Source organism: Ixodes scapularis, unplaced genomic scaffold, assembly GCF_016920785.2.
Source record: "Ixodes scapularis isolate PalLabHiFi unplaced genomic scaffold, ASM1692078v2 PGA_scaffold5__190_contigs__length_132052651, whole genome shotgun sequence".
Lineage (NCBI taxonomy): Eukaryota > Metazoa > Arthropoda > Arachnida > Ixodida > Ixodidae > Ixodes > Ixodes scapularis.
Window position 1 is genome coordinate 67,894,633 of NW_024609880.1, and position 72,089 is coordinate 67,966,721.

Sequence of the window (72,089 nt, forward strand, 5' to 3'; positions counted from 1 at the left end):
AAGCCTGCGTCAAGATTGCGGGCAAATATTCCGGGATTCGAACTCGCAACCTAGGCGAAAGTTATAGGTGATTTTCTGAAAATTTTTACTGGGAACATGGGGCCCATTTTCACCCGTTTTCTGTTTCTGGCGCCGTAGAGCACCTTGTATTCGAGGCCCTTGTCGGCCGCCATTTTTTTCCCCAAAATGTTCAGAAAATCAGCTAATATTAATTCATGCTGAAACTTTGGCGTTTGGTGCGTAAATTATGTTTGTGGGAAAACAACTTTAATTGTTATTTATTCACATTTTTTGGGGGAGTGGGCGGGTTTTTTACGTTGTATATAGAAACTTTTACCCCTCACACTTCATCTAAAGCAGACATGTACAAGTTACTCAAAAAAAGTAATTAAGTTAAGTTACTGAGTATTGACGTCAAATGTATTTTGCGTAGAGTAGAAATTACTCAAATAGAAAGTAATTGAGAAAATTACTAATTACCGTAAAAAAGTAGCTAACTACTTTTGAAGTTACTTTTGAAGTAACTTTTATATGTTTTTTACGGTAAAAAGAAAGTGCGGAGGTTTTGATCCTTTAGCAAAATTGTGCTAGCCAAATATGAATCGGCTTGTTTTTTTCACAGAAATGCTTTAATAGCTGGTTCTGCTTCTTGTGCCTAATTGTTTTGTACTTTCTTGTTTGTTTTTTCAATGATGTAGTGCGAATGTGTCATTTCTACTTCGAGGTTGAGAGCTGTCTCAGCTTGACTTTTTAGGCAGTGATTGCTTGTTTACAGTGTTGCGTGAAGTACATATAAAAAGTACTTGAAGCAATGTACAAAGTCAATTAGAGTTTAGGTACTTCAAGTAAAGTAGTAAGTACACCGGGTGCAATGCACTTCAAGTAACGTATAAAAATACAATATATTTCAAGGTTAAGTACAAGCCCTTTTAACACAATCTATCATGATGCCCTTTCATTCTGTATACAGTGCTTTCTTAACCGGTATGCATTGCTCCAAGGGTAATCGGAGCTGCATCAGTTTGTTACGGAAATGGCAGTAAATATTGTATAAGGTCAAGGCGCCACAGTGTAGCTGTTTTACTTTCGCTGACGAGTTGTTTGACACAATAAATTTATATGGCACTTGTTTGTTGCGGTCTTATAGCCGCCATTACTTCATTCAGAGAAATGACTAGACGACGTTTCGAAAGAGCGCGTTTTCACACGACGATAGGCCATTTTTTGTTTTCGAAATCGGAGAATGTACATTGAAATCAGGAGTTTTACTTTCCTCGGAAAATGCAAGTACATGTTCAGAACCTTTATTTCAAGTGAAGTACAACTTTTAAAAACAGTAGTAATTCAAGTGTCATGTACGCAAAGTACTTTCCAACACTGCTTGTTTATTATTTCTTCCATAAAAACGTTGGGCGAATTACTATACGTCTCTCGAACGATCTTTGAATCTTTGAAGATCTGCATATTCTGTGTTTTGGGAAGAAAGGCAACGCAAAAGAGTAATCTTTGCGTTGCCCTATAAGTCTCCTTGAGCTTCGGGACAGAAAAGCGCCAGTCTCCGGCGCTAATCCCGCAGTTACTCGGCCTCTCTTGCGTCGTGTCTGTTCGCTCCCCGCGCCTCGTAGCGGTGGTGTTGTAGTGAAGGGAGGGGGGGGGGGGGGGGGGGGGGGGGGTCTTGTGAAAATTTTGAGGCCGGTTTCGAACCCTCCAAAACATTTTCTTCTCTCCCGCCCCCCTTTCCTACGCCACATGCTTCCCCATCTTTGCAAATATCAACTGATCTTCAAAAATCTTATCTCTTTTGAGCAGGAATGTTTGTTGATAGGTTAAAATTCGGAAGTAATTTGTAACTTGAGTAGAAGTTATTGAGAAAAAGTAATTAAAGTAAACTACTAATTACCGAAATAAAAACGTAATTGAAAAACTAAACTACTCAGAAAAGTAGTTAAACTACAGTAACTTGAGTAGAATAGTTGAACTACGTACAGGTCTGATCTAAAGTCACCGAAAGTTTAAAAAAAAACGCGACGCCTGGCTTGTTATGTTTACGCTTTGTGATTGGTTCTTCATCGTTCTTACCAGTTGATGACGCAATCACATTGGTTGCTGAACAGCAATGAGATGCATGGGACACGCTCCGCCCTGATGTCGCCGACTATACGGAGCGCAAGTTGGTCTGCTTCTTCCACGGGGGTTGCGATGATGTCAGAACGCTGAGCTCTTATTCGCTGATTGGAGAAAAAATGTGTGTAGATCTCAAGGCACATAGCATAGAGGTCTATTTACTATCCTTTCAATTAAGCCAATCGGGGCTCGTCGTCGTTCTGACGTCACTGGAACTCACGCGCAAGAAGCAGACAACTTGCTTTCCGTATGGCAAGTTGGGCGGAGCCTCGTATACAAGTCATGGAAGTCGGATAAGAGCTCCGCAGAATACTTCAACAATACTAAGGCCAGTCCTTCAAAGTTCTAACACCAGGGGGACGAAATGATCCGACAGCTTGCCTCCAATGGCGTTAACGCGTATAGTGTCGAAAGTACTTCCTTTTTACTAGAGGGCGCTAGCGAGCTTCTTTCCCGAAAACGAAAAGGACGCTTTAGGGGAAGGAGAATTTTCGGTGCCGTGTGGCACGAACTCTGTCCTCTTTGAGGAGATTGTCCTTTCTACGAAAGCGGTCCGTCTGGCAGTGGTATAAGAACGGCGAAGAACAAAGCACGATTAAGCTCTCAGGGAGCATAGGGAAAAATCTCCCGCGAGATGAGGAGGCGGCAAAGCCTGTACGCGCTGGATCGTTAAGCACATGTGACACGACGTCATGCGCCTGTCTCGTATAGTAAATCACAATTCTGGCTCGGTGCTATATTTTTTTATCGTCATGATTTTAATGCAATGAATATAATGCGATTAAATGCAAAGGTGAAAAAGAGCTAGACAAGAATGACGAAAATAATCCATGGAGAAGGGGAAGAAGAAAGACAAAGGACAAACACAAATCTCCAAACACAGCGAGGTGACTGTTGCGCTACCGAAAAAATCCGCCTGGTCCGGCTATCGAACTCGGGACCTCTCCATTTCCAGTGGAGCGCTCTACCAACTGAGCTAACCAGGGGTTAGACGTCAGTAGAGCAAGCAGGTTTTATCAGCTGCCACCAGACTAACACCAACAAAAGTGAAAGGCTTGCATTTTAAGGTTATGATTATAATGCAATTCTTCCATTCTTCCTTTCATTAAAATGTCTTTTGGGATATAGCAAAGAGACAAGCGAATTTGTTTTTCGGGTTTCCTAAAAGAAAATAATAAGGCAGGCAGTTTTCTATTTTAAGTTTTCTAAAAATGCATTTTTTTTTTATTGCAAGCTTGCAAATGAAGTAGACGTCCAGGAGGTCTTCGGACGTTTGTTGCTGTTGGACGGACGGCGCGCGCGGCGAACGGTGCTCACGGAGCGTCCCCGCAGTACGGGTCGTTAAGGTTGGGCATCCAGGCGTCGTTCTCGCGCACGCTAAGCCTGTTCTTGCCGACACAGTCCTGGTCGGTGCACCTCAGGGCGGTTATGTTGGCGCAACAGCCCTTGCAGTTTAAAGTACGCCTCCAGCGTCCTCAAGAACACTCGCCTCTGAGACGGCCCTCGTCCTTGCAAAACTCTCTGCAGTCGGCCGAGCTCAAGGGCACGCTGGGACGCACAGCGAAGCAAAAGGAAAAGAAACGTGTCTGTAAGCCTTTTTTCGATAATTGATTGGGCGTATCGAACGGAACCTTGGCGACTCTCGGGTCACTTTTAAGTTGCGTCAGGGGATGCCTCTCGACGCTGCAAAACTCCTACAGGTTGCATAGTTCTTTGAGCAAAATTTTGGTTTTATCTGCAATTCAAGGCCCTGAAAGCCCTTAAAAAGCCAAGGTATAACAAAACCTGATAATATTTTCCAAATCTGGGTATTTGAACCCTAGATTGCCAAACAAGCGTTAGAGTTAGGCTTCGTATGTTTGGTTGCTCGGTTGTGACCTGGCTTCTTTGAACCTCCGTTCCCAAAGAAATGCCAGACTTATGCTTCACTTTTGGTTGTTTATTCTTTTGACCTGGCAACGTTGTGCCTAACTTGCGAAACAACTGCCAGAATTGAGATTTACAGCTGGTTGTTGGAGTGATATGTATCCTCTTTTGCTCATATCTGACACTTCGGAAATTATGTGGCCAGCCAGAGAAAAGCCAGAGAAACCTAAAGAAAAATATTTTGGCACTAGCGAACGCATTACAGCAATACCGTATGAGGTAGAAGTTAGGCCCCTACAATTGTCAAACTTATGTCAAGTTTGGCGTTGTCAGGTTAGGCGTTTCTCTGGAGTGCTGCCCGGGCGGAATATTTCTTGAGTAGAAGTCATCACACGCTTGACAGTCAGCCCCATGTTCGAAAGCTGACTTCACTTGCTGGCGTTTGTTTCACCAGTCAACAGGTTTATTATGTGTTTCATTTGTTGCTATTTATGATTTTTTTTTATTGCCGGCCTTCCCATAGTATTTGACGTAGAACTTGAAAGATACTATTGGCTAAAAAAGGTAATAAACTTCTCATTTCTTCAATTGAAGAGTGAAGACGGCACTCGCTAGCATTCCGCTCAGTCACGCTGTCATCTTCGCGTCTTGCGTCCGAAAGTATGGTGCCACAACATAGGCGCCACTTTAACAAACGAGCCACTTTTGAGAGAGCCACATTCAGTCATTCATTCGCGTAAAGTGTTGTGCACAATGTTAGTCTGAACGTGTACGGACAAAAACTTATACCATATAACAAATTAAATATTAAAAGGAAGATTGTGAGTAGATTTTTATGAGTGGTAATGAATATAAAAATTGCAATGTATCTGTTTTCATCACTATTTGATTTTATTGCGAGATTTTCCGAGCCGCCAACCCCGGAAAATTGTAGGATGGGATACGATTTATCTATAGACAGTAGCTTGTGGGCGTGGCCAGTGCGCTATACACTCAATTTATTTTTGTTCACAAATTTTACAACGAGATCATAATGTACTACAAGTGGAGTTAACATAAAATAAAACAATCAAATTGTATTTAGGTTTCGTAGCTTATTTTATTAAAATTATGGGAGTCGAATCTCGTTTGAGTTCTTTGACTGACTCGTGCCTACGCAGGTGGTAATATTATTTATAGGATATTAGGAATGACTAGGAGAATGAGATATTGGTACTGCCGCGAGCATAAAGTCACGTCGAATTTGGGGGTTTTACGTGCCAAATCTACGACGGGCATCTGGCACGCCCCAGCGGAGGACTGAGGATTAATTTCGACCACCTGGGGATCTTTTGACGTGCAACCGAAAGCTCGGTTACACGGCGCCTTCTGACGCGAAAATAAAGTCCTATTGTGTGACAATGTGAGCTGCAACAGACAAACATTCCTTTTCGGCGCACTTACCGCACTTACCTGTTTCTAGAAAAAGCTTCGCTACACAATGTTCGGTGCAAAGCGAAGCTTAGGTCCCGTTCTTTGATCGCTGTGACACATCTAGAGATAATGGAAAGTTGTGGGGATTGGGTTTTGCAGCTCATATATTTCACGGGGGTACATGTCTTGCCTTAAAAATTTATAAAATGGCACTCTATGGTGTTGTGAAACTTGTATATAAAAGGGTTCATCAGTCCAGTGTCGGCAGGGTTTATGGGCACTCTAAGAAACGAGTTGCGTTACGGCGTCAAACTCTCCAAAAACAAAGTTCGCTAAAACCAGACTCATTTTTTTGGGTCGAGCAAAGCAACTGTAGAGGCTAGAATCCTTCCACAGGCTGCCGTGCTTGGGAATTCGCTCAAAAAAAAAAAAAAAAAGGCTTGCGGAAAAAAGTCTCGCCTGCAAATTAAAGGACAAAAAAAAAAAAAAAAAAAAAAAGGTTAGGGAACGTTCGGCTTTGGAGGCACCCCCCGAAATCGTCTTAATTATTTACACGCCGTGTCCAGAATAGCGCGGTACAAACAAGGCCGCGTTACTGTGTTCCACGAGGCGGTATTTTTGAGCTCGCGAGCCTGAATAATCCGCGTATGGCGGCCTGGACTCCTTCGTCCCAAAACACGGCCCATAAAAGAAGCAATTTTGCGAGAACTTCTGGGACTGGGAGGTTCGGTAGACGAAGAAATAAAACAACAAAACAAAATGTCGTTGACTGAGCTTGCAACTGAGCGCTTCATAGCTCGGGGCATGTTCGCGCTACAGACGTTTCCTGTTTCCTGTCGTTCTTACTCACGTGGGTTCCCTATTTCGTAGGCGGTACAAAAAAATAATAAAACATTTCAACCTGGAATATGCGAGAAAATATAGGTGAGGCAAAACAAGAATGTGTGACAATCAGGCATTTTTCGTAAACAATTTCCAGCGGCGTAAAGAGATCTGAATGATATTTTACCGCATACCAGAATTGACGACATTCAAGAAAGCTGTGCCCTTGTGGAAAAGGTGTATAGAACCAAAGTATCCTGTATAGCATCAATTCCCGCCTTTTTTGTTTAGATGTGAACGAGAGATACACCAGCGTGTGGTCGTTTAATCACTACCGCGTGATGGACATTTAATTATTTGTATTTAGTTTTTCTTTTATTTTGAACATACTGCCAGCCCGAGACGAATGCAGGCGGGTTGGCAAGTTAAAAATAAGAGGAGCCGTGGGTAGGAGAACTATTATTAAGAAACGCCGAGTCATTTGCAATATTTACAGAATTCCTCATAGACGACAGCCCGCCCCATTCCTCGATACATTCAACAAAGAGAGGTTTCCTAAGAGAGTTCGCCTTAAAGCGATAAGGCTCAATGAATATGTGGTGTTTTGTTCGAGTTGCATTTTCACTGTTTGTAAACATAACACTTTTGTGAATATTAATAAAGTAACGACCGTGCAGAAAGTGAAAAAATAATGAGAAATTCGTCCTAGTCAGCGTTTCCCTGGGTTCGTTAAACTTCCTCTATCCTGTGTTAAACGAGCATCGCAAATATCAAAGCCAGCATGTACATAGTTTAAGATCCTGCATTTTCACAATGTTCGTAATGTTTGCGTCTACCATGACGCTTACAAAGCCGGAACAGGACTCCAAAGTCGACCCTACACCCTGCGCTTGGAAAGAAATCTACCACGCGTAGATACGAAAATTGTTTGTTACTTTCCAAATGATGATGTAATTAACAAGTTACTTTTATGGGGAAATCATCGTCATATCCAATAAACTGCGCAAATATGAGCTGGCTCAGACTAATGTCTCCGGATCCTGAGAAAGTAGCGCCATTTTGATTCATGGCATGAGCAGTTTACCCTCTTGGTGAGCCGATCCAAATTTTCGGTGACAGGTTGCGTTACAAATAAATGACTTAAATATCGAGATTTTGTTATCCACAAACCGGCGAAACAAGTGCACATCTTTGCACCGCCACCATATGCGGCGTCGATGCTTGGCGGCACTAAAAATTACTTTTCTAATCTTCTCGAGCTTCCAATCTGGAACTACTTCTGGAGCTTCTAATCTTCCGGAGTTTCTAATCTTCTGGAGCTTCCTTTCTGGAGCTACTGGTTTGGAATGACTCTTTCGAAGCTTCGAAGATTTAAATGGACCGCAATGGACATCGTCATGGCAACTACGACCGATAAGCTAATCACCTTGCAAGGTCTGGTCGTCTGTGTGTTAGTGTCTGTTTGTGTCCGGCTAGCTGGCAGGGAGGGAAATGGCGCTACCTTTCCTGAATCTAATGACTTTAGCTCAGGGTAGTACCATCCAAATGCGACGAATGCCACATAGGGTGCCTCCGGTATGAGAGGTAACCAACTGCCACATTGCGAGCACGGGAAATTTTGCAGACCCTTTCAACTTCTTTTTAAGAGCTTAAGGGAGCGGTGTAACAGTATTCAGTTGGATGTTTTTTTGTTTTATTTTTTCACTTCAAACGAGCTTATTTACGCCATCACTGGATCCTGAGAAAATAACGCCATTGCCTTTTCTGCTTGCTAGCCGGACACAAACGCATACTAACATACAGACAAACAAGCCTTGCAACGTGATTGGTTTATGCGTCTCATTCGTCATTGAAATTGTCATTTCGGTCCATTCAAGTTTTCGAAGCTTTGACGTGATCGTTATTAACCAGTCGCGCCAAGATCGCTATTCATCATCGTACTGAAGGCGTTCTTCGCGAATATAAGCACCTGTGGCACTGTGCATGCAATCAACTTATCAATCGTGCTTATCAACACAGATCGAGGTACAGCTAACTGCAAATCAGTAACTGGGCGCTTTTGTTGTACCTAAGGTACAAACCTAGGTACTTTGACTTCTCTATATTTGTACTTGTACTTTAGGTACATTTTCCAGTACATTGTAACTTAAAGAAAGATACTTCTTGCATGTTCTTTTTGTTCGCTTTAGCCAAATTATAGAAAGTAAAAACTGGGAAGTATTCCCAATTCTTACTTTCTATAATTGAAAATGTCGCTTCTAAACCCACCCACCTACATATCATCGAGACTGCACCATTCATGCAAGATCGCCCGTCCCAAGTCATCAAGTCAAGCACACCCGCATCCCCTCATCCCTGAAGCAGTTGTGGACTGGAATGACCTCCCGGACGCCATAGTTACCATACCCGACTCCAAGCGATTCCGAATAACCCTTCGAAATCACTTGTACTGACTTACACCCCTCTATAACGCCCCCGAGGCATTGAGGGTATGTATAAATAAATAAATAAATAAATAAATTGACGCGCTGAAGTGTAGTCGAAGCACACATTCAGTCAGAGATAACGAAGTTCGAGATAAATTCAGTTTTTAGTGTATCTGCCGTCTTTACCCGAAGTATCAAGGTTTTTGTCGTGTTTAATATTCACCAGCTCGTTCGCTTCCTTATATTCAGTTTATAAATTCAAGCTGGCTCATTTTCTTGTAATGTCCCCAGAATGAACACGTTAATTTTAACTGCATGAGACGGCATCTGATCGTCGACTGCTCATTGCGTCTTTGGCGCTTCCGTAAAGAGGTAATGAAATATGTTTCTTGTTACTTGCAAAGAAAATGGATTTGTTATTGCCCATACGTAACCTCAAAATACAAGTAAAACGTTACAGATGACAATGAAATGCTATGATAACATGTCACCACCTAAATGGTGTTTTCATGACCCTTTAGCTGTATCTTTGTCTCTTCTGGAGGCACGTTTCCTACTCCTATTGAAGGAGGTTTCGAAAGTCAGAAAAGTATTGTTAATTTTCAGGAAGAGTCGAGGTGTTAGATGCCTTTGGCCACAAAACGTCCTAACGCCGAGCAACGCGGTCAAGAGAGTGGTGCGCACAACTCCGCCTGAAATTTACGGGGACATTCCATCTCAAACGTCCCAGACGTTGTGCTCGACCGTTTCCGACTTCATGGCATTTTACACTAACATCTTAAACCTTTTCCTGAAATATATACATTTTTTAATGGTGTGAGCGTGGTTTTAACTTCTAAAATAGGTGTAAAACTATGCATCATGGAATATTTGAGTAAAAATCTGATTTTCTTCAAAACACTTCACTATTTGCTTTATGAAATTTGAATGGCTTTTGGCTTGCTACGCCTTAATTATTATGCCTGTTTTATTATCAATTTTTTTTTAATTCATCAAAATGCACAAAAATGGAGCGAGTTTCCCAAATTTTTAGTTCATTATCACTTTGCACGTTGTAATTCAATCCTTTTTGTTGGAAGCCCTGTATATATAGTACAAATTGAAAAAAATGTTTTAAGCTGTACAACGAAATACTTCACAGGCAAAAGAAAAAGAAAGAAACTAAATTTGTAAAAAAAGTTCGTTTTGTTGCCTAATATATATAGCCGTCTATTCTACACTGAGGTGGTCCACGTAAAATACGAAACACAAGGGCTTTATAATAAGAGTTTATTGTCTTTCATTTCTCAAAGATTAATCAGAATGGTTTTGTCTAAATTGATAAAAAAAATAATAAAGTTGAGCTCCCGCGTCGCAACCTGGCATTGTTTCTTAGCTCCTCTTCACCGCACAACATGCCACCTGACGCGAGAGCTGGCACGAGAGCCTAGAAGGTTTGCGCGCACGCAAGGCAATTTCTAGTCGGGAATGGGATTTCTGCAGAGGAATTGTGCGCATGCTCATTCTTGACTCGCAACTGCATTGCGTATACAGTCACTGTTTACAGTTAAAGACGCGTCGCGGTCTGCCACGACCGCTTCCACCCGTCCTTCGGTTCGGCTGCAATGCAAACCACGGCGGTTATCGAGTGAAAATTGTACGTGCCGTTACTGCACAGCAGGCTTGTTGCGCCCTTTGAACTAAGGCTCCTGTATTCGCGTCTCCAGCTCGACGCTCGCCCTCCCGCGGCGGGAACGGGAAGCGCTGTAGTGAGGGTCCCCCGATTCTCCTGCTCAGCGGGCACGGCGGAACTGCTTGCGATCATGGCTCGCGAAATGTCGTTTCCGAATGCAAACTACACTCTTCACGGGAGGCACTCACTTGATCGAATGACGTTTTAGCGAACGCTCACGTTTCAACGAATGACACTTTAGCGAATAGTCGGACGCCGCGAAGCGGCGTTTTCGGGTGGGCCAAATGGGTTCACATTTTCGTAATGAGCCGCCGCAGACTGTCGCCGCGAAGCGGCGTAAAGCGCAGCGCGGCGGATGAGTTAACGCGAGCCCCGGTTATTCGCTAAAACGTCCATTCGCTCAAATGTCGCTGTTCGCTAAAATGTCATTCGCTCATGTGATATGGACCCGTAGCAAACGCAAGCGCAGTGCGTTTGCGTTAGGGTGGCCTGCTCCACGTTGCTCGTGCACATCCTTGCCATGCTCCGAAACAAGACCGCAATTTGGGGCTCCGCGCACGCGCAGCGTGGAACATGCAAAGCTAACACAAACACACAGCGCTTGCGTTTGCTCGTATATGCAATACTAAAACTCACTACTGTTTTACCGTTTTCCAACACCAACGAAACGTGCTGCAGTGAGCAGACGTAGGTGCTCCTTCAAACTGGAAAGGCTGAGGATGGCAGAAGGACGGCGAGCAAATTCGAGAGGAAATGAATGTTAAAAGAGTATTAATTAGAAAAATAATCTTTATTTTTTTTTCTAGGGGGGGGGGGGGGGTGTTTGGTCTGGAAGATTATTGGCGGCGACCTTGACAGTTTTGCCGATTGTAAAAAGTCGCTACTTTGATGACATCCTCAATTAATCTAATTTTACATGAATTTCTTACATTAGCTAGGATATTGTCATTGATTTTAGACCTTGTTTATTTTATAACTTGGTAATTAAAATCCTGCAATTGGCACGAGTGATGATAATTAGCACACTTTAGATTCTCATACTTGTTCGCGCGTTTGAAATTAGATCATAAACAACTAATTATTTTAGAGCTTGAAAACTGCGTGTTAAAATATCTTAATAGTAATATTTATATCATTATTAATACAAATTACGGCAATATATGCCCCCAATTAACGCTTCAATCACAGAAATACGCCATTTAACCATAATCGTGCTTTCTGAAGGGTGTAATTTTGTTTTCTTTTTAGCCCATGAAGACCTCTGGCATCGTTATCAAGATAGACAAACAGTCAAACACTGTATGCGATATAAACTCATATGCGTCACGCGTTGCTTCAAAAACACGCACACTTCAGCGGCTTGACTCGGATTCCTCCTTTGAATTTTTCTAGTGAAAACAGCGTTCCTTAATTCATACGTTTTGTGAACGTATCGTATAAATAGGATTTATTCTGTTATTCTTTTACTGTAAACGATACTAAAGCAATTAATCTTCTAAATACCCGAAAAGTCACTGAAAGGCCCGCAGCTCGTTGTTTTAGATGACAATTAAGGCCTGTTCACACATACAGCGGAGCGCTAAGTTAGCGTTACGTGAGCGCTCCAAGGAGCGCTCATGTGGCGCTTCCTGCCGCGTGACTTAGTTCTAACACAACGCGCGATTAGCGCTTCTGTAGCGCTTTGTTAGCGCTCCAGTAGCGCCTTGTTAGCGCTCCAGTAGCGCCTTGTTAGCGCTTCAGTAGCGCCGTGTTAGCGCTTTAGTAGCGCTTCTTGTACCGCGGTGCTGCGGATTAGCGCGTGCACTGCGGTTCCGGTTCCTGTGCTTGGGTGTGAATCAGCAGCACCATGGCGGACATGTGGGATGCTGAAATAAAAATGCGACCAATGCATGCTCTTACATGCGCGATTAGTGCATATGTGTGTGGACGGCTTAACGCCCAGAAGAGCCTTCTGGGTGCGCGACATCTTTCGCCACCGAGATACCGACGTGTATACCTAGTGAACCTTGTTCCTAGGCTGAGGGACCGAGACACAGAGCTCTTTCGAAGGCGATTATTTTTACCTGCATGTCTTTGAAACCAGGGTCACGCATATCGAATAAAAAGCGATGAGGTCGTACCCAATCAATTAGTCGCTCAAAGTCCATGACTCTGGGTCGCCTGCCCGACCCTTTGCTTGGAGAGCGGCTGTTTTACTTCCTCTTCTTTCAATGCCAAAGGAAAAACAACAACACAGGAATCGCCGTGCACGCGCTGTTCCGCAGCAGCAAGCACGGCACAAGGAGCGTGCAGAGCGCTAACAGAGCGCTTCTTTAGCGCTAACAGAGCGCTAACAAAAAAGCGCTTCTGTAGCGCTAACAGAGCGCTAACAAAGCGCTTCTGAAGCGCTAACAGAGCGCTACTGAAGCGCTAACCGAGCGCTACATCACGTGCTAGGAAGCGCCACATGAGCGCTAACTTAGCGCTCCGCTGCAGTTGTGAACCGTTCTTTTTGTGAGCGAGAAAAGGCAGCAAGAACGCACAAATATCAGCACTGAATTTTACAACTACAGCATTCTATGTTACCTCTAAGGTGTATGATAGACCCTGTCTTTAAAGAGGAGAAGGTTTCCGCGAACAATCTCTTTAACGAAATAATTACGGTGTGAGACACATTTTGAGTTATGAAAGAATCTGAAATTAAGTCCGATACCGAGAAATTAAATCGAAAATAAAGGTAAGTTTCGGTTTCGCTCCGGAATTAAAACGTACCTCCTGACCTAAATATTACGCTAAATACCGTTTTTATTCTCAGGATAAAGAGGTGACCTGCGCTCATAACACCCTAGCTCCCTAGTATTACCAGAAACAATTTGTGTCACTCAATGAAGCCAGGAAACTAGAAAGACTCAGCAGCGGCACGCATCTCCGACCCTCACTAAACCGGCCATTTTGGAAAACGAGTGGCGCCACCTATAGTGAATTGGAGTCGCGAATAGACCGACACGCGGCGCGGCTCTGTTTACCAACACGGCCGGAAGGCCGCTCATGCGCAGAAGCTATGTAAGCAAAAGCGGCCAGGCTCCCCGTGTTTTGCCTTTGTCTTGTGTGGCGTGCGCTCGTTGTTGAAGTTGTAGAGACGCTTCTAGCTTTATTTGTGCGTCGTGTTCCCTTCCAACGTATGTCGTATGTCATTCCCGATTATTTGAGCTCGCTTTTCGAGCCCGAACGGCAGCGGTATCGAGACAAACCGTGCGGGGACGGCGTTGCCTTAGAGTCGATCCGTACGCCGTAAACAAGAACTGCTGGAGTCTCGACGTGAAGTCGCTGTCACCGACGTCGATGGCTCACGTCGTCGTTTATTTAGTTTTTTCGCCAAGCCAATTCACGGCCGACTTGGTGCAGGCGTACAGTTCACTCGAGGCCTACAATTACTTTGAGCCGCTTTCCGCGCTGCCGGTGGGATCAGCAGACTGTGGGTCTGCGGAAGTGTATTTATTAATTGATTAAATACATACAGCGTCCTTCGAGTTAAGGTATGATATTTTTTTTACCCTCATGATCACAAGGCACGCGGTGACGCTTTTTCTGTTCTGCCGCCGGTCTCCTTCCTCTTGGTAGCACGGGCGTAGCGAGCAGTGTTGTAGGCGTTACCGAAATGAAGTAACGAAATACGTCACTCGTTACTTGCAGATAGAAGGAACGCGTCATCGAGCTACGTTACCTCAAAATAAAAGGAAAGCGTTACCGTTACCGTTACCGACACTGGGACAAAGGGCGTAGGCGTTGGGGTTTTTCCGAAGTGAGAGTTTTTGTATGCGAAAAAGACAAGCAAAATTTTGAATGTGGGTGGAATGTAGTGCAGTAAGTAATTACTTGGCTCCTACACTTCGTTTCAGCTTAAGCCCAGACGTGTTGAAGCTACGAGCTAATGGGACCAGCCAAGCAGCGCCAAAAGGGCGAGTCACTGGGTCCTTCTTGTTTATGATTGGTTCAGCGATGGTACAGAAACAGGGTGGATACAAGGATGGTGTGTTTTTGACGCTGTCGATTGGTCCCATCAGCTCGTATCGTCGACTGCGTCTGGGCTGAAGATAAGACAAAATATAAAAAAACGAAAAAAAAAATCTCTTTTTTTTTCAGGTCTTGGAAAAAATATGTAACAAGTAACGTAACTGCTAGTACGCGTAATTCGAAAGAAGTCGCGTAAGCACGTTCCCCGTTACTGTCTTGAAAATGTAACGACTACGTTACTACGTTACAGAAAAAAGTAACGCATTACCGGCAACGCCGTTACTTCTAACGCGTTGCCGCCAACACTGGTTGCGAGCCACCGACGACCGCTTGGCCGCTGCTTTGTGTGCGAAGACCGTAGGAACAAAATCTGGGTGGTCTCGATCAGACGACGGTCTGATCGAAGTTCTCGACGCTGAGAGCAGGCACGCGATAGAATGCACCTCTTCCCGCGTGTAAATAGACCGTTTTAGTGGATCGTTGTCAAGGATTGAGTTGCTAGCGGGAGCTTGTGCCGTCGCTCGAGCAGGGATTGATCACGCGTTCGCAAGGCCCGCAATCCTTAGCGTAAGCTCTACTAAAACTTTCTACACTCTGTCCCAGAAGCTGCGTCCAGCCAAAGCAGAGGCATAGGCGCGGACACATGGCTTTCAGATTTGCTTTCCTTTCGCGAGTGCTAATGAAAGGAAAGCACATCTGCAAACCACGCTCTCGCCTGTGCTGCACGCAACTCATGAGATGGAGTATTAGCGCCGAGATGTTTAGGTAGCGCACTCTTATGGTTTCCATCCGTGACGTCACGACTGGGATTTGCCTCGCCGTGACGTCACCAGTTGTTACCCTGGCTACTTTCCTTCAGGTGCAACGACGAGTTCGGTGGTGTGTTTAAAAAGCACAGTGGAAGCTAAGAGCCATCGCAATCCGAAACTAACACCGTCAAAGTTGACAATCTGACAACGCTCATATGCCCATGGTTTGGCCAATCGTGGAAAGCTGACCGCAGCGACGCCTTTGGTCGCGCACATCGCTAATAGACGACTGCAAGCAAGGCGACTGGCCGCCGCCATGTCTCTGATCGGGCGGACCAGCCCGTGCCATTGCAAGCTTGCCAAAGCTAAGTTCACGCGCAAGCTGCACGTGCTTGCGGGGCACCAGTTGGGGCGCCATGCTTGCAATGGTCTATATAGCTGTGTGCGCGACTGCTGAGCGCGTGCTGACTGCGTGCTCCCACAGTTCTTTTTGCCACGTGCATTCCGCACCATCAAAAATGTCGGTCTTAGCAGCCTATTAATGTGAGTTCGTTCGGAGCATGCGCTTTGAACGGCGCCCTCAAATATCGCGTCAGGTGAATACCCCCTATATGGGAGGAGATCGAACAGTCACGCCTTTAGCGGTCGAGGACCACAAATCTTATTTTCTTGTTTGTTTTTGATCCAAGAAATCGAAGATGCCGATTTGAAGGGCTGTGCTAGGCAAGGTTCAATTTCTTTGTTATGCTCTGAGTAAATTCCGGGCTGTGGCGACAAGTAAAGCCCCTCTGCCCTGGGAAAAGTGGCGCCATTCGTTGTTGTGGAAATGCTCGAGACTAGAGTGCCTTCATACACACGCGCGCTTTTGCTTGAGTGGTGACATCTCGACCATTTTTCCGCCCAATCGTTCTTTCTATGCATTTTGAAGTGCGCGCAATCCGGTGTCACTCAGCACGAACGCGTAGCTTTGGCTAATGCATAGACGCCATTTCACCGCCCAAGTCACGCACCAAGTGCGCGAGAGCGTCACGCGCTGGCACATTCAGGGTAACAATGGATGTCTTCACCCTGAGACAGACAGACATGTAGGCACCCTACTCGAGACACGTGCGGCGCGCCACCTCGGGGAAGGACATGGCGTCTGAAATCTAGCTCAGTGCTGCGTTGTGCCGCCATAATCTTCCCAAGGGCTGCACGTTGCACGTGCCTCGAGCATCGACGCACCTTGCGCTACTTTTAAAACATGAAGGGGCTTTAGCGACAAGCTCGATAAAGCGCATCCTATAATTTGATCTTCTCCCCAATGGTATCTTAAATAAAGTATAGAGGGTGACCCCGAAACAAAAAATGGCAGGGTTTGTTTTCACTGCAAAAATAAACTAGGCATCGCCGAACGCTCATTTTTCGCCCCAAGGTAGCGCTATAGAGGTCCTAACCAGACGCCAAAGTTTCAGCCTGAACCGGTACCTTTATCAAAAGTTAAAAATTATTTCCTGAAAATGTCATTTGGGAAGATGGCTGCCGACTGAGCTTTCGAATACATGGTGCTCTATGGGCGCCAGAAACCGAAAACGGGCGAAAATGGGCACGATTTTTCCATTATTTAAAAAAAAAAAACCTTTTGGTTAAGATATCGGTTCGGGCTGGAACTTTGGCATCTGGTTCGGAGCTCTAGCGCTACCTTTCGGGGGACAATGAGCGTTCGGCTATGCGTAGCTTGTTTTGGCAGTAAAAAAAAAAAAAAAAGAAACCCTGTAAATTTTTTTTTTACAGGGACGCAATACGCAACAGTCTTTTAGTATGCCTCCAGTGGATACAAAGTCATTGCGGCGTCTCAGATAATGAATTAGCCGACGCTCAGTAGCAGCAGATGCCCTTAACTTTATCAATGAAGTACGAGCCCCATATAGTAGATCAGATATAAAAACAGCAGCGAACATACTGGGGAAGACTGTAAACAAACGCCCGCGGGACGACGCCACCGATCAAGAGACACGGCTGCGCACTATCGACACCCATCTAATGTTTCATGTACCTTGAGGTCTCGCTGTTCGGCGCTAAGCTGTGCTACATCGAATACGCTTAAACGTTGCATACATAAATAAGTACTTCTTTTCCCTCACAGGAAGACTTAGTTCGCCAGACTGAGCCAACTGCAACACTCCGGAAGATTTGATACACATTTTGCTGGATTGTCCCGCCTAACGAACGGACACAACTAAGAAAAGATATTAAGTTATCCCCTCAAGAAGACCTCACCCTCGACCACCGTGCCCTCGACGGAATACTGGGACCATGGAGAAACGAAGCCACCGCCAAACTTGCGACAAAGCCTCCTTTTGCGATTCCTGACCGCGACTGGTCTCATCAAGAAACTTTAATGTAAAATAAGTTTATGTTGCTTTTTTTTTTTTTTCAAACTTTTCTTTACATCTTTTAACCTCTCTTCCACACCCTCACCAGAGTAGCCAGTCAGGAGATATCTCCCGGCTAATTTCTCTGGTTTCTCTTTTACTCCATCAATAAAAAAATAAAAAATAATGTGCAGCTTTGATTCCAGCACGCAACTAGGAGAAATGTCGGCACTGAATATTGTGCTGACAATGCAATTGTGATGTTATTGTCGGTTGATGAATCTACCGCCGCTGAATACCTCTTAAAATTCATTTTGTAGGTGAGCTCTCATAATGTAATCATTCCAGTTACCCCGATAACGATACCCGATACTCCGCCGTCACCTTCGCGTATGCATCTTATTGGTATCGGAGGTATCGAAGCAATCTGCTAAAACTCTCTATTATACCTTATTTCATTATTATTTCCGTAGATTGTTGCAAAAGCAGCGGGAGCTGCAACAGCGAGCCCAACGTGAACAGATTTGTTGAGCACTCGAGTTTCCGCGATGAAAGTGCACCGTTCAAAACTATAAGCTCGCACCCGTAGCTTCGGCTTTGGCATCAGCTTAAACGTCGGCTTGGGCCTTTTTTTTTTTTTTTACATAGTTTCATCGTGTCCGATTACGAGGCAAATTTATGTCAATCACAATCAGATACTTTTCGAGTTTGTATAATGGGAAACACGATCATTCATCGATCGTGACGCTGAAATTTATATAGCGCTGGACTAAAACGTTCTGGCCTGTGAGGCCGTCGCCTTTCCAACGGATACGTGCGGTTTTACACCCTTGAATTTGTGAGCATTCGTACCGCCTAAGAGGCTTAGAAACCGCTCCTGTCTCAATCGATCAGAGTTAAACGCAAGTGTGTGAATGGGCCTTTAAGGCCGTTTACACACTTGCGTTTGACTCCATACACACACGCATCACATACACACTTTTTTTTTGGCCAGTCGATTTAATATGGAGTCAGAAGGCTACCTAATCGATATTTTGCTGCAAAGTCGAGCACATTTAAAAAAAAAAAAAAAAAAAAAAAAAACTCAGCTGCTTGGATTTGAAATCGAAACATGAGCACGGAAGCTCATGGCCGCGACATGTAAACGATGTGTACAGAGGATGAGGGAGAAATGTAAAGCAGGAGAGAATTGTCGGAAGTCACGTGGCTACAACGGATTGCATTTTTTTCCCTCCTTTCCGGCGCGTGATGACGATGTAAGCTTTTATTTGACTATGGAAATATCCGAAGATGGGTGGGGCCCCTAGTCCTGGGCCCGTTTGCTCGAAGCCGGTTAACTTTAACCGCGGTTAAAAGTTAACCGCCCTTCCCTACTAGGTACCTACAAGTACCTAGCCAAGTTTGACGAGGGCTGGATGAGCGATAGCTCCGTGTTTTATTATGGGGTGGTAGCTGGTGCCACCTACTGGCTGTTGCGAATATACGTGGCTTCCGTGGAAAGGTTCCCGAAATGGGGGGACCCAAAAAATGCGCGCTGCCTGTTTTTCGCGACGCAGCGCGGCATACATTTGAGCTTGAGAAGCATATTTTATTGCTCGTAGTACAAATAATCGTCAAGGTAAAACTAAATTAACCCTTGTTTTGAAATCTTCTAAATATTTGGCTGTATGAAGTGAAGAAAAGCCTTGTTGAAATTTCCTTCCGATTTCGAAAGAGGACGACGAAGTTGAGTCCTTGAAACAATGAGAAAGAAGTGAGCAGTGAAAGGCGGGCGGTGCACCGGCAGCATGGTTGGCCAGCATGTAAGAACTGTACAGAACACCGTCATAAATTGAAAAACCTGTAACTCGGCTCCATTGAAAATTGACCTATTAGTAAATTACCCGAACATTGAGGAGAACGCTGGAAGTGTAATTCTACGATCCGCGCGCGCTGGCCTTCCACTTATAAAAGATTCGAAGTAAATATTCATAATAAATCTTTGACGAACGCGCGTGCACGGCAAATTTTTTTTTTTTTTTTTGGCTTTTTGCTTTAGAACAGTTATTACTGCAGACGCCAGCGGGTGCAGCGCGTGTAACTACACTCGTTGCATGCACCTCGGTGCTGTTGAAATTTAGCAAAAGGTCTATGGGAACGCTCTCTGCTTTTGTGTGCTATCAATACCCGGCCGATTGATTCAAGGCAATTTACTTTCCAAAGACGTTGCCATGCCGACAACTATCGCGTTCATTTAGGCTTAGTAACGGCCAGAGTCGAAGGTCTATCTAAAAAACGCGGCGAGGTTATTGCTCATGCTTTGCGTTTTAAGTGAGGTAAGGCAACGCGAAAACCTCCTGCACCATTCATTGCTAACTAACGCGCCTACTACTGCAGCTACTGCGACGTATTAGTTCCAAAGCGAGCGGCGCTCACTCACCGGGACACCGCCATGTTTCCCCGCAGTCCTTACTCTGCTGGTCACGTGACCCAAAATTCCCCCTCGTAGGGAAATCCGGTTAACCGCGGTTAGTTAACCAGCTTCGAGCAAACGGGCCCAGGGCTCAGAGACGACTACGGCGGCGTTGCATGCACCGTTTGTCGTGCGATTGCTTCGCACTTATATCCCTTCCTCTCAATGTTCTGCGCTTGAAGATCGATTGGCCGGTAACACGAACGAGAGTTCCGATGTTGCGGCTCCGCGTCCGTCGCAATGTTGGTCTGTCGTGCGCCGCCATCGCATCGTCCATCCCGCCGTACCTCGCCGTATTGAGAGTGACCTGTCCATATAGTTCCTGTGATTTTTGCAACATTTTTTCGATCAATGTATTTGCAGCTGCTTGACGGCTGTAAATATTTTTACAGCGATCTGTTAAGGACTAGCTTCCCCAGGATTGTGTCCGCCAGCAAATGAATGTCGACACAACACTCCGACCAGCTACCGCCATCTATGAGTGACGGCGGCAGCCAGTCAACCGGCTTGCCGGTTGTCTGGTATCCGCCGTCGCTCATAGATGGCGGCAACCTTTCCAGCCTTTCCACTTTAACTTGCGAACTTGCGGCCAGTCATTACTTCATTCCCACCACAGTACAGTTTCGCTGTCCTCCTTCTTCACCAAAATAAAAAAAGCTGAAAGTTTTTTTTTTTTTATTTTTAATATTGATTGTGCTCTTTAGATGACCCCCGGTTTTGAACATATTTGGTACGCTTTAGTTTGAACGTCACATACCACTAAAAATTGTGAGCGCGACTGAAACCGGCCAATAGACAACTTCCACAAACTCGTCAGAGCGGGCGCGTTGCACTCTGTTGCAAACTGAGGCGCGGAATGGAGGGGTGGGGGTTGCGTTGCAAGCTGAGGGCCAGGAGCGGAACGCGTATGGAGTTTCCTTCCCACGGATATTCACAGTGGATAACATGGTATTACGCTGCAATCAGGCGCTTCGAGTTCCGGAATAAGTCTGTTCTCGACCGGGCTGTTTTCGGGCGGAAAGAGAACGAATTTCAAGCCGCAGTTTATGTTCTGAATAGTTAGGCTCTTATAGGCCATGTTTAAATTAAAAAAAACTCGGCAAACATAAACACTCTACCCGTGTCTCTTTAAGAATCCAGTAGAGATGATGAAAACGAGCGGATCCGCTTTGCGGTTGCGACTCGAACGGCAGTGCAAATGCAACATAATAAGAGAGATCAAAATTTAAAAAAAAATAAAAAATAAAAAAAAAATGAGACGAGCTTAGAAATTGTGTTTGGGAAGAAAAATGCGCATACCTGTGATTTCCATTCTTTTATTCTATATTTTGATATCCTCGTCTACACAAGGGTATACTTCTTGGTTCTTGGCACCTGTCTCCTTCTTTTTTTTTTTTTTTTTGAAAATATAATTTTACGTTTATGCATGTCAACGATAACTCGAGCACAAAATATATTCCTTGCGGATTCTCTTTACTATGTTTATGTTGATATGTGCGTTGAATACAACGCTCAATATTTAAGAAAAGGAAGCTTTTTCAAAGTGTTATGAATGAAACTCTGCGAGAAACCGAAATGAAAATTTCGCGTATTACACCGCCACGAGCGCTCTCGTCTTCTTTTGATGCCTGTTTTGTGCATTTTGGGGGATTCAGCCGCGTTTCATTTGTAGCCTTTTCCCCATAAATAACGCGGAATATTTTGGGGATCAAGCGAGTTGCTGTCATGATTTGTTTCGTTTGTTGCAGTTCTTGTCTGGGGGTTACCCAGTTTTCGTAACGTAGAGGTCGTAAATCTTGTGCGAGTGTGGAGACAGCTTCTTGTCGTTCTTGGTTCGTGGCTAAGAATTCCCAAATGAGGTGTCTGCAGGTGCCCAGGACTCGACATGTTTTACAATTGGGGTTGGGACCAGGGTCGTCTTCGGATGTCGGTTTATGGCATCTTTTAAGTCTGGTGTGATTGCCGTGTTCGTTGCTATGCGACGAAGACATACCTTTTCCGTCTTGGAATACCGCGGTGGGAGAGGGTTTTCCTCCGCAGGTTGAAGAGCCGGCTAACTTGCTTTTCTTTCGCTTCTTTCGGCTACTTTAATTTCGTCTGGGTCTACTCCTGTTGGTGAGATATGGCTGTGGGGAGATATATGCTTGAAGCTCGTTACACACAATCTCGTGGGCTTCCTCGTGTCCAGGAATCCGTGTAATTTTGACGTCACTTCCCTGAGATCTGAGGGTATTTGCCACGGTCTTGATTTTCTTTGTAACGTTTTCTTTTCTATCTATTATTTTGCATGATCGTACTGCTGTCTGGGAATCAGTGAAAATGTATGTGCATTGTGGTCTGTTCTGCAAGCTTTGACCTTCAAGTGCCCAGAGGATGGCATGGAGTTCTTAAGTTTTCACATTCTTGCAGTTGGGACGTACTTACAGCGGTGCAAGTTCTGGCTGAGTGCGGTAGTCCCGTCCTCGTTTCGTGCGGCGTCCGTGTAAATGGCTTCGCTGACACCGCGGTATTCCGAAATATGAACCCAGTCGGAGGAGGAGGTAGTCCGGCTTAGTGTACAACGTCTGGGCGTCGAGATAAGCCCCGATAGCCTTCAGCGCTCCCACCGGCTGGGAAAGTTCTCGGCTAACAAAAACCAACCGTTCATCGTGAGATTCTTGCACTTAAAGGACAAGCAGAACGTTTTGTTCTCTGGAGGTAAACTAAAGGAAACTCAGTACGAGGTGCGTGAGGACCTCTCGCTTTCAGTGCGCACGGCTCGCACTAAACTCTTTCATTATGGCAGATCACTAAACTTCCTGTTCAAAATTCGCTTTGACAAACTGTACGTCAATGACAGGTGTTGCCAGTATGACTCTGCGGCCGACTCTGTCACAGAGATTCCTGTATAGCAGCGAGGACATCTCTCTGATCGGTCACCGCTGCCCGTCACTACGTGACGTATAATAACGAATAATAGATAAACACGAACCATACGGTCACGTTCACTAATATCCCTAGCCTTCTTCCCAAATGTGAGGAGCTCGGTGGCTTTAATCGAGATAACAATCCTGACATTGTCATTGTTACAGAAACGTGGCTAAAGCTTGAGATAAGTGACAGCGAAATTTTCCCTCCTAACTTAATGTTTAATATTTACTGATGTGATCGCTCCGCACAGACAGGAGGTGGTGTGCTGAAAGCGGTAAAAAAAGGCATTTTTTTCTTTTATATTACTACTAGCTCCAATATCCAGGCTACTTTTGTTTGTGTTACGTTGTCCTGCACAACGACTATTATCGGTGTCTGCTACCGACCTCCGAATTATAGCGGCATGTTTTGCCACGCGCTTCATTCTCTGCTGCTTTAAATTAATAAGCGGTACCCAAGATCAAATGTCTTAGTTTCCTGCGATTTTAACTTTATTAACATAGATTGGCTTAATGTAAAAACTAATGGGTCCAGTGAAGCCAGGGATTTTCTCGATCTATGCTTAAACCATAATCTCACCCAAGACTTCAACAAACCTACAAGTGAAGACAACATCCTTGATCATAATCTAACGACGTCCCCAGACCTGGTGACATCCATTAACCAAACGAAAGGTTTTAGCGACCACAATTTGCTGACCGTGGAGTTATCCTTACCCATCCATCACAGAAACCCATCCTCAAAAATTATCAAGGACTGCTCCAAAGCCAATTTCGACGCAATGAACAGCAATCTTTCTGCATGTCTACCGTTGTATATCGCCAGTTTTTACTTCAGCACCGTGGATCAGAACTGGTTGCTTTTTAAAAACAAGTCAAATAATCTCGTTGACCTGTTTGTACCCTCTGTTCACATACGGAGCGATGATTGCAACCCATGGTATAACAAAGCATTAACTTCCCTCAACAATAAAAAAAGCGGTTGTTTAGAAGAGCAAGGCGTCTAGACTGCGACGCTGCCTGGGACGCATACTTTTCGTACCTTAAGACCTACACTCGGAACCTTCGTCTGGCTAAACATAAGTTCTCTTTTGAGGATCTTTTTGGTATCCTGCGTAACTACCCTAAAAAAATTCTCACGATAATATCCCCTAACTACCGCTCCTCCTCTATCCAGCTAACCGATGAGGACGGGTCCCCAATATCTGAAACGGACTGTGTCACAGTATTAAACGACTGTTTTTAATCTGCGTTTACATTAGAATACGCCGACGCTCATATATTACAAGCACTACCGTACGAGTCTACGGAACCTATTGACATCTCATGTCCTGGAATAGCGAAATTCCTTGACAACTTGAAATTGACATCCTCTAAAGGACCTGACGACATCACCTCCAAAATTCTTCGCTACACCAAAGCAATATCTAGCGAATTCCTTTACTTAATATTCTCACAGTCCTTATCGCAGGGATGCCTACCATCCGACTGGAAACTGGGTAAGGTCGTTCCGGTCTTTAAGAATGGGGATCGTTCTTCGGCTTTGAATTACCGCCCTATATCTCTAACCTGCGTAGCCTCAAAACTTCTAGACCATATTATCTTCTCAAACGTTGTATCTCATCTTGAGAGAAATGACTCCTTTTACAACAAGCAACACGGTTTTCGTAAGGGACTGTCTTGTGAGACGCAGCTCGTAGAATTGACCCACGAGTTATACACTAATTTTGAATCCAACCACCAAACTGATGCCCTATTTTTGGACTTTTCGAAGGCTTTCGACCGCGTTGCCCACTGGCGCCTGCTTGCCAAACTTTCATGCTTTAGAATTGACCCTCTCATTCTCTCCTGGATCCGGGATTTCCTTTCCTTTCGCACTCAATTAACCACAATCAATAGTTCCTCATCCACCCGCGCTGAGGTTACCTCGGGAGTTCTCCAGGGCTCGGGTCTTGGTTCCATACTGTTTCTAAATATTATTATTGACATTCCAAGCAAAATTTCCTCTACCATCCGCCTTTTCGCTGACGGCTGCGTTCTATATCGAAAGATGGTTTCTTTTGAAGACCATCTTCTATTTCAAAGAGACCTGGACGAAATCCAGGCATGGTGCACCGGGTGGTTAATGACACTAAACAAATCGAAATGCAAGTTAGTCCAGTTTTTACGAAAACGACAAGGATCTCGGTTCTCGTACAAATTAGAAAATCACTTAGTCGAAGACGTCCCGTCCTCTAAATACCTCGGTGTGACTCTAACTAACGATCTCACCTGGAACGCTCACATCGAGCTTATATCCGCTGAGGCGTCTCGCTGCCTCAGTTACATAAGACGAAACCTAAAATCGGCTCCCCCATTCGTGTGAAAATTGGCTTATGAGACATACATTCGACCAAAATTGGAATATGCTGCGGCCATTTGGAGCCGTCAGCAAATATACTTATTAAATCATCTCGAGGCAGTCCAAAACCGCGCTGCCAGGTTTATTTTTGAAGAAAATATGATTGGTCAGTTAGTGTATCCGCCCCAAAGAGTGAACTGAACCTTTCTGTAATGAATGTCCACCGTAAGATAGCGCCACTCTGTCTCTTTCACAAAACCAACTACTACCCCCCCCCCCCCCCCCCCCCCCTGCGCTCCCAGACCCTCTCCTCCTACCCCCAGGCGATCTTCTTCGCGGCTAAATCACCCGTTTCACGTTTTGCGCATCTCAGGCAGCAGAACCTATTTTAACTCCTCCTACCTCCCTCGTTTTATATTGTAAACTGGAACGACCTCCCCTCAACTACTGTAACCCAGACGTATCCCACCGGATTTCGCAACGCTCTTTGTTCTCATTTCTGTTAATCCCCACTGTGCCGTTCTGTTTGTTTGTCTTGTGCTTACTGGTTTCCATGTATCAATGTTTTCATCCCCTTATGCTCCTTATTTACCCAGACTAATTTGTGTATTGCCGTTGCTCGTGGCGATGCCACGTTGATTTGCAGCACCCCATGTGTTCGCATGTGTCGTTGTTACTGTTTTATGCTCTCGTGTTATGTACCCCCCTCCCCCCCCCCCCCCCCCCCCTTTATGTAATGCCCTCAACGAGGGCCTTCAAGGGAACTTGAATAAATAATAAATAAATAAATATTTTTCTGCTTGAGGGTCGCATCTATTTTGCGTTTGTGCCTTTTTCGTCGCACTCTCTCTCCTTTTGGGGTTTTTCTTGCTCTAATTTTGTGGCGTCAATTTGACGTCCACCACCATTTCGTCCTTCCACGGGGGAGGGGTTGGTGCCATGCTCGGTATTAGGAAAGTTTTTCCACCCAGGATGTTGATAATTATTTTTCCTGGGTGCGTTCTTTAGAGTTTGAGTCGCTGATTCACAAGGCCTTCTTCTGCGAGGTGTTTTATAGAAGTGATCCGGCTGGGGGGTTTTGTGTAGGTCGAAGATGCGGATCCGGATTGCTGCTTTTGTTGGGAGTTTCTAGTTTCTGTTGTAGAACCACGTGATCCCCGCGGCCCTAGGCCTAGCTCAGGCAGGCCGTAGGGCGTCGCCATCTGGGGGCGCGTCCCGTATGCGAGGGGAAGCCGTATTCCATTGCGGACGGCTCTCCTTCGCCCTCCTCATGTGATTTGCCGAAGGCACATACCTCGGGATCACGACTTGGAAGCGTTCGCCCCTCCGGGGAGCCAACCTACATCCGACCCATCCCGGGTGCGTCCATTCCCGCAGGCTATATAAGACGGCCCAAATCCAACGGGAGGGACTGGGGAGGAAGTGGCCGAGTGGGCTAACGCGTCTCAGCTCGGAGCGTGGGCCTGGACGGCTCTTTGAGAAAGCATGTATGAAGCCACAGGATACAGCGGAACAGTGGGTACAGACTGGAGAAGTCTCCTGGAGAACCGTGTGATGTGAAAATGTTGAGACTCTAGAAGATCAAGTGTGCATATATTCCATGTTCAAGTGCCTAATTCTCATGATTTAATTTGAAAGGGGGTTATTCAAACCCACTCAAAGACAAAATAAAGCATGGACCACAACATCGACTGAATGCCGGGGCACAGCAGACTCCCGTGTCCAAGAATTGGTTCTTCGTCATTCGCAGTGGTGTCTGAATCCCTTGCACACGCAGATCCTGGGAACGGGTGACTGGGGAAACTTGCAGTATCCCAGGAAGCAGTTTCTTCCAACGCACACATCGCTGCAGAACGGGTCCGTGCAGGGCATCTTGTACGAAATCTCCAGCTCTGCGCGAGACGAAGGTTGGCACGTCACGGACGTTGAATGAGTGCAGTGCCGTAGGCATTACCGAGCATAAAAAGTAAACAGGTACGTTCCTCGTTACTTGCAAATAAAAGGAGTGTGTTACCAACCTACGTCGCTTCAAAATAAAGGGCACCCTTTACCGCTAACGACAAAAAGTAACGTATCTTACTTTTGCGGTAAGTTTCATATATGAATTGAAACAACGTTTTACTATTTAGACGTTACAGGTATACAAGAACCGTATATCGAGAGTTTGGCCATTCATTGGGGAGTATAGGATGCAAATGAGGAGACGCCATTGACCGAAAGTGGGCTGGGCATGTTCCAGGGCGTCTTCACATGACGAAAATAATTCATGGAGAAAAGCGCAGGGGTTGCGGGGACGTCAGAATGACACCGAGTTCTAATTGGCTTTGATTGGAAGAATAGTGGCTAGACATCAATGCTAGATGCATCAAGCTCTACCCACTATCTTTTTTTTTTCAATTGGTCAATAAGTGTTTAGTGCTCTGACATCATCGCAACCCCCGTGCAAGAAAGCAGACGAACTACGCCGGATTTAGTGGGAATCATCACTTACGCTTTACAACGATGCTTCTTCTTTCTTCGGACGTCGATAAAAGAAAGGGGGGAAAATGAGAACGGAATAACGACAAGCCCCTGAAGTTAAGGCGCAAAGTTTGTATTTATGCTCAGACGCGTTTTCTACTCTCAAAGTGGGCTACTCGAGCCTCTGAAAATTACCTTAATTATACGATATTCGATACGAATATCGTATACGAATTATACGAATGCGAATACGAATTATACGCAGAACACGTTTTTTGGTCTTGCCACGAAAACAGCCGTCACATGTGCTAATACACGATACAAAAGACAGTCTGCAACACAAACTAGAGACTTTGAGAGAACCGTTTTCGCCCATCCGATACTGTGCGATGGGCCCTCCGGTACGAACTGAACATGAGCGAGTCTTCTGCCGCGGCGCATGTGCGGTTCGTACCGGAGGGCATATCGTACCGTATCGAATGTGCAAAAAACTGTTCCCTAAAACGCTCTACTGTCCGAGGCGTGTTTCTTCCTCGTATGACGTCACATTCGGCATAAAGAGAAGTGTGTCACACATGTTCTAAGTATGCACGTGCAAATACCAAAAACCACATATGTCGTTCGTAAGGCCGGACTGCCTTTGATGCTCCGCGAGTACACTGGTCTACGCGGTAGAGGAGAAATTTAGCTATATAGTAGGACCCCTGCTAGTCTGCGGTATGTTACGTGCATCATGCAGTACAGCGATACACGACCGCACGAAGGTGCGACGCTCATGTAAGGAAGGGAGCACATCGTGCTTCCAACATGCGTGAGTCGCGTCCGCAGAGAATTCTGTCATCGTGTCTGCGGCGAACAGCGCCTATCTTTTGTATGATGGAGGAGCAGATTGCCTGCAGCTTTTACGGTGAAGCATCACCCGCGACGAGGTCAAGGAGAAACCGGTGACTATTTGCCAAAAATTATAATTAAGAAGCACGCCTCGCTTTTCTTGTGAATCAAATCTGCGTGCCTGCGAGGCTCTGTAAAAGACTTTTCTTGCCGGCACACGCTCCAGATTTTCTAGAGGGTACAGATTTGCCGCCGACTTACCCGAGGCTTCGATGGGCAGCAAATGCAGCAAAAGTTCTAACATTACGAAGATCTGCTCGAACGACCTCCGACGTAAGTACATGTTCAAACTAAACCGTCTGAGGTCAGTTTTCGTTTCCCAAACCACGAGTTAGAAAATACATTTGTCGACACACAGTTCGACTGCCGAAATGACCTCCAAGTAACAGTATTTGCCCCTCCCCAACCCCCCCCCCCCCTTTTTTTCTAAATGAATATACATTTTGAAGCGCTTGCGCTTATTACGCGCGCCTATTGTACATCGTTGGCACCTAAGCTGATTGTGCGGTTAAAGTGTACACATTCGCCGTATCAGTCACCCGCCTCTCTTTCATCGCCTGCGCGTGGGTATGGGCGGGAGGAACGTGATCACATGGCAAAAGATAGACGTATGATTGGTCCAACGAGCACCTGGCTCCCGCGGTGCTGTCAACGTATACGAGTGAACAGAGTCTAGAACGTGGCTTATAAGACAGCGCCGGAATGCGAGCAGCTGCAGGAGGGATTGTGTCGGGCGACGCGGCACGAGTTTAATAGACCGCATTCACGCGGCTTTTATTTAATTTTTGTTATCCGGATTGAAAAGCGGCTTTTATTGGCATGATTCTTCGTCAGCGCCGGTCTATAGCCTTGTTTGTGTGTGCGCGGTTTATGGCTTTTTACATTTTGCCTATAATAAACAAAGCTGCTATGGGGCTTATGCTTGCTAGCAGCTGCTGCGAATTCGGTACACCTTTTGATAAATCGGGCGAGCGGAGTGTCTTTAAAGTTGGTTGGCGTCCGGACCCTATAAGTGAAGAACCTCGGTATGTTTAGAACTAAGCTCTCATGAACAAAATGTAAAAAAAAAAAGGAGATATAGCGCGGAAGTGCGACATCGAAATATAATTTAGCTAACCTAAGTCCTGCTTGAGTTCCTGTATAGGCTCCCTACGGGATCCAAACTTGCGGGTTCAGCCATCTTGAAATAATAAGTTGCGCGGAAAAGTCACACCCGTGCTCCTCGATTGCTGCTGTATTCGGCGAATAGCGGCGTCGCGCGCACCGCCGCAAATGGAAAACAGGAAATGAGAAGAAGGAGGCGAAAGGCAGAGAAACATATACCGGGGTGCGTGCAACGTCTACTTCCCTACATGGCGCTCGATTCTTTGCTGCTCACGTGATCGATCTCGACGAACAGTGGCGCGGCGGCACGTAGAAAACAGACGCTCAACTCAACAGGAACTCTAGGTCCCGGCAAACTTATCGGGAAACGGTTTTCCGCTGAATTTAGCGAGGAACTTGGATTATTACGCTAAATCAACGAGGTAGAGGGGCTTAGAGCGATAAACCGGGGTTCCGGTCTGCACTCGAAAGTGACCCCCATAAGGAGGCTGCCATTGTACGCAAATTTGACCACACGTCACATGACCAAACCAAATACGTGACGTCACAGGAAAGATGGCAGCGCCCATGCAGCGGCTGGCCCCAGCTGGGCCGGAGCTTGTCGGATGCTTTGTTGGTTGTCGTTCGTCTCGGCGAGTTGATTTCAGACGCGGAAGCCGTCATATGAGGCCGGTCGAAAGCGAGTTCAGAGTTCAGCGTGGTGTTTGACGTAGGTATAACGTGAAAATACGGAGAAACGGTGTGCATTTCGCTGGTGACCAACCGGGATATTGCCACGGAAGAGACAATCTGACCTACGTTGCTCGGACCTCGGATTGATTCGGATACCGCTAGGATAAAATTTAAGGCGACGTTTCTGTGCTCTCGTTGACCATCGGAATCTTCGAGGTTTGCAGTGAAGCGTGTGCAATATATTTGGATACACAGTTTAGCGACGGAAATTGCCTGAGTCGTGCTTGGCGGTGTGCAATCACGGTGCAGCTTCGATCAAATGACCGAGGGCTCACTTCGGTTGTGCGGCGCACCGGAAGGCTGCCTTGAAGCTGGTAGTTCCCGTGCCGTGCTGAATGATGCTGTGCTGCTTACAAATTGTTCCGACGTAGAAGTGCACTTTCACGGAGCACAGGTGTGCGGCGCACCGAAGAGCTGCCTTCAAGCTGGTAGTTCCTGTGCCATGCTTTAGGTGATGCTGTGCTGCTTCCGAAATTGTTCCGGCGTAGCCGTGCACTTTCACGGAGCACAGGTGTTGCAGTTGGTATTGATCCCGCTGGCCTGTCGCACGTTTCGTCAACACAAACGTTTCATCCACACTCGTTACGCGAATTGCAAGCTGTCCGGACATTTCACCGAGCGTGTTACGTACCCAGCTCACGCCGCTTTGTGGCAACAGTCTGCAGTGGCTCATTACCAGAAAAGTGGTCCCACATCCATTTCAGTTCAGTTCGTCCACGGCAGTCGCCAAACCCCGAAGGAGAGGATTTATTCGGACAGAATGCCACTAAAGCAATGCAGCTTCTTCAGTGGTCAGGATAGATTCTCTTCTGCTAGTTTTGTTATACTGTCACGGATCCTTGTTCCAGTCCTATCTTCTATCAATATTCACTATTCTGGGACACTGCAGGTCATGCTCAGCTGTAATCGTATGTTCAGGTGGAGGTACTGGGCACCTTACCCGTAGCCCTTCACTCTGTGTGAACCCGGCGGCTCTTCAGCCGAGTTACCCGATAATGGGACACGGCTGGCGGACTATTCTGCGTCTTATACCCCTGTCGAGCCGTAGGCAAAGTCCTGACTCGAGCCTGGCAGAACAACCGCAAGACGACCGAGTACCACAAGGAGTAACCTCGGAAATACACCACGAAGCACCTGAAATCCGAGCCAGTTGCTGCTACCAGGAAAAACCACCGGAATTCGGTGTCCTGTCAGAAAATCCGAAGCTGACTAAGCCAACAATGACAAACCTGTAGCAGCAAACCGTGTCCCCTCCCACCATTGTTTGCATGCCCGTCGCAAATCACACTCCGACGCTTTTTCACGCAAGCTGTATGAAGACGTCAAGGACTGGATTGAACAATATGACAGTGTCGCCCGCCACATTGGGTGGACAGACAACCAGCTCCTGCAGAACCTATACTTCTCGTGGAAGCAACTGCCGGCGCCGGTCTGAGAACCGTGGATCCTCCTTAACGTCATGGGAAGTTTGCAAGATCAAGCTGAAGCGCGCATCCGTCAGCCAACATCAACGAAAGAGAGCCGCATTCTTGATTCTGTCCAGGACACTGCCCCAATGAGAGCGCCACCGCACTCGTGGAGGATGTTTTGCGCTTGATCGAGCGCCCACGCCCACGCCGACCTTGATGCTACAGAAGACAAGAACCTAAGAATCCCATGCGCCCCACGTGAGGGACAACACCTTCGGCAGCCTTGTCCGCAACCCCCCAACAACAGTCGAAGTGTTCATATCACTGAGGCTTTCAACATGGAATGTGCACTGCATGCCCGAGCCTGCCACTATGAACAACTTCCCGGCGTCTCGACACTCGAGTTGTCCAGCTACTACTTCGACGCCAGCCTCCCAGGCATCCACGACATTGCCTGGGAGGAGATCAGGAAGCTACTTCCTGCCATCAGTTGCCCGGCTTTTATTTTGATTGCCGAGATTGTTTTGGAACAAGTTTGACAGGTATTTCAACCGAGAGTTCTGCGAGCGAAGCGGCATCTGACAAACCAAGGGCAACTTACGCCACAATAGCACGACGACCGCCACCGGCTGCCCCTTAGTATTCAATGCCAATTCAATGAGACACTCTAACGCCGAAGCATTTCCGACATCGTGTGTAGGTCCGCGCTCAACAAAGTACACAGAGGAAAACGTAGGTGATGCGAATGTGCGACCGAAAACCACTTTGCTACCACTGCATGAAGCCGACCATGTCTACCAAAGCAGCCCGTACCAATGAATTGGTCTGCGAAGGTTCGTGCCAAACGACCCTCGATTACGTCTCGAGGAGCGACCACGGGAGATTAAGGATTACCTTCGGCGACCTTTGTCCCTGATGCCGAAGGTGCTGAATCGAAGATTCTGAATCCCTGATTACCCCGAAGCTCCTCATGTCCATCACCTCAACAAGAGGTAAGCACGACAAAGCAGGTTAACGGCGATGCAGTGACAGTGGATTTGGTGTCGGTTGTCGTCCAAGGACAATACCTAAAAACTTGCTGACACCAATTTTCTGTGTCCACTCCACGAAGCACACAATTTGCAACTTTGAGGGAGAATGCCCCTGAGTGACTTGAAGGAATAGAATGGTTGGTTGCTCTCAAAAGTGAACTGCAAGCATCACCAGACTTGGATAGCAAACAAAAATTGTTGCCAGCTTTCAAGTCAACGGTACAGCAAAAGGCACAGCCACGTAAGCAATACATGCCCGAACTTGCTACATTGATGCCGAAAACTACCAGGGAAATTTTCGGATTAGAAGCCAGCCCTGCAGCTTCAGTGCACATGACGTATGATTACAAGACAGCATCAGTCGGTCAAAGTTGCCACTCGACCAAACTGAACACCGACGTGCCAGGAGCGTCATCCGACAACAAGGTCCACAGGTACTACGACTGAACGCCTGACACGAGACTGTCGCAGAAAGAACTCGTTATGGAACCATTTACTAAGAATCAATAATTTTGTAATCAAGTGGAAATAAACATATTTGATACACTAACCAGATAAACATATTTCCGTTTGCCTTCATGCCTTGAGAGTCTACACACCGAGAATTGTGTCCATTGCATGCTCTGGACCTTACGAGGACACTCGCATCTCTGACCCTTCAATATTAATTAATGGGAAATACCAGACTGGCAGACTTGTTGCATGGGGCTGCACTCGTTCAACCTTTCCTGAACATGGGGTGCATCCGAAAACCAACTCCAGTGATGTGAAAATGTTATTTATTAATTTCTTCCTTCCAGGGGCCTTTGTAGGCATTGCAGAGAGGATACTTAAAACTACACACATGATAATAGCATTAAAGCACACTGCTGTAACTTGTTAATTGGAAAAACAAACACACCTCTGAGCATATAGTTTAATAGTATGTGTTGATGCATTGTTATATAGCATGACACTTCCTATATGTATGACACAATAGACCCTTTGCAGAACCTTATCAAGCAACACAACCGTCACCATTTTTTTCGGCGCAAAGCACATGAATGGGCCCCAGTTCACGTCGAACGCCAATGCAGCATTCGAGTCCAATAGGTGCTGAGCCGAATTCACAGGGATGGCGGACACAACATTCTTGTCGAACAAATACCCAAAGTATGAAAGCCTGGGGTAATTACAGAAGTAGCTACTGTAATTTGTTTCATCAAAATTTGGCAGACGGCAAAGGCTACGGTCTCGGTGAGTCAATACACACATTGGAGAGAGGCACATGAAAGCATATCACCAGAGTGCTCGTCTGCACAGATTTGTCACACACCTTCGCTCCGTCTCTCTGATTGGCTCGAGGGGGCTGTGGCGGTTGGCCTTTTCCAAGTTACGGTGACGCCAAGTATAGACAGCCCACACTTTTAAAAAGAGTCTATTGAAGAGACCGAAAGGAATGGTAGTCAACATTTTTCAACAAGACTGCTCTCCAGGCAAGGGATGAACACAAATTTGAATCATCTTATCCAGGTAATTAGAACAATTAAATAATTGACCGACTAATACAATGCACTCTTGATGGAAAAGAGTATAGCTGCAATAAATCCTACAAAACAGAAAAAAAATGCGCAGTTAATCTATGCATGCACCAAAACAGTTGTTCTTATAGCAAGTCGAATAGCTTTGAAGCAGGTGCCTGCAATGATTTATTCTTCCCCATACTCAATAAAACGCCAACCTCATAGCTGAAAATAAGGGTGCACTTCGCACTCACACACACACACAAAAAAAAGGAAGAAAAGCGATCGAACGTAGAATCGTGGATTAGCACATAAGGTTAAAATCGCAGGAGCTTCCTCGCTAAAAGTTGCTATGGTTGTTCGGTGACGGAGGGCTGAAACAACTTCCCTTAGGCCCTAACGCGACGTACACATTTCGCGTAGATTCTTAGATAATTCAACGTTCAAACAAAGCTAAGAGAATGCGAAAATTTCATGTTAAAAGCACTCAAAGTTCTATCGATCCTCGGACACATCCCGGAATCCAAGCACCGGTACGGCGATGCAGAGCTGATGCTGTCTCACAGGCGTTGATCCAGAGCGATCTTGCGCAAAAACGGTATAAAGTCTCATTCCTTCATATTTTCACATTATACCTGCGTCAGCGAGCACGAAGAAGCCCGAAGTCGTCAGAAAGCAGCTGCACATCACGGCTACCGCGCGCAGAACAAACTCGCATCCGCCAGCTCTGGGCGCTGCCATCTTACCTGTGACGTCACGGCTCTTGGGAGGTCGCGTGACGAGTGGTCACATTTGCGTAAAATATGGCGGCAACCGGGGGGGTGCCACTTCCGAACTTCCGGTTTATCACTCTAAGCCCCTCTACCTCGTTGCGCTAAATCTCCTTAGATGTAGAGTGACTCACTCTGAGAAATCTGGTACGCCTACCATCAACCTCAAAGAACCTCGGAAAACCAATAGTCAGCGCCAACGCTTCTCCGCCATTGTCCGATCAAGTATTCATGCAGAGCATCTATTGGTCACGATGGTTGCGTCGGTGTTCGGCGTGAACTCGGCTCCGCCTCGTATTGGACACGAGTGCTGACGTCAGCGTCCAGCGAGGACTCGGATCCAATCACGCGCTTCGTATCCAAGCAATGGCGACCGCCAATGTTAGCTTGATGGACTTTTGGAAAAAAGTCTAATGTTGCCTTATGGGAACAACACGGCGAAAGACAAAAACCAAAAATATGTCTGGACGTCAAAAAAAAAAAAAAAAAGACACTCTGCGCTGTGACATTGAACATGCTTTGAGCACGTAGAAGGTCATGTTGACTGTCACACCGGGGACTGTCTTTTTAGGCCTAGCCATACTTTGCACCTCCTTCTCTGCTAAGCTTATTTTGTCATTTGCAGCGATTGACTCTGCCGGAGTGCTCAGCGGCGAAGTAAATACACAGCTTAAAATACGTTCCACGTTCTGTCTTGTCTTCAAGCTTCATCCGTATAAGATACATTTATTAATTTTTTACTCAACTGTTTCGTTCCGGTGAGCGAGATTTCCGATTGCCCAATGTTTCAACGAACCAAAACTACACGAAGGAAAACGCTCGTAGTTTGACCTTCCGAAGTTTCATATACTCGACGTCTATAATTTGGAAGCTGGAATGTGGTAGCTCTTTCCGTCCGAAACACGATGTTCGGAGAGCTTCGGTATAATCGCGACGAGGTGAGGGCTTTAATATCGGCGACTCGGCGCGCACGCCGAACTCGTTTGCGTCAATCGGAAAACGTGCACAACGACCCGAATACCGCTTCGTCGTTGCGAGTACCCAACTTTCGAAGCGAGCCCGTCGACGCGCGCGAAATTTAACATAACCGAACAAACCGTCCGATTCGAAGCGACAGCTTCCCCTCTCGAAGCCCCCAACCCGCTACTATGCTCTCCAATTTCCGCAGAGCTAAATTTGACTAATTGCGCACCTTGTTTGAGCGGAAGTCAAACTTGGTTATTGCGAGACCCGTGATGTTTTCGTCTGGCCTGCTCTCGAAAATTACGCGCCGAAGCCTAATAGGGGGCAACGAAGGAAAAAAACGGTCACTGTATTCCATTTCACTCTCAGTCTCGCCGCACCCGGCGCTCCGACCCGTTGGAGCCATTCACACGGCACAAATATGCATCGTCATGGCGCTCTTGTAGTTGTTTGTTTCCTTTTAACAACTAAACTAATCGCGCTCACACAAAAATTTAAAAGAATCTCCCAATTTGGTAATGCACGAAACGCAGTATTTACGAAGTAATAATTTTCATGTGTTTATAGGTCACTAACTAGTCTTCTACAGTATAGGTGACGTGGCATAATTATTCTTAATTATTTGGTTAATTAGAAAAAATATAAAACACAGCATGACTTGCTTCAAACAATGAAGAACCTTATTAATTTGGCTTGGTCGTCCTCAAATGCACCAAAATGTTTTTAAAACTCGGCTCAATTTGCGTGGAATACCCTGTATGTAGATTATATATATATATATATATATATATATATAGAGAGAGAGAGAGAGAGAGAGATCAAGTAAGGATCAGGTGACGGGGGGTCACATAACCTTAATTTTCTCGCTAAATTTAGCGCGGAAACTACTTTGGTGTACAGTTCACGTGACGTCAGGTTACGTGACATCTATTTCCTCGCCTAATCTAGTGGGGAAACTGAATTGGTGTATCGGTCATGTGACGTCAATTTTTCCGCTAAATTTAGCGGGGAAACCAAAATGGTCGGTAGGTCCCGCGACGTCAAATTTCCCGCTAGTGGGAGATAGGTCACGTGACGTCAATTTCCCCTTCTAAATTTAGCGGGAAATGCACGGACGGATGGACGGACGGACAAAACGTTTTGGGGGATTGGGGGTAACGTTAAAAAACATTTCACGCTTTCAAAAAAAAAAAGAAAAGAAAGCACAAGATTTTTGGCGTTCCCTGTGCGTGATTGGCCCTGGACGGCAAACGCGCAAAGACAACCAGCGCTGTGACGATGCACTTTTTTGCGCTGCGTCATCCATCGGGTCGTCGAGTCTGCTTTGGTCGGACTGGGGAGTAACACCTGGTAAACACCCTTCCAATGTTTACGGGCCTCGTGCCTAATCTTCGCTGCCCGGCAAACGCGGGTTGGTGGTTGTCGAAAGCGAACAAGGCACGCGCCATACGCACAAACGCTGTAAATGCCAGCGGCCAAAGCTCCCTCCCCCACCTTTCTTTTTTTTTTTTAACTGGTTTATATTAACATTGAAGAAAAGAAAAAGAAAACTCAGATTTATGGTATAAAAAAAGATAATTCTTTTACGTGCCGCTTTGAAGGAGAGTTACGTTGATTAGGGGTCCGAATCCGAGACCCACACTCGCCAGGGTTAGAACGTCTATATTCAGCTAGCTCGCCTGCACCCTTGCTTTAACTTCACATTCAATCATCATTAGTCTGCCTGGCTAGTGTCTATCACACAGACTTGTGCCTACCTCAAATGCTTCACTGAAGATACTGTATTTCGATTACTTTTTATAGATATTTGGTATGTTGCAAATACATAAGATTGAGGGGGTTTGGTACTTTATCTTACTTACATTTCTGAGTATATTGTACTCATTAACTCAAATGCATTTTTTTCTTCAGTATTTGAAAAAGAAAAAGAAAAAGAAAATCGCAATAGGAACCGGAACACCCCAGCTGAAACTTGAACCCGTTGCAAACTTGAAGCCGAAAACAACCACACAAAAATATAAAAAAACAGGAAATGATTAAGAATCAAATATGCAGACTTAAAATGCCAACACGAACAAACAGAAGGAAATGAAACAAAAAACAAAACAAAAAAAAAAAAAACGATGTTCCTTGCGAGCTTTTTTTTTTTGGGGGGGGGGGGGGAAGGGGGGGGGGGTTGGTTAGTTTTTCATTTTCATCGGCAGCGTGCCCACTTTCTTTCGCCACTTTCACTCGCGGTAACTCTCTGTATGCGGGGAACGGTGATAACCCGACCCTGATTCATGAGGACAAAAATTACAACAGGCAGGAAACAAGCTATGAGCAGGATAAGCTCTCAAAACACAAAGAGTCTTCCCAAAGTTATGTGTCTTTCTGAACGCGATTCAATGGCTTAGTATCGGTGAAAACATATAAAAGAAAAAGGACAGCCACGTAAAAGACAGCAGTGCTTCCCCGTTTCCGCCTCTGCCTTTCTTTTTGAAGTTCTGTTTTATCTCATGCGAAGGTTTGGTAACCTACCCGAGGAAAGCGCGGAAAGTGCCGTGTTACTAACTTTTTATTTTTATTATTGTGTACTTAAAAGTTGTTTAACGTGAACTCCGGATATGGTGACAGTGGCTCTATGGTAAAACGATGCGTTCAATGTGCGTATTATAAAACCAGCACAATTTCAGATTTCCCGCGTCTTAAAAGTATTGCTTAAAAATGCGTGTATTATCTTCTATAGTCGGTGACAGGTCAAGAACGAAGTGGAAGCTGCCGCACCTCTTTCTACTTTAATAGAGCAAACGCTGGAGAGGAGGTCGCCTCCTCTCCACCGTTCACTTTGCTAAAGTGGAAAAAGGTGGAAGGAGCTTCCACTTCGTTCTTGACCTGTCGCCGACTATAGAAGATACTACTCGTTATACTTGGACTGCATAAAATAACACTGTTGTTTCGCTTTTGTTGATTTCAAATTAATCATTCTGATCAATACAAATTGCGAAATGCGGAAGTATTTTCGAATTGAAGGTAACGGAACTACATTTCTAAATATTTGTACCCTACTCAAGATATTCTGCAGTGAAAGTCAATCGAGTGGTGCCCTAAATACCCTATAAATCAGGTTTTTGGTAACTTATTTTAAATACTTCTGTCGATTATCTCGTTCAACACTGCTATTCCATGCATGTTAAAGTGTTCGGTGCGTCTGCTTTACCGCAAAGAGCTAGGAATCACTCTAGAGATGCATTCTATGAACGAATTTCAGCGAATGGCGAGGCTAATAGTTTGTTTACTCTCTGCATAAAACGGTCTGTGCTCTGACTTTAACTAAGCATAGCGCTTCACGTGCTCATGTCGTGCTCATTGTCATAGGGCAGACGGGTTTTTAGGTCTAAAGAGATTTGAATCCTCGTCATTTGCCCAGCTCACTCCGTGCAGGGTGTACCAAAAAAAAAATAGAAATATTTTTAATGCGAAAGCATTAACTGTACCATGGAGCGAGCCGACGTCATCTGATTTAGGTGCCACGCCAAACGGCAGCTAAACTTATTTCTCCAAGAGAAGTTGGCTCTCAGCTTTGAAACCACGCGAAAAGCCTAGCCAAACGGCACCTAGTTTCCCCGATCCCAAAGGAGCGGAGTTCAGCTGATTAATTTCGGCTTCCGTCCCATTGGCTAGCACCCGTCATAGTTTCAAGAAACGAGTCTCTTATTGGCCGCTGCGCGTCAGTTCCAAAGACCGCCACCCCATGGCGCTGCGTGTCCGCGATTTAGCGGCTCCACCGCTCCACGCCCAAGGTCAGCGTGCCGAGGAGAGCGCACGCGCGCGCTCGACCGTCAACGCAAGTACGCCGCCGACGGAATAAGGAAGCGGAAGAGCGGCATGCATGCTTTCACATTCACAAATCATAAGAAGTGCTTAGGTGTACCTCGAGCCTTTTTTCTTTTTAATTTTTTCCGTAAAAATAAACTATGCATCGCGGAACAATCATTCTTCGCCCCCAAAAGAAGCGCTCGCGGTGTGAACTAGATACCATAGTTTGAAGTCTAACTGTTTTCTCATTCAAAAGTTATAGGCGATTTTCTGAAATTTTCATTGGGAAAATGTGGCCCGTTTTCGGTAACTGGCGCCATTCAGCTCCGTGTATTCGGTGTCATTTGCCCATCTATAATTTCAGAATATCAGTTGTAACTTTTTAAATAAGATATCGGTTAATTCTGGAACTTTCGTATCCGGTTTGGACCGCTGAGCTACATTTGGGCGGAGAATAAGCGTTCGGCGATACGTAGGTTATTTTTGCAATAAAAACAAGAAAACCTGTATATATTTTTTTCTTTAAAAAAAAAGGGAGGGAGGGTATATTCTGCACATTGCAGAGCCTGGTGTTTTCCGTGCTGCGCGAGAAAGCACACGCAATGGACTTTTTAAAGTGCGCCAACCTAGTCGGAACCGGAATGCCATTGTAAAAAGTATCGCGAATGTGCCGCTAAGATATTCGACAATGCCGCGGCCGGGCAGGACGGCCCGCCTTTTCGCTCTAGCCCGGCCGCGACTTTACATAAATGCCCTTCACCCGTGTGCCATTTGTTAGCTGCCAAAACTGATCTTTTCTAGATTCACTGGGAAGCGCAGCCGCATGAACGGGTAAAGAAGAATTCACGCAAGACCTTCGTGTGGTGAGAATAACTTTGGGGTCTAAAATGTCGCTAACCTGTAGGCTGACCACGGTGATGAGGTGTAGCGAACCTAATGAAATGAAACAGAAAGTGAAGGTCAGTTATGGCTTTGCCCGTGAACAGCCGCTGAAAAACGTAAATCCTGACATTTGATAGAAGAGACAGCAAAAGTGATGAGCGTGAGCCCATTTGAACACGCGTGCAGCGTTAGTAAGAGCTCGTGGCCTTCGCTGTGAAGTACAGCTTAAGTATAACAAATCTAAAAACTCACTTGTGTGACTTTATTCAAACCCGCAGTAAGAGCTCTAATGTGCACTAGAAATGTTTTATTCCTAATTTGTTTCTAATAAATATTTAATAAAAAAATCTTGCTCGGGTGCACATGCACATAATCAGGGGGGGCGGGGGGGGGGGGGGGGTAGGGATCGGTGGCTGAGTGGGCTAGCACCACGGTGTGGCTAGCACACACCAGCTCGGAGCACGTGAAGCGAAAGCTCGCGCTGCAGAACCCAGGGGTCCTGGGTTCAATCTCCACCCCTGCCGGTTTCGATCCGGATGAGCATCGTACCGGCGTGCGGTCGTGTATCACTACTGTGTGATGCACGTTAAAGACCCCTGGCTAGCGGTTCTACAGCACTGGCGAAATTTCTCATGTGGAGCTGGGAGACAACTCGCCCGTTAAGGCAAACTACGTTCTAGGCTCTATAAGCATACGCACCCCCCATTTGTTTTTTCTCTCCATATAATCACTTAGACATCAAACGTGATAAAGTACAAATGCACGTTCAATTTTTCTCGGCTGTGAGTGCCGTCACTAGCAATTTTATTACTTGTGCCCTGTGCTTTCCAATCCCTCCACAACTTCTTTTATTTGCAGCCTTTCTCGTTGCTTCCCCAAATTTCAGAGGAAGAAGCGTATTTCTGTTCATCTCGTTATTTTGTATGGAAGTGTGGTGCTTCTACCAGCGAATGACTTTTCCACAAGGGTGCACTTACATCACGCGTCATAAGAGGAAAACGTAAATTTTTCCCTTATTGAAATAATAAAAATAAAACTCGAGAAAAAAGGCGACCCCTTTTCCAGCGTTCGCTCTGCTAAAGTGGAAAGGGATAGGAGGAGCTTCCACTTTACTCCTAACCCGTCACCGACTATATACAATAACCTCTTAATCTTGAGGCCTGACGAACGGCAGTGATGCATCCAGAGGAGGCTAGACTGACAATAAAAACTACTGTTTCTGATCATCCGTGAGTAAACGCAATAAAACTTTGCTTATAGATGTAATTTATCACAATCTATGTTTTCAGCTACGTAGAAGTTAAGTAACTTTAGTATATTGTATATTTCAACGTTTGATTATCATAGTTAGTTATCGGAGTAACTACCCTCAACACTCAGTGTCACAGGTTGTGTAAACGTAATTATTTATGGAGCTGTTTTTAAAATTCGCGAGAAGATTCGTGTTTCTACTTTTTTCTGCTTTTAGACTAGTGACAATTAAGTCTGTAATGTTATGGGACGTAAGGTGCAGCCCTTAAGAGTTTTCGTAACGCGTGCGCTTTTTCCAGATTAGTTGAAGCTGTTGCACCCCGAACGTAACTGCTTATTAAGAATTATAAACCCTTCGACATTCGGGGGTGAGGAAAAGGATTCGTTGGCTTGTGTGTTCCTGCATTGCAGGTTGGGCTCCAGTAGAAGTCTACACTAGAAGCCTTTGTACACAAGCCTTCAGTATAGACACTTCCCGAAATTGCTGCTGGCAGCCATAAGACGCCACGTTTGAGTAGGCTAATGAATTATGGCGTAGGCTAGGTGGCGCAAGCTGCTGACCGTTACAATGGGTATAGCCATTAACATCCATCAATCCATTCATCCACTAGGCTAAAAACTACAAAAAGCAACGCTGTTTACGGGGTGCGCCTCCACGACCCTGTAAGCCGTCGCCACCTCGAGGGCGGGTGACACCGCTGCCGACAATCTCCTACATAGTAGGAGCTTGGCTACGATTATGGATGATTTCATAATAGGCGAAGTTAACGTGTACTATACTACCCTGAAGACGAGCGACTGTAAAGGGTGGTATAGCTGCAAATTTGTCAACCTTTCTTCGTGAATAGATCCCCGATTCTGCGTTAACGACTGCCGTGAGTTACGTACTCTGCGTTAATGTTTTCATGACCTGTGCATTGTATACCCCTAGGTCTTTGCCTTTACTAACGGAAGTGCTTGCATTTGTCGCGGTTCGCGGCGGTCATCAGTTTTTTTGCGACCGACAGGATCTTTCGGAAAGCAATCGAGGATACTGTGAAAGAAAATAACAGGCAGCAGGGTTCATCAGAATCACTGCAGTGATAAAGGGTTCTCGCGTCGATGGCATTACTCATGGGCCTTGCAATATCGTCATTGAAGCGCGACATGAGTATGGTAGGAGCGCGTGCGTGCAAGCAGTTTTTGAAGGCTGTGTTGTGACAGCACTGGTGGGTCAGGTACACTATTCATAGCGCACTTTCGGTCATGCAAACAACATCGCACAAACATTTGTCCTTTCGAAGTAACGTATTCTATACTCGTTTTTACCCCAAGAACCGCAGTAAAAAAAAAAGTACGGCTTCTAACGGAGCATTACTAATTTCCCTCATTATATATGCTTAGAATTGAGATATATGTAGGTGCATTATAGATTAGATATATGTTACCTTATCAAGACGTACACGTTTCAAACGTTAAAAGCGTTGCTTTTGCTTCCGACAACCAAATTTTGTAAAACCTTCTTACGCGCGGCGCAGGAAAATCGAGCAAAACTTCAATTTTTTCTTGAAGGTAAAAATGGGCGTAGAGTCCTGTGCGTACGTGTGGTTTGCGTGCGCGTTTCGTTCCCGCTCAAGGCGGTATAGGATCGTGTTGTTTAGACTGATTCAGGAAACATGATACTTCATCTTGTCTTTATTATTATCATTCAATCCTATATGCGTACAGTGACGTGACACGAAGCAATGAAAAGGTATCTTACGAGTACCGCTGCAGCAGCGGCGGGAACGCGAGTGCTTCTAACACTCTCACCATATCAATGGCGGCCAGGAGTGGCCAGCCTCAGCGCAGTTTCAAAACGCGCCGCTACTAGATGGCGAAAAATTTGCGAAAGGGTTTACTAGAGAGAAGCACGAAGAGTGGACAGGCGACTACGTGTGTTTTGCTGTATACTGCGACTCGCTATTATGTACACCGCAACTGGAATCAGTAGGGAATTGTAGTAGACCGTTTTTCTCCTCCGCTACGGTATCCGTGAAGAAAACGCCGCAGCTGCGCATGCGCGCCGCCAGCCTTATCTGCATAGTTCAAGGTCTTGCGGCGGATCACGGAGCGCTAGTCGGGTACTTAGCGGGCTGCGGAAACGGTCTACTACAATTTCCCACTGAGTAAGGTGTACGGTTCAGAGCAACGACACTTTAGCCATGTTGGGACGTACAATGACTTTTGCCACTGGTCGGAAGTTTCGTCTGAAACAGTAGGAAGCTGCATGTTTTCTGTCTTCCGGAAATGTTAAAACAGCCGGCAAAATAGCAATACGATATCGACTCAGCTTTTTACATAATATTTAAAACTCTGAAAGTCGCATTTCTGTAATCATAGCGATTGCCGATGGCGCTCGCTCTGCACTGACCTATTCCCGCTCAATTCACATGAACATAAACAAAAATTGGGAAACGCAAATGGCGGCGCTCACAAGAAAACCCGTGAATAAAGTGTCGCTACTGTAAGCTTACCTTGTTTTATTTAGTGGCAGACTGTAAAGCGCCGCGAAAAGACAACGGACGAAGAACAGCACCAAACGATGTCAGTTCGTGTACTTCGTCCGCTGACTTTTCACCAGCGTCGCTTGAAGTGAACCTATGAAGTATCTAAAGTAATTTGTTGAATACAAAGTAAATTAGAGGTTATGTGCTTCAAGTAAGGTAGCAGGTACATCGGTGAAATCTATTTGCAGTAGAGTAATAGAAATGCAACATACTTTCAAAGTAATGTACAAGTACTTTTTAATGCAATCTTTCATGGTGCCCTTTCAATCCCCTATGCAGTGCTTTTTGTTTTTGTTTTTTTACTGGTATGCAATGCATTGCTTTACAGGTAATCAGGGGCTCATCAATTATTTTTGGAAATGTCGGCGATTATCGAATAAAGTCAAGTGGCTTAGGAATGTCAAACCATAATTTTGTGATACAAATTTAACATGACCAAATTTGTAAAATGTACTCTGAAGCACTACCGTGAAGCCTGAAGTTGTACTTTCTTCGCGAAGTACCTAATTAATATTTTTAATGAAACTGCAAGTGTATAGTCGGAGAATGTACAGGATGTCCACCCAACAAAATTTACCGTTTCTTTTTTTTTTTTTATCGCTAAAATAATTTAATTATCGCCGAACGCTTATTTTCCGCCAAGTAGTAGCCCCAACTAAAGTCACTGTGGGTCCGACTGTTTGGCTTGGCTGGTGTGTAGAGAACAAAATCTTGGTATACAAGAAACGTCTTTATAAAGCAACCCTTCACCGGAAATTTAGATCGGCTCACGAAGAGCGGAGAGGTCATGGACAAACTGCTTGTTCCATGAACAAAAATGGCGACCATACAGAAAGCTTGGCTCTACTATCCCAGCGTCCACTGACTTTAGTCCCAACCAGATGCCAAAGCCTTCAACAATAACTGTTATTTGATTCAAACGTTATAAGTGTGGTAGTATTTACCTGATTGTACCGGTCGTACCGGGTAACAAGCAACACTACGTGTAGAACGTTTTGAGATCCCCTGGGCGCTGTGTCCTCTTCTTCCTCTTTTGTCCCCCTACTTGCCCCGTTTATTCGGACTTACAAAACAATATTATTACATCTCTTTTTCTCACGCAAAAACCAAAAACATGGTGTCAGAAGTGCTCCGGAAATGGAAGCCTTATCGAACTCGGAGAACGTAACGGCCCCAACAACACTGCTAGCAACGGGTTTCACGGCGCCGGCAGCCTTTGATTTCAAGCGCCCAGAAGAATGGCCAAGGTGGATCACCCGTTTTAACAGGTACCGTAGAGTTTCAAAACTCGATAAAGAAGACGAAGGATCGCAAGTAGACGCATTAATCTACTTTCTCGGTGAGGACGCGGAAGACATTTTGTCCGCCTCGGCTTTGACCGACACCGAACAGCGACAGTTCGAAGCAGTTGCCCAACTCTTCGAAAGCCACTTCGTCGGCAAGAGAAACGTTATCTATGAACGGGCCAAATTCCACCAGAAGAAACAAGAGCCGGGTGAATCTGTTGAGAGCTTCATGACTAGCCTGCATCGCCTAGTAACACATTGCGGTTACGGCGCGTTGAAAGAAGAACTCGTCCGCGATCGTTTTGTCGTTGGATTGCAAGATTCTTCGCTCTCAGAAAAACTTCAAAGCGACCCAAATCTGACACTGGAAGCTGCGTACACTCGAGCTCGACAGAAAGAAGCCGTGCATCGACAGCAAGCCGTCGTCAGAGGCGAGTCCCTAGCAGAAGACATGACGCTGGATGCCCTCCACAAAAGAATGTCAGCAAAAGAGAAAGGCGCAAAGCGGCGAGAATACACGCCGAAAAACGCTGAAAATAATGCGGCTAGAACACAGACGTGTGGAAGATGTGGCAACAGTGCACACGAAAAGTCCAAGTGCCCCGCAGCGGGATCAATCTGTCGCAACTGCGGAAAAAAAGGTCACTGGCAACAAGTTTGCTTTAAGAAGCTTAGGAATGAGGGCAAGAGCACCCTAAAAGAGGTGACTCTACAGGACCCAAATGAAGCGCCAAACTGGATGATTGGAAGCATCCACGCAGCTGAAGGAAGTGCGTGGAAAGTCAAACTGCGAGTCAACGGAACGCCTGCTACGTTCAAGATAGACTCTGGTGCAGACGTCAGTGCCATGCCTCCAAACACTGTCCCAAGCAAGGTGACCCTTGAGGAGACAGCTGCCAAGCTCTACGGTGCGAACAGACAGCAACTCGAAGTGTTAGGCAAGTTTCAAGCGACAATACAACATAACAATAAGTCTATACAGCACGTGATCTACGTAGTGAACGGCCTGGAAGAGCCTCTTTTGGGAAGAAAAGCCAGCAGCGAATTGGAGCTGATCAAACTTCTGTGCACAGTCTCGGACCAAACAGCCAAGAGGTACCATGAACAATACCCTGAGTTGTTCCAAGGTCTCGGAGAAATGGCAGGAGAGTACAAAATCAAACTCTCGAAAGACGCCACGCCAGTCTCCGTCCACACATCACGGCGTGTACCCCTGGCACTGATGACGAAAGTACAAGAGCAGCTGGCAAGCATGCAGAAAGATCGAATCATAAGGAAAGTTGAAGAGCCTACACCATGGTGTTCAGCAATGGTTGTTGTGCCCAAGCCGAACGGAGAAGTACGGATCTGCGTGGATTTGACGCACCTCAACAAGAACATAGAACGCGAAAAGCTAGTTTTGCCCTCTGTCGAAGAAACACTGGGACGGTTGTCACGCACATCACTATACACAAAACTAGACGCCAAGTCCGGATTTTGGCAAATTCGGTTGGCAGAAGAGTCACAAACTATGACCACCTTTATCACACCTTTTGGCAGATTTTGTTTTCAACGATTGCCGTTTGGAATTTCTTCCGCCCCAGAGTATTTTCAACGAAGGATGAACGAGATCCTGGAAGGAATCCCAGGAGTCCTATGCCATATGGACGACATCCTAATCACTGGTGCCAACGAGAAAGAGCATGATGAGAGGCTAGAGGAAGTCCTTAAGAGGTTGAAAGCAGCAGGTGTCCGACTCAACGACAAATGCGAGTTCAAGCAAAAGTCCATAAAGTTCTTGGGACACATCGTCAGCCAGGAAGGGATCAAGCCAGACCCACAAAGGGTCACAGCCATCTCCAATATGCCAGCGCCAACGACAGTGACCGAGGTGAGACAATTCATCGGAATGGCAAATCAAGTAGGACGCTTCATCCCCCATCTTTCCGAAAAATTGAAGCCTCTGCGTGACCTTCTCAAGAAGGCAAGCGAGTGGACGTGGGACACTGCACAGAAAATAGCATTCAATGCAGTGAAGAAGGACATCCAGGAGGCAACAGCCCTAACACTGTATGATCCGCAACAAGAAATTATTGTTTCAGCAGATGCTTCGTCTTACGGTTTGGGGGCAGTGCTACTACAAAAGGACAAGAACGGAAACATTCGACCAGTAGCCTTCGCTTCGAAAGGACTGAGTACCACAGAAACAAAGTACGCACAGATTGAGAAAGAAGCGTACGCCGTGACATGGGCATGTGAACGATTCGAGAAGTTCCTGCTAGGAACGCAGTTTCACATCCAAACAGATCATCGTCCACTCGTACCTCTTCTTGGGTCCAAAGAACTGGATGCGATTCCAGCCCGAGTTCAGCGATTCAAACTGCGGCTGATGAGATTCTGCTACACAATCTCACACGTGCCTGGAAAAGAACTCTGGACGGCCGATGCCCTATCAAGGTCACCTGTTGAACCTCCAGACAATATGGAAGAAGAAACCGAGGCTTTTGTGCAAGTCGTCCTTCAGTCAGTACCTGCATCCCGAGAGTACCTGATCGAGGTAAAGAAGATGCAAGAAGACGACCCCGTCTGTACTAAAGTGAGGGAGTACTGTGAAAAAGGGTGGCCAACTAGCAAGCAGCAAGTGCCAATCGAGATCACCCCATATTTCCAAGAAAGACACAACCTCACGGTACAAGAAAACCTACTCGTGAGAGGCAACCGCCTTGTGATACCAAGTCAAATGAGGAAGCAAGTCTTGCACCGACTGCACGATGGCCATCAGGGTATCTCGAGATGCCGGCAACGAGCCAAGATGTCAGTTTGGTGGCCAGGACTAAGCTCTCAGATGGCTGATGTTGTCACAAACTGTCTCAGCTGCGCACACGAGCGGGTACCAAAAACACAGCCGATGATCGCGTCTGAGCTACCAGAGAGACCATGGCAACGAGTTGGGACCGATTTGTTCGAGTTGAAAGGAGTCCAATATTTGCTCGTCGTAGACTACTACTCGAGGTACGTGGAAATAACCAGACTGAGACAAACCACTTCAGAAGCAGTCATATCACATCTTAAGGCTCTATTTTCACGTCACGGAATACCTGAGGTTCTGCGGTCAGACAACGGTCCACAATTCAGCTCCAAGCCATTCGAAGGCTTCTGTAAGGATTACAAGATCGAGCACGTTACAAGCAGTCCACGTTATCCGCAAAGTAACGGGGAAGCTGAAAGAATGGTCAAGATAGCCAAAGACATCATCAAGAAGTCTGAAGATCCCGAGCTTGGATTACTGGTCTACAGAACAACACCAGGACCTTCTAGATACAGTCCGGCACAGCTTCTGATGGGAAGGCAGTTGCGAACCACACTGCCAGTATTGGCTTCTACACTCTTGCCAAGACTGCCCAACCATGAGGAGTTCCGGAAGAAGGATCGAGAAGAAAAAAAATAAGCAAGCGGAAAACTACGACAAGAGACACGGAGTGTGCCGAAAACAGGAGTTAGATATCGGCAGCGAGGTATGGGTAAGAGACAGCAAAGCAACTGGAACAATTACGGGCAAGAGACCAGAACCTCGATCCTGCACTATCAGGACAAGGTCAGGATATCTCCGCCGGAATACACATCACCTGGTTCCAACCAAACCCAAACCAACCGACCAAACACATCCTGAAGCAAGCACACCAGAATTCAGTGTTCCTCCTACAGAAGAAAACATCCCAAAGACCCGGTCCGGACGGACCATAAGAAAACCAAAAAGATTTGGCGAATGACTTTTGCGTGGGAAAAAGAGATGTAATAATATTGTTTTGTAAGTCCGAATAAACGGGGCAAGTAGGGGGACAAAAGAGGAAGAAGAGGACACAGCGCCCAGGGGATCTCAAAACGTTCTACACGTAGTGTTGCTTGTTACCCGGTACGACCGGTACAATCAGGTAAATACTACCACAATAAGTTCTTTTTTTTTTTTTTTTTTTTTTTTTCACCGGGAAACTTGCGACCGACGGAGCTCTCGAATACATGGAACTTTATGACGCCACTTACAGAAAAACGGGCAAAATGGCCACCGTTTTTCCTTTGAAATTTTCAGAACATCGCTTATAATTTTTGAACAAGATAGCGGTTAGCGCCGAAACTTCGGCACCCGGTTCGGACCGCTGGTCCTGCATTTGAATGGGGAAGGAGCGTACGGCGATGCGTAGATTATTTTTGCGGTGAAAAAATCGCTGCAAAATATTTTGAGGGGTACGCCGTACTTCAAACACCTAAGGTACACGTTTTCTAAACTTACTTGAAGTAGTACTTTCAAATGCACCTAAAGTACTTCCCAACCCTGCTTTCTGCGCTGTTTTACACTATGCTACCGTACCAACTAGCCCAACTTCCCACCCTTTATTTAGTGGTTCTGGCCGTGCCAACGCGCTGCGCTAGCTGTGCGAAGTCCTGGCGTGTGGCTGAGCGTTTTCCCGCCTTTTCTTTGCAGACGCGCGGCGACGCCAGCGACGTCAGCGACCGACGAGCCAAACGCTCGAGGCTGCCTGCGACGAGGCTAGCGCGTCAGGTGTCGCCATCTGGGGCACCTGCCAAGCACTACAAAGGTCGATGCGGGAACGGCATGGTGGCGGTATGGTCGCACAGCATGGACAAACGGTGAGCCCGCCGCGGCATTTTCAAATTGCGCCTTCTTCGATCGGTGGCGCTTTTGACTTTTTTTTTCTTCTTTTCGCTTTATTTTTCACAAAAGTTCGCCAAATGCTATTATACTGCTCACCATGGGGTATTATATAAAACGTGTGACGTTTGAAAGTTTGCGTCAGGCCCTTTAGTAATAAGAATCGGGCGTTAAGACCTCAAAGTAGAATGGTTCGTTAGCTGTTGCGGGAAACAGATTAAACAGGATATTGGTTTCGACCGGATCGTTCGAGGTTTTGGCTTTCATAATTCTGGTCACCGGTTTATCGTTATTCGAAAACCGGTTTATCTGGTGGTTTCTGAGTTGTTAGAAGGTTATTTCCACTTTACGCAGTGTGCTTTATGCAAAAGCTGAATATATTTTTTTCTAGATCACAAAGTATCAATGGTAAAGGTGAGTGCCCAATATCACGCACGCTGTTCGGAATTAAAAAGGTGTTTGTATGAGTTCCACGCGGCATCATGTGTCCCCGGAACACATCCGATTGGGAACATTCGGTATCGGTGCAATCGTAAGACGTAAAGAAAGGAGGAAAGACGATGGAGGTGTTCTGTAGGGTTAGCATACATCACCCTTAACGAGCAGACCCGGTGTTCCAAACCGTCTCCGTACAATTTGGCCCTTCGGCGGGTTCCTATCCTTTATTCCCCTTTGATCAGTGCGGTTCATTCATCTGCACTTAGGTCATCCCCAGGCACGGATGATGCACGGTGCCTTACGGCACTTGTGGGAGGGGACGTACGAGGACCGCACTTCTACAAATTTATATCGGATTGCAACACCGGTCTTACGGTCTTCGTCATATTAATAGGGGAGTACCACAAGGAGGCGTCCTCAGCCCCATGCTTTTTAGCATTTCGCTCATAGGCCTGAAAATTCTTCCAAAAACCGTTCACGTGTCTATATATGCGGAGGATACCTGCTTATGGGCTTGCAGTAGATCTCTGTACATCAACAAAGCAAGACTACAGAACTCTATTAAAATTACCGCACGGTACCTACACCTCCGAGGTCTGCACTTATCGGCCACTCTAAAAACAAAAACAAAAAACGGTGTAGTTTTTACACCCCTTGTCACAAATATGACACCCCAAATCTTCAGTTCGGCGTACAGCGCACTGCCCTTGAACCGAAGATACCAACTTTAACGAGCAGCTTAATGTACGTATAACTCACTGCAAAGAAAAAAAAAAAAAAAAAGAAAAAAAAACGTAGTTGGGGTTTTTTTGGTTGTACGGCAAAGCCGCTGTAATTTTCTTTTGAAGTCTCTGATAAGTACTTTAGCTGTTTAATATGTTATACCCCACCGGGTCATCAAGCCTCTCGTAAAAGTTGGTGAAGTCAGTTGGACGTTATTGCACTGTACGTCGAATAGAAGTTTTGGGGTGTCATATATCTGACAAGGGGTGCAAAACCTACACCTTTTTTTTTACGGACAAGTCAGCAACAATGGCATTCGCAAAAAAAAAAAAAAAAAAAAAAAAAACACGGATTATTATTTTATTGAAATAGACTGAGAAGAAATTGTATACCTCACGGAACATACTTTCCTGGGTGTCACTCTCGATAGGCAGCTGACCTGGAGCCCCCATGTACAACGCCTTAAAAAGAAGCTATTTTCTTCATTATAATCATTTGTGGAACCAAATGGGGATGCTCTTCCTCCACACTTCTCGCCCTTTATAATGCCTTATTTCTCGAACTTCTGCGCTACAGCCTGCCTGTTACGCATAATAATCTCGCGTACTCTTCTAAAAGAACTCCAGAGTATTCAAGCACAAGCTCTTCGCACAGATTTAGGGTTGCCGAAAGGCACTTCTAATTTGGGATCCCTTGCGGAAGCACTCGCGATTTCACCGGCCATTTTAAGAATGCAAAAAACGTTACGAGCTCATCTTCGTCAGAAATCTCGTACATATAAACATCAGCTAACAAATATTGTGTAACAGAAACATCATCACCTGGCTTTGCACAAGTTATCACTCTTGGAGGATTACATTCCCACTTCTTTTCAAGCTGCGGTAATTTCAAGCTATCCACCTCGAGGTACCCCCACTAAGAAATTAGGAAGAGTATTTTGGGAATCGCTTCTAGTAAAACAATGCCCGACCCCATGATTACGCAGACAGTGCTAGAATACATAAACCTAACTTATGCCTCATTTAGACATGCCTTCACCCACGGGTCTAGAATGTCAGCATCATCTACCCTGGGAGCCTACATTCCGTCTCTGGACGCATGCTACAAGCAAAGTTGAGCCACGTTACATCGTCAACACCGTCGCAACTCGCAGCCATTCGAGCAGCTGTTGCACACGTGGGAACCGCGAGTCTCCTAGTTTTGGGGCTATCTTTGTGGACTCTAAATCTGCTCTATACACCCTCTTTACGATGAAGAAATGTAGCCTGAACTTGCAACTCGCAAATGATATTCTAAAAGCAGCTTGCCAAGCTTCATGCAAAGGGCACCAGTTTATTTATACAGTGGATTCCTGGTCACCCTGGTATAACCAGAAGTGTTATCCATGACAGAGCCGCTCCAAACGCTCATGCGAGCACTATCAGTTCCATTATCCATGTCAGATGCAAATAACTTAGATTAGAGATATTGTCCAAGAAATAGCATCTTCTCTTTGGAGAAATCCTCGATATCATTACTCCTATCTTTACAATATTGCCCCCAAACTTCATTTTCCGGCTCCACAAGGACTTCCAAAGGCAGCCGAGACGGTCCTACATCGCTTGAGACTGAATGTAGCACGCTTGAGACTGAATGTAGCAAACAACAACAGCTACTTTCATACAATTTGTAGACCTGAGTCGTCTGAATCTGCTTCGTGCTGGGTCGCACATAACATCGAACATGTATTGTGTGAATGCAAGGAGTACAGCCGTGAAGGGGAGCCTATGAAGACAGACCTGAGGCTACAAAATAAACAGGACGTAAACATTCGTATTCGAATGGCTTGGTCCATGGATTTCTGTTGCTGCTGAATGGTATAAAGCCACGAAAGCTGTTCGTGGCTTTATACCATCTGTTAACGAGTAACAGCTACTTGTTAACAGAAGAAACTGTAGGGGAGCAGACGTACAGCAATGGGCAATGGCATTATCTAGTAAAACATTTTCGTGACTTTTTGTTTTGTTTATTTATCTTTTGAAACTTTGCGTTTGTGCGCTTCCTCTCTCTATCTCTTTCTGTTTACCTTTCTCTCTTCTATTTTTGATGATTTTTGCTTCCGTTCATTTCATAATGTAGCCAACCAGCATTAGGCGTTGGTTGACATCATTGTTTAATAAACGCCTAGCCTCCTCCTTCGTCGGCATATTTCGGGTGTTTCCTCTTTAGTATATTCCTAACGAGCGTGTTGTTAAAGTGTACTAGATGATAAAAATAATAAAACATAGAGGACGAAACACAGACTAGTACATTCTACCCATTTGCGTTTCGTACATGTGGCGGGTTCGAATCCCGACCGAGGTGCCCGCAATCTGACGGAGGCCTATTGCGGAGAAGGCGCCGTGTAACCGAGCTTTCGGTTGCACGCCAAAAGATCCCCAGGTGGTCGAAATTAATCCTCAGTCGTCCGCTGGGGCGTGCCAGATGCCCGTCGTTGGTTTGACACGTAAAACCCCCAAATTTTTTTGTGTGTTTCGTACATGTACTCGTCTGTGTTTCATCCTCTCTATGTTTTATTCTTTCTGTTATCTAGTCATTTTTAGTGGCCAAGAAAAGACGATGAGCTTCTGCATTGTTATCTGAGGGGCGTTGCGCGAGCACGCTCGCTTAACTCCTCCGATAACGAGTAACGCTCTAGATAATAAGTGAAGATAATAAGTGACTCACGTGATGTCCCAAAGTCACGGTGCCCCCTTCCCCCCTTGGCGCATACGTCTCTGATGCTTACTCTTTTGGGCGGTAAATCTAGAAAACGTATTATTATCGTGTTTCCTTTTTTTGGAAAGGGCGAGGGGGTTGGATCAATAGATTGTATAAAAAAAATGCTGGCCGCTTATCAGAATTTTGCGTCCTCTATTCCTGCCTTTGGCGTTGTGCAAGGTTCCATTGTTGTAACCATGATGTTATCACGTTCTTTATCGGTATATTACCTTTTCAGCATAGATGTCCATTCCGTGACCACTCGACCTTGGGCTACATTATCGTTCAACAGATTACTCTAGTTCCCCTTTGCACAGCACATGGGCTCCGTTCACGCGAATGCGACCGAGGTGCAACGGATCGAGAGGGAACCAACCACGGCATTTAACCTCCTGTCTTTTTTTCATTTTTTTTTCAGTAAATCAGAGTTGTCAAATATGGATTCGATGCACTACGGTCTCGTGCATGCAAAAGCCATGCATAATCCTGACCGTCGCATATATATATATATATATATATATATATATATATATATATATATACACATACACACATCGAAGGAGGAACTGGTGGAACAAACCCGACAATTAAAACCTTCGGAGCTATTTGGCATTCCGCCACTAAACCAGGCGAACTCTCTTGTAGTCGCTGACAACTTAAGAAACTCCGGGCTTGGCCCAGTAGGCTCATGTATCCCATTGTCTGCGGAGCGACAATGACTTGCACTGGTTCGCCATTGGTTCGCCATACCTTCCGTTTCTTGAGCTGTCGGTGAATAGAACGAAGCGACGTAATCATCACCCCAAACTTTCCCAAAGCGTTTCTTTTCTTTCATTTTTGTTCAGTTAATATAACCTGCACAAGTTAACCGCTCTCGATGATTGCACTGTTCTGCAACGCTGAAGGAGAAGCCATTATTTGGCATAGTATACTGGAGAATCTGCTGAAGCGTCATTCTCAATACCATAGCGCAAACAGATTCTTTTTTTTTTATGTTTAGACATATTTATAAGTCTTGTTCTTCGACGAACTCCCTCCGTAAATCACAGCGATTGGCTCTCTCAAGTGCTTTCCGGGAGAAGCAGACGCTGCGGGTTTCTTAGTGTGTATACCGTTTAGTTCGGTCTTAATTTTGGGAACGTACCGTTTAATGCAAGGTGGCAAGGACGTCTGACGCACCATGGCGAAGTACTGTGTGTGCCAGCTACGAATCTCGATCGAAACCACGAAACAGTGCGCGGATTACACGTCAGGTACACTTCTCTACGTAGCATTTTTTTAAATGTGCAAAATAATTAAAAGAAGGCGTATAATCTAATCTCAAAAGAATCGGTTTAAGAATCTTCGTTAATGGGAGTTGTATAGCTTATATTATACGTGCTACCAATTTCTCGAGCTTTAAGTACACCCGGACCAAGAATATAGAGCAAAATAAATTTGTTTTCACTTGATCAGTCAAACATTGATTTGAATTGAATTGAAGTGAAGCGGAAGGCCCAATGGCATACAATTCCCATCCGTTTGACATTCTTGTATCTCAATCTCACTGTATTCACGGCTAGGCACTGGCTCAGGTGTGTCTCTAATCGCCGGTCGAGTCGATCTGCGGTCAACGCACCGTGAAGGAAGCGACTTTCAAGTGCACACTAGAGCAGCCTCTTCTACCCTCCACTACCGTGATGATCGGTTGTCAGTCCCAGAGATTGCAGGAGCTGGATGCCTATATCGCTGCTTGTTTCGGTGCATCGGCCGCGATGCCGTCAGTTGATGCCATGGGGACGTTAACCCCTCTACTCATAGAGCGAGCCATTATTGCGTCCGAGCTGATAATACGTATATGTCACGTAGTCTGAACAGAAAAAAGGTTTAACAATAGACAGTTTTAGTATAGCGTTGCTGGATTTTACGTACGCAATACGCAATAGTATAGCGTATACGCTAAAATGACCTGCTCGGACCGAATTTAGTTGTGCGTTACGTTTTCGAGTGAACACCGCGCATGATCTTGGTTAAATTTGCTGGAGCTGTAGAATTCCGCGTGCTTATAGCGCAACCATGCTCCTGGAAAGAAATATTGAAAAAGAAAAAGTGTCCAAACATTTTATTTCAGATTAAACCAAGCCACAGCTGCCTCGTCAAGCGCGCTTTTCTGCGGGGTACAGAGGCTACGAGTACGAGTGCGTAGCCAAATTCGATCACGGAGCCTCCGTCAGTCGTCCCGTGGAAACGGCACCTTTTATCAATGCTATCGCGGAATGAAATTCATGACCCTGATGTCCAGTGCATAGCGAGAACTTCGGCGATTTCTTTTAGAGTGGTTCGTCCGTCGGCGATGAACTGTAGGAATAGGCTTAGCGTTGAGCAGATCGCAACGTCGACGCACACTGCAAGCGGCGAAAGTTTCCACTGCGCACTCCTTCAGCTGCAGGGCGATCTGATCCGACCGTCGTAGGTCCCAGAAAGAATCGCCGAGCTGAACACCACGAAATTTCACCTAACACAGAACTTCGAAAACACCACGTCGCCCTTGCTGCGCCAGTCGAGGCAACCGCCATCTTGAAACTGGCGCTCTCGTTGGGTCCGAGATCTCTCCAGAGCGTCCCGCAGGGCCCTCTAGCTAGCAACGCAAAATCCCCAGTGTTGCGTGCGTACGCAATACGCTAGCCCTTCTATTGCGTTCTGCGCATGCGCACCCACGACCCACAATCTTCTTGCGTACGCAAAGCTATAGCGTACGGTCCACTAAAACTGTCTATTAAGTACCGCTCGGATTTATGAAAAAAGGTATCGTGCGAGATATATTTTGTACTTCGGAATGTCACCAACCATTGGTGAAAAAAGAACAGGCGATAGGTTCGTTTGTTAGGCTCTAACGACCAAGTGTTCTAATTTATTCGTCTAAGAAAAAAGCGAAATTATTCTGTTCTTAGTTGGCTGTAAAATTGGTATAAGCGAGCAGTAGGACCAGTATTTTTGTATGCTTTATAAATGAGAGGAGGAAACTATCGGATAATTTACAATTTTTGAATTTACAATACTTTCAATTGTGTTAATGGCGATGAGAATATATAAAGCACTTCCCCTCAAAACTGCGAGAACTGCATGAATGCGGAACTGTCTGCGCTGTCTGGCGCTGAGCACGAGTACTTAGCCATGATCAGTGTCACACCACAGGGTGTTCTTGTTATGCCTTAACATATATTTTCAGCCTCGACAGTTGCGGCGATTGACTTCCTTTCTGTGGGGAAAGTAGACACTCCAGATATTCTTAAAAGTGTAGCAACCGTTGCTGACGCTGTGGTACGAGGCTGCGCCTGATCCGGCCACGTCAAAGTGTCAGCGGCGGCTGCTACGGTAACGCAGCACAGCGACGCGACGCAAAGCAGTCTTTGCTGCTACGTGTTTCGCCCATACCATCTAGAAGACAGGGCCTCTGCGCATGACGTCATCTTTTGTAGCACCCCGACTCAAGCGACAAAACACGCTTAAGTTCGACAAGAGCCGCCGCAAGGTGGCAGACGCGTTCCTCTTTGCGTCGACGCGTGCTAAAGAATCTTTTTGCTCTCTAACATGGGCGCCGCCATGTTTGTTTATGCCGACGCCAGGACGTGGATTCGGGCTGCGCTTTTTTTGCGAGACCCCGTTTTTTAAGTAGTACCTTCGCAAGTCTCGTAGTACATGAACGTCAGAAATGCACAGTCACCGACTCACGAAGCTCTAACAACACAGATGCCAAAAATTCTGTAAAAAAAAAAAAAAGATTTTGCCTGATACGCAGTTTCTTTTTTCACGAAAACATGAGTTTGATTTCATGATTTACCATTTTTTATCGCTGGGGGCAAGAATTTTCGACAATGGTCCATATTCCGACGTTGAAGAATCCAATACAATCCAATGCGGTGCGCAACATCAGAGCGCCGAGCTCTTATTGGCTCTGACTGAGCCAATCAGAGCCAAGGCGGCCTAAGATACACAAAAAAATGGCGGAACTTCCTGTAGATCTGCTATAGCAGAGAATGCTTTGATACGAAAATTCTTAATCCCAGAAGTGTGTCCGTCTGTACGCTTGTTCGCCCGACGTCCGTGCGTTTGCGCGCCCGCGCATAAACGTTCCCTCAAGATTTTGGAGATGAATTTGACGTAGTGTATAATTGTGTGTACCATAATCACGCGGTTAATTTTACTATGAGTCGCATGGTTCATGCGAGTATGGGTCACCTAGCCGCGTATGACATCGCGTGACCACGTGAAATGACGCCACAAGACACCACTGCGTCGCGTAACTGTAGCTTACGTGATCACGCAACGAACAGTGATTACATGATCACTTAACGAATGGAGAGTGTACGATCACGTAATCACCATAAAGGTTACGTCACCACAGCACGTGAAAATGACGCCCCGAGATACCACCGCGTCACGTACCCGCTGCTTAAGTTATGACCTAATATATAACACTTGCACCATTACGTACACTACGCCGATTAAGTGATCACGTAATTGCCGTAGCTTCGGTGATCTCCCCGCGTCCATTAAGGTGACACTTACCGCGTTACCCATAAGGTCACGTGACATCATGATTCACCTCTACATTCAGCGGAAAAGGGATCTCGGCACTATGCCTAATGCATCGCATGTATTACAAGACTGCAATATTTTTTAAATTTTTTTTTTATGTGGTTTGTCTCAGGCCGGGGGACAGGACGGAGGACGACCTGGAGTCCATCTATGGCCGCCTGCGCAGCATCAAGGCCTTCCACCGCCTTCACCCGGTCTTGCTCCAGCAGCTCTGCTTCTTCGGATACTACGAAGACCTCGACAGGGGCGTCACACGTGAGCAGGAGCTTCATGGTTTTTACACGGCAAGCGAAGAATAAACCCGCAGTCACGCAGCTCTATACGTCATGCAAAAGAGACCGTCTGCTCTGAAGCGGGTTTGTTCCTTGTTTGAGGGTCTTGTCACATCGATCGTACCAAAACATTTTCGAAGCACGTACGAAGCAAACATTTTTCGAACAGGCGTGTTTTCGGATACTTCTTTAATCATGTCTGCATCGAACACCGTGTATCTATTATGATGTTTTAGCAGTGTGACTCACAAGTCTACTCAGAGCCACAAAAATAAAACAAAAAGCGCGCTTAGGAGTAACGACATTTCAGCCAGTTTAATGCTTAAAATCATTATTGGCAGTTATGTCAAGCTTTATTTGAAATCCCAGGAAACGTACACTTTTTGGTCCTCCGTAAAGTTTGATACGGTCTGCTTCAGACCAGAACGAGATATCGCCGGTGCTTCTTGACACCGTGCCCACTGAAGCTCAGGAAGTCACGCTTGCCAATCATCGTGGCGATTGTCGCCCACAAGAAGATCTGGGGATGAAGTTCCAGTAGTCTAAGCGCATACCTTATTTGGTTCTCTCTACGTCTACCATGCACGCACGCTGGTGCGATTGAAACGCCGTTCAAGGCAGTTCCGACCCCGTGCATGCGATCCCCTTTCCTCTGCTTCACAATTGGGCCGCCAGGCCACGCCTGTTTTCGTTGGCTGCACACTCGAGCAGGTGGTAGTTAGAGCCACTTAATGAGCTACGCTTAGAGTACCCGCACTCTGTTCCCCAATCTGCTAGTGAGCGCCGCCATCTTGGTGCTAAGAGCAGAGCAGACGCAACTGTCGATCGTCACAATTCGAAAATGCGACTTCCTCAGCTTTGGACACGGTGGTAGGAAGCTCGAGGAAGCTCAGGTGATATCATTTTTCTCTGTTGCGAACTATTCTTATATTTTTGGAGGACGGAAAAACGTTTCCTGCAATTTCAGATCAGGCTTCAGAGGCTGGCAACCATAAGTTTAAGCACCAATATGACCGAAGGGTCGTTACCCTGAAGCGTAGCCTATTTAGTGGCTCTAGCGGTTGCTCTTGGCTTCTCGTCTTCAGGTCTCTTCCACTGGGTGACTCAACATGAAGAGGAAAAAACATCTTTTGAAGGCTGAGCCCGCATAATAATAAAAAAGAAAGAAAGAAAAAAAGACCTTGCAACAATGAAAACAAAGAGTACATACACATGAACGTGTCTTAACCAGCACAGTATACAACTCTCATTTACTTTAACAACAGTATTCTTCTTTTTCATCTTCAGATATTTCGACAAAAAGAGGCTGAACACGAATCAAAACATGTAGACGGCCACATACTTGGGACAACTTTTCTGGCGTTTCAAAAGAAGTGAAGACCGAGCGAGCACAGCTGGGATCGGTGCTCAACGAGCACGAGCGCACGGGTACCCATAGCTTTCACTTTGTTGCCAAGAAAAGCTGTCCAGCAGCTGTGCATGGACGCCGCCATAACTGACCTTCAGGTTTTGTTTCCTCTTATTTCGTTTATTTCACTTCATCATTACCATAGCAGGTCAGGTTATTGCCACATTAGATTCAACTGTGTCCTTTTCTAAAGCGTCGGCCTTTGTAGAGGATTGTCAACTACTGTTTCAATTGCTCGGCATCTCGGTAAGACAAGAGAAGGTCAGCAATGGCGGCTGTAATTTGGCGCGTGTGTAAAGCGTCTATAGTACTGAAATTAGAGTCCTAATAAAGGCTGGTTCGCATATCTGCATTGGTTGCGTTCGAATGCAACCTAAACGACGGTAACGACAAAGACACCGAGAGAAGTGTTCGCCACACACAGCGTGGCAAAGCGATGCAAAGGGGAGGCTTCGCAAAACAATCCATAAAACAATCCATGAATCACGGTTGTTGCAGTGTTCTGGTCGTTACGGTCTTTTCGGTTGCATGCGAATGCAACCGTTGCAAAATGTGCGAACCAGACAAAATAAGAGTTCGTAGCTCGATTGCAGACTCAGCGCCGGTTATAAGAAGGAAATAATATATTGGTAAACCAAGAGGTTCCTGCGCTTGCTATATCATGCTCAGAAATGAGAAAGAGGACATAAATAAACAAGGTATAACATACAGAGCAGTAATGAAAATGCACGATATGGACACCTGAATACGCGAGAAGAGAAATATAGTATATATAGCACAACCGAAATACTCAGTTTAACATAAAAACTACTCGAAAGGTATGCAGTCAAAAAAAAAAAAAAACAATAAAAAGAAGCACTACATGCGATTTTTTGTTTTGTGAAGTGACTGCTCTAGTTTTGTTTCATTTAGAAACCTGATTGCTGCGTTGGTGGCCACTAGGGCTTGTCAATAGATTGACCACGGACCGAGGAGCTAGAGTAATGGCTCTCCTGGGATATTTACTGTATGGGCCAGCAGTAGCTCGTCCCTTCTCATATAATATTCACTGACACAAGAAATGATGTTCGTCTTCGACCGACGGACATCGTTGATAGAATCCTGCCCATCACGCGAAGCTACTTCTTTGCTTAATCGTCATGTAGGCAGGCGTATGTGGTGAAGTCGGAGCAGATCGATTCATTCCTCGCGCAACACAAAACTGGAGTTGGGGTTCCAATGCATAGAGCCGCTTGAAGGTATCTTGGGTAATAAACCAAAAATAAGAGCCACTATAGTGGGTGACAGGTTAAGAGGTCAGGGGCAATTCCTCCCACGTCTTTCCACTTTAGCAAAGTGATCGCTGGAGAGGAGGTGACCACCTCTCCGGCGTTCGCTCTGCTCAAGTGGAAAGAGGTGGAACGAGCTTCCCGTGAATTCTTAACCTTTCACCGACTGCAGTGTTTCCGGTTCATGTGCCAGCCGCCTAGCATCTGTTCATCTGTATAAGCAAGTAACAATGAGTTTCTTCATTCGCTAATTTTATTTTAGTAGCAGTGTCCGCAGACTCATGAACGGCAAATCCGCAATTTACCGGAAAATAGCCGGGTTGAGAGCTTACCTGTTCAGAATAAAAAGGACGTATTTGCTGTATAATCGACTATATTTTACGTTTAGGTATAACAAACCTTGTAGTGCTGCCTTTGAATACGTAATTATCGTCCAGTTTGTTGTATACTCGTTAAAAAAAAAAGTGTTTTAGAGCTAGCAGCTAGCCCTCTCCATGGACTAAATGGCCTGATCGAAGATCTCTTCATAGCAGATGAAAAAAAGCAAGAGCACTTAATCGCGCTTTACGCCTCTGCGTGTGTACGAGCATTTTAGTTTCCGTTCGGTGCTTCGGGTATATTTTACTCGCATTTTAAGGTGCGTGTTTGTTCGTTCCAGTGTTTCGACAAGGCGACCGGGGCTCGAACTGGTACACCGTCTTGGCGGGCTCCTTAGATGTCCAGGTGACACACACTGGACATTCCAAGGTCAGTAATGATTTAATGGCTCGTTTGGTTTATTTTAGATGAAGTCGTATTTATGAAACCATGCTGTCACCCAGCGCGCTTGTCTGCTACACTGTGGACAAAAGAGGGTAAAATCATAGAGTGGAGTGTAGAATAAAAAAAATGTAACCTGACACAAGATTTAAAAAAAAGTCGTTTACAATTCTCTGTGACGCCGGATTAGAGCGCAGCTCTTTAGGAGGCGGATGGAAGCGTACTGAGGGATAGGTGACTCCTTGAGGTCACGTGACCTCACGGGGGGTCGTGTGACGTCATGGGGTTCACGTGACCTCAGGGGGGCTCACGTGACCTCAGGGGGTTCACGTAACCTCAGGGGGTCACATGACCTCAGGGGGGGAAGGGGGGGGGCTCACGTGACCTCGCGGTTACGCCGACGGCGACGCCGATGCCGACGCCAACGCCGACGCTGCTCAAGCCGGAAACGGGCCCCTAAGAGCTGCGCTCAAAAACATATAATTCCGTCAAACAGAAAGGGGCGTAGTGATGGGAGTAGTTCACTGGCCAATCATATTTCCCGGTGCATTTCACTTCCGCACACTGCAGTTTATGTTGTGTGCCTGTCATTGGTGCCCATTTCAGGAGAGCTTCCGCAGCTTTAATTCATCAGCAGCCGCAGTATAGTGTCGAAAGTGTTTATTTCCCGCTTGTCATGCCGTCGCCTTGAAGGAGAGGTCACTGCTCGACACACTGCGGCTTTGCGTGTGCGTTCAATTTGCCGCTAAACGCCATCTTTTGCTATGGATATGGTAGTTTCCCAGGTGACGTGTAAACGTTTATGCAAAAGCAGTGACAGCCTTAGCTTGTACTGGATGCTTTCGATTTCTCGCGTACCCCGTGAACTACAGCGATAAGCCTGTGAATGTGCTTTCATTCCGTTCATTTTTTGTTCGAATAAATTTAAGGAGTGGTATCACAAATAAAAAAAAATTATATTATGAAATATTTTTATTCATGACCAAGATACGCACAAACCTTTCTCCACCAACCAAATAAAAGTCACAAAGCTTTCTCCACCAACAAAATAATAATATTTAAGAAGTACATTTAGGTGAACGCAGACGTTTTCTTTCTGACCAGTTAGTGGTCTCAGCGCGTAAAAAAGTTGGATAAGAATTGTCTATTCCACGTGTTTGTGAGAGCATGCTTGTTTATTTTAATAGAATGTGGACTTCTTGTCCACAGACAATATTGACAGGCAATAACAGACTGGGCCTATTGTATTTCTTTTTATTGTACGACTTTTTGTTGCAGTAGTGTCCGAAAAGATGACCTCTTTCATTTTCGCATTACTTCATTCCACTTTTGGTATCATATAAACACATTCTCGAGTAATTGACATTGCGTCAACCATGGCACCTTGTTTACAAATTTGTAAACGGCAAGTATTACTGTTGTTCTCAGTGAGATTAAAGGAACGAACACGTTTCGTCTATGGCATTTTCGGATGCCATTAAAAGAGGACTAAATATGGTATTCCTGTAATTGAAAGACATCAAGTGCGTTAACAATACACAAAGACGTACTAGTTGGTTTAGCGCTAAAGCCTCCGTTGTGCCGAGCCATTCCATCTTGAAATGTTTTTCCAAAGAACGTGAAGTCGACATTTTCGAGCCGCTCCTTTTACCTGAGCGCCAACAAATATTGTTTTTGAGGTGTCGACTCTTCGGGAAATCATTGGTTTTAGATATTACGACACCCGGCTTTTGTTGATCCAAGAAATGGTGTTTTTGTATCTGTACAGGCATTTTTGTCTTGAAGCGCAGTTTGCGCCTAAAGAAAAAAAAAAAAAGGTGTCTCAAGAAAAGTCGACGATTGTTTTTTTTTTAAATTATTTTAGCTATATATAAGAAAGATGTGTCAAATTCATTCGAAGATGTGTCAAATGCATTCGCGAGTTATTTTTCTTCGGTTTATTCTTGCGGCCAAACTGGACTGCCTGTGCATGGCGTCAACGATAATGCCAGTGATCACCTGTCAATTCTATCTTTTGAAATTACTGATATTGAACTTGCTATCAGAAAACTGAAGCCAAAGTTATCAGTTGCATTTGACGGTATTCCAAGCTTCATTGTTAAAGGATGCTCCTCTATTTTGGCGCCCGTCTTAACGCATATTTTTAGCTTGTCGTTGCAGAGCCTTACATTTCCTTCCCTCTGGAAGTACTCTATTAATGTGCCAGTACATAAGAATGGCAGAGCGGATGACGTAAAAAATTACAGACCTGTGTCGTTACTATCTCCCTTTGCTAAGGTCTATGAAATGTTTTTTTTTTTTTTTTTAGCACATTTCAAACTTTTTAAGCATAAGATAAGCCCTACACCACACGGCTTCATGCCCGGAAGGTCTGTTGAGACAAATCTGGTGTCTTTTTTTTAAATTTTGTTTCGCCTACTGTGTGTCAACGTGGACAGATAGACGTTGCATATTTTGATCTCTCTAATGCTTTTGACCTAGTAGACCATTCGCTCCTTGCACACAAACTAGAATTCTACAGCGTGAGTACTTCCCTTTGTTTCCTGTTTCCAGATTATTTGTCTAATAGACACAATTTTGTTCGTGTTCTTGGACATCACTCCCGGCCTTATGTTTCTTCTTCGGCTGTGCCGCAAGGCTCCATACTTGGGCTGATCTTTTTCAATGTTCTTATTAATGATTTGAGCTCGATTGTTCACAATTCGGTCGTCTTGCAATGTGCAGATGATGTCAAGATGTTTAGGCAGATCATATCATTGGAAGACTGTGAAAAACTTATGGAAGGATGTTAGGCGTGTGTGCAATTGGTGTCGTCAGAACATGCTAACGCTCATTCCTTCTAAAACCGTTATTATGTCTTTGTCTAGAAAGGTAGAAAAAATTAACTTTTATCACCAGATTGGTAATGATCCTCTGCGAAGTGTCGAGTGCACACGTGATCTTGGTGTATACATTGACTCTTCGTTATACTTTACTGTACATGTTGTGGGATTTCCCTTGCTGCTACCCGTCTCGGAGAATGACACAGCACACCGGTTCAACAACACGTAAACATTTAATGACCGCTATCGCCTGCGCCGCGATCCCAACAGCCCCCGCGCATCCGCTGCGACGGCCTTTTATCAGCGGCGGAGCGCCGCTCGCGTGGCCAGTTGCCCTTGGCCCCCTCGTGGTCAAGATGACCACTTATGATTGTCGGAGGGGCAGCCTGGGCCAACCGCTTGGAATCGCCAGGTTGCCCACAATGTTAACAACCTTATAAATGGCTCTTTGCGTAAGCTGGGGAGTAATTTCTAGAATCACGCGTGCGTTCTCCACATTAACCTGTATTCTACGGTTATATTTCTTGTTAATCCGTACCAAGTTAGAGTTTTCCTCAGTAGTCTGGAATTGTATCGGTTCTACGAGCCAAGAGATGATTGAAAATGTTCAAAAGCGTTTTTTTTTTTTTCGAATTGTTTACGATCGTTACATTGGTCGTACTGTTTATTATTCTTATGCAAGACTCTTGGAACGATGCAAATGCCCTACTTTGAGTTCCAGACGGCGTGAGCGCGATCTTGTTTTCCTGTATAAATGTATTCATGGATTAATTGATTGCCAAGATCTCACATCTGCTATTAATATTCACTTTCCGAGTCGAGTTTTGCGAGTTTGTCTAAGTTTTCATGTTAATCACATTATCCAAACCAGTCCCATGACCCGTTTTCAACACTTCTACAATACCCTCAGTGGTGCAGATATTGACGTTTTTAACCCAAATTTCGTAGCTTTTAAGACTTTTGTTACTAACCTGTGAACATTTTGGTGTGCATCATTACCAAGGCGTCAAGCTGTACATGAGCACAGAAAATAAACAAATGAATGAATGAATGAATGAAAGATGGGACAGAGGGAGGCGTGTCTATTGAGCAGAAGGTGCTCTTGCTAAAAGAAATTAAAAAAAAATAGGTGAGTTACTTTTTTTGAAATCTTCATTCAAAGAAAAAAGTTCGCTTAAGATATAATTTGAGTATACAATCAATTTCCGAATTATACATTATACTTTTGTACTTTGTTCATTATACGTAGATGCCTTATTTGCCAGAATGGGTCGGCGCGTGAACTGGTGCAGTTCACGCGCCGACACCTTCTGGCAAATAAAGTATCCATACTAAATGTAAATGAGTAATGCGCTAGTAGTAGACAAAAATATTATTTAAGTATTCCTTGCAAAGTGTTTCAGGGAAGTACGAAAGCTGTATACTTCAAGTGTATTACTCCTTGTCAACAGTTGCGCTAGCCTTGCTTGTTTTTGTTTTTTTTTTCTGGCTGAGAGTCGCATCTTACTGAAATATTTATGCGTAAAGCAGACGCCTCCAATACCTCACGTCGCTTCTGCTGCCCTTACCGAAAATATGATAAAAGTTGGAAATAATGGGAAAGGTTGCTTTATTGCTTTATTTTTCTGGAAAGCCTTTTTTTTTTGTGGAAATGATACAAATAATGTAGCTCAAATTTAGTATTTAAAAATAGTAGTACCTGCAAAACAAAACGGATGGACTCTGCACCCGTTTCTTCGTTTTCCATTTGTATGCCTCAGTTTTCTGTGGTGTACAGTAAACTGTAGTATACACAGGATTGTATACGAGTGAGCTTTACTACGAGGCGTATACGAATTGTATACGAGTATCTCCGAGAATTGTCCGGACCTGAATAAACAAAGGAGCGACTGGGTTCGAGCGATTTTAAGACGGAGTAAAGGAATGCCACAATATTCAAAGACACCTCGCGAGAAAGTGCCATTCGAATGCCGTTTGCGGCCTTCATCTAAAGCGGGTATTTATTTCACATGAGCCAACAGTTTATAGTCGGGTACACGTTAAAACCGCAATTTCGTACATCGAACGAAAGGCAATCTTGATTCTGCAGATACTAGCAAGTTTTAGGTAACCGTTTTTGCGCATGCGATACGGTATACAATATGCCCTCCGGTATGAACTGCGCATGCGCGAGTCTTCTGCGGTAGCGCATGCGCAGTTCGAACCGGAGGGCCTGTCGTACAGTATCGGATGTGCAAAAGCGGTTCCCTAAAGCTATAGGGCGTATTTCTTTGTATAACGTTGCTGTTACATTGGCCATTCAAATTCAGACATGTTTTAAGCAGACGTGAAGCAAACATCCTTCGAAGATGCTCCGTCATCTGTCCTCATGTCGGCGACAGTGTCTTTTGTAACGATGTTCGAGCAGTGTGACTCGGGCTTAAGAATTCACTGGAAGCTACGCCTCTAGCACGCTCGCATTGTCTTCCGCCATGCTTTGGCTGCGCGTGCGACGAGGTGTTATCAAAAGAAGGAAGCTCGTACTGGAGGTGGAGCATCTACTCAATTCTTAACCATCCTCGACTATAGAGGTTTGCGAGTAGGGCCTCTGGGCGCCGCCAGCTTGCTGCAGGTGTGGGAAGATCGTTTGATAGTCAAGCATTGCCGAGGCGTACCCACGGCCTCCGCAATGCTTGACTATCAGACAATCTACCCGTAGCAAGATGGCGGCGCCCAGAGGCCGTATACTTGCAAACGTCTATATAGTCGCGGATGAGTATACCGAGCCTCTTCCTTACAACTTCTCTGCAAATTGAATTGCAGCATTATCCAGTAAAAACGCTAACAACGAATCACAAATCAACAAGATATTAAACCAAACCCTGCGGTTCTTTATTTTTTTTTTTTTTAGGCCGTCGGTAGGTTGCTTGTTTTTGGCAGTCATTATTTATATTCTATTTGAAAAAAAAATTTTTTTTTCTCGACATGGTGTTGGTTTGTCCGCGTTGCCGGATTTCCGTGAGAGGGGTCAGTGTGGAGGTGGAATGCCCATCTTTGACGAGCGCGAATGATCTACTATACTAAACAAGGCCTGCTCTTTGACGGCAGCGATTGCAGATCCGTTTTAGAAAGTATTCGGCTTGTTGTTGCTATAGTATGCTAACATACTTCACCACGGTAGTACGCGAGGTATAAGCTCGCTCTCAATAGGCTCGCGGGTAGTTCAGATCAGTAACTTACAGCTGAAGAAACGCAAGACGTGGCCAGTGCTGTGATCTCATTGGCTGCGGCGCGGAGCAGTAATAGGAAGCCCAGAGTTCGCCACACCCCGCGCTCGTTAATATGTCAGTGAATATAAAAACGTCACGCCGGATCCCGTCATATGATTATACATGCGGTGTCGTCTTTAACGCGTACATTTGAGAAAATGCCGCGTGCACCGCAGAAAAGCTTACCCTCGAACTATATGTGAGGTATAATTAACCGCATCGTATTGACTGCGCTCTTATTATGTGTGCTTTTGTTACATCCTTTGTGGCTATTTCCGGATCCGCTCGTGTCGCGTCCGCCTAACGCCGCACAGAGAGGTGCCAAATAAGGGTGCATTCTTCATCAACAGGAAGCCCCACTTCCGGAAGTAAGTTCCTCTTCGCCGTGCAACGCGCTTCTGTGTGTACACAACAGAACCGGACGTGATTGTGTGCCCTCCGCCTGCGACGTACAGACAGACCTTTCTACTACCCCCAAGCTGATAGTGCGGATCAATGAACCCGCTCCCTTTCGTCACCTGACCTCGCCCTCGACGCGTGGGCATGGGCGAGAGCGTGATCTCGTGGCGAAAGTTAGAACTATGACTGGTCAAACGAGAACAGAGGTTCAACTGCACTGTCAGGAAGGGTAAACGGAGTATAGCGGGCTCTCGCGGCATCGTATCCACAACGTAGTATCCCTGCTGCTGTTATGTGCACTCTCGCTCGTGTGTCTGTGTGTTTGTGTGTGTGTGCGCGCGCGTACGTGTGGGCGGGGGATAGTATCTCGTCGTACAGCGCCCAGAACGGAAAGTCGGTCTTCTCGGACCGGAAGTACTATGGGGGCAAGGCTCGTTATGAATAACTGCTTCCGGCGGATGTGTGTCGCAGCAAGGACAAAACACTCGGCTCGCGTCTGTTCGCTGAAGCGGTCTCGGGGGCTAGAGTGTGGGGCTCTACGTAGACCGCGGTGCTTGTTTCGATATTTGTCGCCGTCTTTCATTGTTAGTGTTTCATGCTCGCTCCCGTTTCGCTCAGCAAATAACGGAGGTTTGTTCACCTTATTTTGCTTCCTGTTTGTACGATCGGGGATCGGTGAACTAAGCTGTGAAAGAAAAAAAGAAGTTTGTGAATTTACTTTTTGTAGAACATGGACAAGGGCAATCACGGAGAAAAATAGCAGGATCCCAGCGAATGACTCAGGTCGAAATACGATTGTATCTAAAATGAAATGCGATATGTACGCAGGGGCAATGACTAAGTGTAACATCATGTTCATTGTCCCACCGCAGATCGTTTTGTTTTTTTTATCTAATTTTTGCTGAGATTTCTGCGATGAACTATAATCGGTGACAGCCTAAGGAAAAACCGGCAAACGCCCAAAATGCGACACGAGCCAATCTGGTGCAATTGTTTTTGTGACGTCTCGATTGTACGAACCAGTCTCGTTTTTCTTCGAAATAACATTTTAAACATGACAGTGTCAAACTACCAACCAGACGCCAACTTCTCGCAGAGATTATCCTGCTCTTGGCTGTGATATTTTACATACCCTAGTTTACGCCGCAAAGTGTTAACGGTATTAGCTTTCGCCCGCAGTACTTTCTGTGCGACGACGTGCGCATCCAGTGATGATATCGAAATGGAAAAGTTCGAGCCGGGCGTCAGGCTTAGCACCGCTGGGACGCTGCGCCGGACGTTATCTGCTTTTTTTTTTCTCTTCGTTGGATTTCTGTAGCTCCCGCACCCTCATGTTTCTTCTCAACATACTACCGGTATCGCCGCTTATGTTCGCTGTGGACACCATGAGGCGAGGTGGAAATGCTGCTGTCATCGATCATTCGAGAGCTTTAGTAGATCGTTCCAATACCTCCGATGCTCCCGATAAAGTTACCCAATAACGCTACGATGCATGACCTAAGGCTGCGGCGTAATATCGGGTGTCATTATCGGAGTTATCCGAACGATCTACTAAAACTCTCTACTGATGAGGGCAGTACACCCTAAACAAAAAGGGTGTAGCCAATGCCATTACCCCCTTTGTCACGTGTAAGACACTCCAAAACTTAAGCTTGACGTATAGCTCACTGCCGTCAAACTGATGGCGCCAACTTCTGAGGGAGGCTTGGTGACGGTGGGATATACAATTTTAAACAGCTAATGTACATATCAAAGCCTACAGAAAAGAAAAACACTGCGGTCTTGCAGTAGGGCCAAGAAAACCCCGATTACTTTTTTTTTGCGGTCAGTCACACGTACATTCGCTATCTTAATAAGTTGTACAACTCCGCTATCCTGCCGCTCGTGAAAGTTGGTACCGTCAATCCGACGTCAGTGCACTGTACGTCGACCGAAATTTTGTGGTGTATTATATGTGACAAGGGGTGTAAGAATATACCCTTTTTCTATGTGTGTGTGTGTGTGTACGCTGCGAGAGATCGGCATGAGTGAACAGAGCACCTAGTTGCTTCACCAGACGTCGTCTGCGCTTTTGGTGGCGCAACAGTGGATTAATAAATGAGGGCCGCCTACTGGGACCACGTCTTTACAGCAGTATTATTCATTTATATGGGAATCGGGGCACCCTTGTTAAGTTTTGGTCGTGATCAGTCACCACTAAAGTTCTGAAAAGTCGACAAGGAGGACACCCCCTCGCCGAGTAGAGAGCGCGCGAGCGCGCTCTCTTCCCTGAACTTGAGCGACAAGTACTGCCACCTGTTATCCATTGCGAAAATTTACGCTCTTGACGTCAGAGTTGAGCGAGTGAGCAGAAACAGCAGGTGTTTCTGGATGACATCAGTAATTTAGGAGTGCCGGGCCAGATAAAACTGTCGGGACCTGGCAGCTGTTCGCTAGGCCCTGAGCGCAGCACGTTTTCTTTGCCCCGGAGTGGTTTGAGCTCGTCGAGGCCTTGCCGTGCTGTGCTCATCGTGAGCCGGGAAGTTGCGAATCAGCTGAGGTTCGCGCTCGGCCATGTTCGAGTTTTAACGGGCTAGAGTTCGTCCAGGTTCAATTTTTGACCAGGCTGGAGTTTGACCAGTTTGAAGTTTGACCGGGCTCGAGTTCGTCCAGAATCGAATTTGACCAGGTTAGAGATTTACTAGTTTTCAGTTTGACAGGGCTCGGGTTCGTCCAGGTTCGCATTTTAGCATGTTCGAGCTTGCTCCAATCAAAGCTGGGTTCGACTTTGACCAGGTTCGAATTTCACCAGGTTTGAGCTTAACCAGGTTCGAGATGGGCCGAGTGCGTATTTGGCCGGGTTATAGTTTGACCATGTTCGAATTTGACAATGTTCTTGCTAGCTTAACCAGAGTCAACTTTTCGAGGGAGTGGGCCGGCCAGGATGGTGACGACCGATGATGGTGTTTGCCCGATGGGAGCCCCCGGAAAGTCAAATTAAAAAAAAAAAAAAACTAAAAGTTGTTTGATACCGCTGTACCCATTACGACGTTGGTTGGTGTAAAATGGCCACGTTTATT

General features: G+C 45.6%; 1 long non-coding RNA gene and 1 pseudogene across 2 annotated transcripts; one reads left to right on the forward strand and one right to left on the reverse strand.

Moving 5' to 3' along the window:
- The first annotated feature begins 25,025 nt into the window (after positions 1–25,025).
- On the forward strand, positions 25,026–25,627 carry LOC121838160 (annotated as a pseudogene).
- Positions 25,628–26,784: 1,157 nt separating this feature from the next.
- On the reverse strand, positions 26,785–54,317 carry LOC121838080. Of its 2 annotated transcripts, XR_006078419.1 has the most exons (4): positions 54,244–54,317; positions 40,680–40,714; positions 27,613–27,636; positions 26,785–27,013 (listed from the first exon to the last, which is right to left on the reverse strand). It is a non-coding gene; the product is annotated as an uncharacterized LOC121838080 (long non-coding RNA). The 2 variants fall into 2 exon arrangements; XR_006078420.1 differs by lacking the exon at positions 40,680–40,714 and having other exon boundaries at positions 54,244–54,300.
- Between the last annotated feature and the right edge of the window lie 17,772 nt (positions 54,318–72,089).